We start from the raw sequence: 72,089 nt of genomic DNA, 5'->3' as shown, positions 1-72,089 counted from the left end.
ACGCGTGTGATGGAGCATTGTCCTGCATGAAAATCATGTTTTTCTTGAAGGATGCAGACTTCTTCCTGTACCACTGCTTGAAGAAGGTGTCTTCCAGAAACTGGCAGTAGGACTGGGAGTTGAGCTTGACTCCATCCTCAACCCGAAAAGGCCCCACAAGCTCATCTTTGATGATACCAGCCCAAACCAGTACTCCACCTCCACCTTGCTGACGTCTGAGTCGGACTGGAGCTCTCTGCCCTTTACCAATCCAGCCACGGGCCCATCCATCTGGCCCACCAAGACTCACTCTCATTTCATCAGTCCATAAAACCTTAGAAAAATCAGTCTTGAGATATTTCTTGGCCCAGTCTTGACGTTTCAGCTTGTGTGTCTTGTTCAGTGGTGGTCGTCTTTCAGCCTTTCTTACCTTGGCCATGTCTCTGAGTATTGCACAACTTGTGCTTTTGGGCACTCCAGTGATGTTGCAGCTCTGAAATATGGCCAAACTGGTGGCAAGTGGCATCTTGGCAGCTGCACGCTTGACTTTTCTCAGTTCATGGGCAGTTATTTTGCGCCTTGGTTTTTCCACACGCTTCTTGCGACCCTGTTGACTATTTTGAATGAAACGCTTGATTGTTCGATGATCACGCTTCAGAAGCTTTGGAATTTTAAGAGTGCTGCATCCCTCTGCAAGATATCTCACTATTTTTGACTTTTCTGAGCCTGTCAAGTCCTTCTTTTGACCCATTTTGCCAAAGGAAAGGAAGTTGCCTAATAATTATGCACACCTGATATAGGGTGTTGATGTCATTAGACCACACCCCTTCTCATTACAGAGATGCACATCACCTAATATGCTTAATTGGTAGTAGGCTTTCGAGCCTATACAGCTTGGAGTAAGACAACATGCATAAAGAGGATGATGTGGTCAAAATACTCATTTGCCTAATAATTCTGCACACAGTGTAGAATTTTTGTTGTTTAGAAAGAAAGATAATCCCTTTATTACCCATTCCCTAGTTTTGCATAACCAACACAGTTATAATAATACACGCTTTACCTCTGTAATTATCTTGTATCTAAGCTTCTGCTGACTGCCCCTTATTTTAGTTCTTTTGACAGACTTGTATTTTAGCCAATCAGTGCCCACTCCTAGGTCACTTCACGTGCATGAGCTCAATGTTATCTATATGAAACACATGAACTAATGCCCTCTAGTGGTCAAAATGCATTCAGATGGGGGGGCGTGTCTAAGCCGCAGCCAGAACTAGAAGTGTAAAATGGTTGCTCTGCTTACATTCTAAATAATCTTGGGATTATATCAACTACAATACTACATCTCAACTTTTGCTGCTAAATGTCAGCTACTGAACTGTTCTAGACCAGGATTATTTCAACTCTTTTACGTTTTTGCAACGAGGTGACCGACAATAAGCTACAACTCAGACTGCGGCCTATGATTCATTTATATCCTTCCCCCCCCCCCCCCCCGGCTTGGTAGATGGCCGGGTGAAGCGACTAGAATGTATTCAACTATATTGGAGACCTCATTTGACTGAACGGAGAGGAGGGTTTCTGTGGAAGCAACCTGGTTCCTTTACCACATAACTAAAATGGAAGCTAAAGTTATAGCCCTCCTTCAGCGGCTGACTCACAAGTTGAAGGGTCAACGCACATCCCTCACATGGCATCTGAGAGCGGTATGGAGGGACGAGCACATATCTTCTTTCCCATATCCGGAATTTACAAATCCCTGGGCTACGCTAGATGAGAGTCAAGAAGGGGATCACGTTTGCCTGGGAGAGTCTGCTGACACAATAGCGCTACCAGACATAGATGGATTGGATCCTTCAGGTATAGCTCCTACGACAACAGCCCTGTGTAAGTGCACTACCACAGGCTCTCTACTAGAAGAAAAGAGGATGGAGCGGGACTCCCTAGAGATACAGCCGGTCAAAGGGGAGTCTGGAGCAAGCCGCAAACTGAAGAGCATGAAGGGTCAGATACAGAGATCGATGTGAGTTGTCGCAGGATATGTTGAGATTCTCCAGCCCCAATAGACTGACAACACCGGACTATATTGTGGAAGCCTTGTTTAAGGCGTGCATTGCTCGGCTCACACCGGGAGTATTCATTTTAGAAGGCTCAGCGTGTCAAAGGAACATTAACTCTTCCATACCAGCAAGTGGGATTGGATAGTGATGTGAAGGGATTTTGGACTCCTGTATGGGGACAAAGGTTAATCACACCGATTAGATGACGACTGCCAGCAGTCTGAGATGAGCCTTTAAATGTATTATATAAGGTAGTGGGTTGTTACGCCCCTTGCAGTTAGAGGGGGTTAAGTTTGCATTTATTTCTCAAGACACTTGGTAACTGTTTATATGATACCTTCCTTCTCTCCCCTTTTGTCCTCTGGGCAGCCCTAGTCTTAACTTATTAGATATTTAAGTATATGTCAGTGTACAGGTGATGGCAGCAGAATACTCAGCAGTTATGTGTCTACATCACCCATCTTTTAGGTTTGCATTAGATATTCAGACATGTATTGAGAGAAGTGGCCTTAGTAAGGGCAGGGGGGAGGTGATGTAGGTGAAATTAGATCACCATATGTTCAGTATGGGTCTCAGGGCACGCATTAAAGGAATTAGCCATGTTTCACTGCCATCTCTTATAGCTGAGGCGGTCCTTTACTTATACAGATGGGGAATGTGTGTTGACTATCCTTCCTACTATAAGCATGGTATATATTACCCCAATACATAGCCCTATAAGCAGCGGCATATGATGTAAGGGTAGCTTCAGAACACTATAACTCCATTATGGATATTGTATTTTAAAACTGCGCCCTATATTTTTCAGGTATAGTCTATATATCATTTTGAGCCCATCCTCTCCAAATACTACATAGTAGCAATGACAGAGCTTGAGGTGGGGACTCCAGACTCATGGTTTATACTATTTCATTAATAATACATTTATATATTTTATTGTCATTCACCCAATCTGGTGAATTTCTCAGCGGCAGACTGTAAATATGTGTCACCTCCCATAAAAAAAGAGTATGTCCTAGCTTAAAAAGGACCATTATAAAGTATCTCTCTATTAGGCAGCAATTCACGTTTCGGAGGTACTAGTATTAAATTATCCTATAAATTAAAAAGAGGTATCACTTTACTATTTTTACATTCTAAGTTTTGCACTGTTATTTGAAGCAACGTGGTTCACTATATTTTATAAATATCTTATTTGTTGTCTCCAGTTCTGTCGAACAGGTAATTTTCATTTTTGTTTTTGGAAAAGTGTCACTTGTTTGACATGATAGTTTTGAACTTCTCTTATTAGCATTGTATAAGAACTAAAGCACAAAATGTATGTTATTCTCCGAAATGCCTCAATAAAAAACTTTGATTAAGAAAAAAAAAAAAAAAATGCATTCAGATTAGAGGCAGTCTTCAAGGTCTAAGAAATTAGCATATAAACCTCTTAGGTTTAGCTTTCAACTAAGAATACAAAGAGAACAAAGCAAAATTGGTGATAAAAATAAAGGGAAGTTGTTTAAAATTACATGCCCTATTTAAATCATGAAAGTTTTTTTTGGACTTGACTGTCCCTTTAACTAAACTAATTTGCAGAAACAAAATTATTTATTTAACTAATGAAAACTAAACTAAACTAAATTTTTAGCTTTGTACATAGCTACTTGTTTCTGGCTAGGAAGCCTGTTACCAGACATATTTATCATACAGTCTGGGAAACTTTTTTTGCACGGGGTATGATGGCAAAGGCTATCGCTTGAATTCTTTTAGAATTCCTAGAGTTCCTGAGTTCATGTAAGAGGACCTGGATAAGGATTTGTCTGCCACTTCTCTGAATGGTAAGATTAAAAATTAAACCAGTAATTCATCCAGTTTCTGGAATCTGTATCTGGTTTTGAGGGTTCTTCCGACTCCTTATTTTAAGCCAATGCATGGTTTAAACCTTCAGATTTTATCAGGGAAGGTTCTTTTTCTCCTAGAAATATGTTTGGCTAGAAGGGTTTCTGAGTTTTCGGCCTTGTCATGCAAACCTCCTTTCTGATTTTTATCAGGATAATCAGTTCTTCACACTAGCTATTCCTTTCTTTCTAAGGTCGTTTCTATATATGCAATTTATCAGGAAGTTGTGATTGTCCAGCTTTTAAGAACTCTAAGAAGCATCTCCCCCTGGTTGCATTTCTGCGCATTCTAATAGAACAGTTTGTAACTTCTTGAGTTTTCGTAATTAGGCTTCTAATGATCAGATTTGAAAGGCAACTACTTGGTCCTCTTGCACACTTTTTCCATGTCTTATCACTTTGATCTGCATGCCTCTTCTGATGTGTATGCCTCTTCTCAGTAACATACCTGCTCTCTCTGTTTATCCCCCTATTTCATAGGGATCTTGTGGATTTCACTGCTTGGGTATAGATTCCCACACGTTATGACTCGTGAACTCACAATCTGATGAAAGAAAACAAAATTTATGCTTACCTGATACAGTAATTTCTTTCATGATGGTGAGCGTCCATGAGCCCCATTCTTTCATTTTTGTTCAGGTAGCGGCAGTACTTGTTTTACACTTGTTTTGTCCTTCTTTAGCTTTCCTGCTTTTCTGTTGTCCTCATCTACTTGGCTATATTTATGACTGAGGATCATGAGAAGTGGGAGGGATTTAAAGCTCTTATGTATTGAGGTATCTTTTGCTACCTCCTAGTGGTCAGGAGGGGAATTTCCCAAATGTGATGACTCATGGACTTTCACCATCATGAAAGGAATACATTTAAGCATACATTTTGTTTTTGGAATAGTTTATTGCCTGCAATAAAGTACGTATTACCCCATTGTCTATCTCTGAGCAGAGGCATGGCTAGCACATTTTGAGAAGTGTTCTCAGAAATGTTATGGTGGGAAACCAGGCATGAACTTGTTGCTCAGATAGCCTAGAGGGACACTGACGAGGCCCACACAAGGCTAAAACGTACGTTTGGGATTGTTATTTCTCTCATTCAGAGAGAGATACCTGGTATATTTGGATACAACTGTGCTATTTAAACAGGAACAGACTGATTTACTGCAGAAAAAATCCTCTTTGTTAGAGGAACATTCTGTGCAAAAAGTTGTTGCTCCTGGTTGATTAGCTAGAGAACAATCTATTATGCTTTTGTTTGCTCCCTTGTCGAGCACTTCTCTTTATGAACATTTGTTACTTGTCTCTCTTATGTTCTTAAATAGGGAGCTTTAAATTACATCATTTAGTGCAGCCATAATGCTCAAAAATGACCTATAATACTTGCTTCAGAAAATGCATTTTTCATGCTGTGCATTCAAGCAAGATTATTTGTGCTTATTTAACATATTCTTTAATGCTATACATTATTACAACTTGTCATCACTCTCAACTTTGGAATTGTTATTTATAGCAGGCATTGTAACAAGAAATTAAGGGTGTGGATTGACATAATTTTCTTGAACTCATGAATCATAAATCTCTCAAATAGCATTTCAGAAATCATCTTTTGATTATCCAAGTTCATATTCAGCTTTTATTTATAGCCACTCTGGTTTCTGTAGAACACTCATGCTCAAAGTCTAGCTTTGATAAGCTGTAGTGATGTAAGGTCATATTTACAAAGCAATGCAGTAAATAAGGCACATTCCATGTAGCATTAAAGTCAAAGGACTCTATAACATGTCATCGCATATCTGAAGTTTTTTAAACGTTGTTCTCTAGGTATCATATGTTGAAAAGCAGGTAGGTAGGCTCAGGTGCGTGCAAGTGTCTGGAACAATATATGGCAACAGTTTTGCATAATACTTTTTACAATGTTATACATTTGCAAGAGCACTGGGTGTCAACAGTGATTGCTGCCATATATTGTTCCAAGCATGTACATGCTACTTATTTTCAACAAAGAATACCATGAAAACAAAGCAACTTTGATGATAGAAGTAAATTGGTAACTTTTTTTTTTAAATGTGTGCTCTATCTGAATCTTGAAAAAAAGTGTTGGATTTCATGTCCCTTTAAAGAGACATGTTGCTAATACATTTTCTATGATGTATATGACAGAGCAGCTGTTAAACATGTCAAAAATATTATTTGCATGACAAAATATTTGGTAAAAGCTGCTTAAATTTAAAAGGAAACTAACAACAAGTGTCTCACTGTGTTCATCTGGGCTCCAGGACTCAATAGTTTATACAGACAACTAGTTCATAAAAAAATTGGTTTATTCAGTACTGTAACATCCATTTTTTTTAAAATAAATAAATAAAGCACTGTAATAATTTTTTAAGAATTCTGTTTAAAATACTACAGAAAACAAACTATTGTTAATTTAAAGTATTGTCCTGCATGTCACTATTGCTGAATATCTAGTACAGTAGTGCCCATGTGAGATGAAGATACACTTTTTGTGAACTTGGTCAGTGTAATCTACTTATACATGTGCTAAGAATCCAACATGAAATAGTATCTGTGTTAAACTCAAAGATCAAATATTCTTGTGTGGAATCACCATTTTATTTAATTGAAACTACTGTAGTGGTGCAGAATATATTTGTAAAAAACACATTTTTACGATTTTGAGTACATACTATCACTGCTGGCTAAAAGGAACATGGGAAATAACTTAGAGATCTACCATTAGATCCTGGTCTACCTTTTTTTACATCTATTCTATTACGATTACATTAATTAATTTGTATCTAATACTTTGTCCACTAAAAGGTTTGAAAACTATGGTTGTCTTTGTTTAGTGAGCTTTACATATTTTATGAATTAAAATCGGCAAAGCAACTGAATATTTTCTAAAATTATTACTGCTTGACTCAATTTCCTCTCTAGCAGGATGGGGGAAGGGGTTCGGGAAAGAAGATTTAGTAGTCACAATGGAAAGTGTGGAGTAACAAGCTTTACAAAGATGGAAGAAGAGCTTGTAGGTTCGCCTTTCCATAAGCACTATAAGTTGCCTATATTCTGTGTATGTTTTGGTTATAAGTCTCATCTGGGAAATAATAGTTAGATGCAATATTTGTGTTTTTTTTTTTTTTTTTATTTATTTATAATCCAGATCAAGGTACAGATTAATAACATGACAGATATGGAAAAAAATACTTTGTATGAATTACCAGAAAACAGTCAAAATCACAACGTTGCAGAATAGTTTGAAAATACATATTGCTTGTCATTATAAATATAACAATAATTTTCTACCTTGAATTGGATACTTTTTAAACCAAAAACTATAAAATAACAAAAACTAGAAAGAAGAAAGAAAAAAAAGAAAGAAAGAGGAGAAAGAGAAAAAAAAAACCCCACATCAAATACAAAAGGAAGAAGCAAATATTTCAATATTAATAAAACAATAAATAAGTACCAATACATTCATGAAACTGTATAGACTCTTAAGGTCAGGGTAGATACAGAACAGAAGAAAAAAAAAGATCATAACACTGATACGTAGAAATACAGTACTAACCACAAACACAATGTTACCATACATTGCAAGATTTACAATAATACAAATTTACATTGATATTAGTCTGTCAATGGTGCATATAAATTCTATTCAGTACAGAAGATCAATAGAAAAATGTAACCTATATACAAATGATAGAGAGATTTATACAAATATATTTGTAGAGCTACATGACCTCTTGTTATCCTAATAGTTTCAACAACAAAAAATACATTATTGTAATGATAGGTACATGTTCCAAGGTTGCCCTTAGCAAAATACTGGGGTGGAATGAAAGATTTACCACACTGCTAGGGTGTTAGTTTTGCTTATAAATCTGTGCAGCATACAAAAACATCCAAATAAGAAAATGTGATTATAATTTGTATTTATAGGGATATGTCAGGTACATAAGTCTAGTAATACCCACTCTCTAGCTAAGGGTTGAGACAATGGCCCACTACAATGTACATATAATTTTTTTTTATCAGTGCATGGGAAAATAAAAAAATGTTCTAGGATTATCGAGCCTTCTTAGCCTTCCAGTTGGCTAAAATCAGGTTACGCCCTACGAGGATACCAAAATGAATACATTTAAAAGCCCTATGTCTATATGACTTGTATAGGAAGAAAATATCTTGAGGTGCCAAAGTAATTTCCTGGTCAAGTACTGTGTTTAGCCAAAAGTTAACTTTAGCCCAAAATTGTTTGACTTTAGGGCAAAACCAGAAGCAATGGACCAGATCTGCCTGGCTATTATTACATTTGTAGCAATTAATAGTGTTATTTGGGTACCAGGAGCCTATCTCTGCTGGAGTTACATATAGTCGTATGCAAAAGTTTAGGCACCCCTGACAATTTCCATGATTTTAATTTATAAATAATTGGGTGTTTGGATCAGCAATTTCATTTTGATCTATCAAATAACTAAAGGACACAGTAATTTTTCAGTAGTGAAATTAGGTTTGTTGGATTAACAGAAAATGTGCAATATGCATCAAAACAAAATTAGACAGGTGCATACATTTGGGCACCCCAACAGATATATCGCAATAATATTTAGTAGAGCCTCCTTTAGCAGAAATAACAGCCTCTAGATGCTTTCTATAGCCTGTAATGAGTGTCTGGATTCTGGATGAATGTATTTTGGACCATTTCAACAAGACAACGACCCAAAACACTGCTCAAAATCTACTCTGGCATTTATGCAGTGGAACAAGTACAATGTTCTGGAATGGCAATCCCAGACCTGAATATCATTGAAAATCTGTGTGGTGATTTGAAGCGGGCTGTCCATGCTCAGCAACCATCAAACCTAACTGAACTGGAGATGTTTTGCAAGGAGGAATGGTCCAAAATACATTCATCCAGAATCCAGACACTCATTACAGGCTATAAAAAGCATCTAGAGGCTGTTATTTCTGCTAAAGGAGGCTCTACTAAATATTATTAAGATATATCTGTTGGGGTGCCCAAATGTATGCACCTGTCTAATTTCGTTTTGATGCATATTGCACATTTTCTGTTAATCCAATAAACCTTATTTCACTACTGAAATATTACTGTGTCCTTCAGTTATTTGATAGATCAAAATGAAATTGCTGATCCAAACACCCAATTATTTATAAATGAAAATCATGGAACTTGTCAGGGGTGCCTAAACTTTTGCATACAACTGCATATCCTATTTACAATTCTACATTGAGATTCTCTCCATGCAACCATCATTGTGGCCTTTCTTACCAATCCAAAACTCTTATTGATCTCTTTGGATGAAATTAGGGGGACGTCTTTTTTCATCTCAAGAATAGCTCATTCAAATGTTTTTGACCTGCACCGAATATTATATAGAAATGAGATAGAGTATTTTCCTTGGTTATATAGGTTAACTGAGGTGTCCAAATTCCCTATTTCCCAGTTGGCATTATACTTCCTTTTTAAGTCGTCATAATACTGTCTCAGCTGCAGGTATGCAAAAAAAAATCATGTTTATGGAGTGTAAACTCGTTAGAAAGCGCCCCAAAAGATTTAATGTTTCTGAGGCCCTTTCCCTAACTTGAATTAGGTCTTTCAGGCCAAGATCAGCCCAGCGTCTAAAGACTGAGGAGGTGGTTCCTGGCAAAAATTCTGGGTTGCCTAGAATGGGCAGAAATCTAGATAACTGGTGGCTAACCTGTAATATCCTGCAATAATATTAGCACGCCAAAATAGGCTGTTTGAAGACAGAAAGCACGTCCACATGTTTAGGGATATAATTTCTGGGACAATGGATTAATGCCCTCAAGGCATAAGGTGCCACTATCGTAGATTCTAAATCTAAACTGGTTACATACTCTTTTTCTGTTATCCAATCCGCTACAAATTTTACTAGAACTGACAGGTTATAAAATCTGAGATTGGGGAATGCCAGGCCACCTGCAGAATAGTGTAAGGTTAATTTGTGAGTAGTCATGCGTATCCTTTTCTTTTGCCATAAAAATTTAGCCGATACCCGGTAAAAATACGCCAGGTCTTTAGCATGAATTATGAGGGGAAGATTCTGTAAGAGATAAAGAATTTGAGGGGGAAAATGGTTTTAATTAAAGCTATCCTAGCTGATAGTGAAATTGGAAGGGACATCCACTTCTTGATTTTATCATATTTAGAAAAAAGGGAACAATGTTTAGATCATACCATTTTGTTGGGTCTCTATTTATTAATTTAAATTCCTAAATAACTTATTGCTTCAACAGTGGTGTTTTGGGTGGGATAATCCATAGGATTTCCGATTTTATATGATTATTTTATATCCTGAGAAAGATCCAAAGAGTTCTGCCAGAGTAAGGAATTTGTTGATCGAGTCTCCTGTGTTACTTAAAAATACTAACAGATCATCCACTTGTCGATTAGCCAATTTGAAAAATGTACATTATTTCTCAAATGTCTAGGGAAAAAAATCTTGAAAACCTTGCACCAGAATAGATATCAAGAGATAGTTGCAGGGATATGACAGCATGATCAGAGATGGAGAAGCCTTTCATAGCTGTCTTTTTTTTTGTCTTAATAAAATATCTGAAACCAAGAAAAGGTCTATCCACGAGAAACTGCAGTGGGTTTTGGATTCGCAAGAGTAAACACGTTGGTCAGGGTTTTGTAGACGTTAGATGTCATGAACTTTTAAGTCTGACATAAAAATTTTAAGAATTTTAGGTGTTCTATTATCCACTCTGGAATGGGTAGGAGAGAATCTATCTAAGTGTGGCAGTGGAGTCAGGTTAAAGTCTCCTGCAATCACGAGCTTCTTGCCATTGTACCCCATTAACCTAATTTTTAATTTCTCCCAAAAGGATCTTTCAACTTTGTTGGGTCCGTATACATTACATAAAATAAACTCTGTATCTTGGATTTTAACAGATAAGATTAAAAATCTACCCAGGGGATCAGGATCTTGAGTTATAATATCATAGGAAATATTTTTGTGGAAAAAAAATCGTAACTCCCCTTTTTTGCCCACAGTATGGGGTAGATACAATGCCACCAACCCATTTAGATTTTAATTTTGCTGTTTCAACTGGATTTAAATGCGTCTCTTTTAAAAAGACTATATGTGGATGGAAGGTATTCAAGTGTTTTAAAATCATTTTCCTTTTAATAGGAGAGGTTATACCTCCAACATTCCAAGATAAAAAATTTAGCTTGCCAACATTCATTCTCTGGCAAAGTTGAGAACAAATATCTCACTATTGCTACCCCCCATAATTAGAAAATAAGAAGTGTATATCTGCAGGCACAATCTCTGGAGGAGGGGCAGATAATGGGAGAGAAAGGGGAAAAAAGAGAAGGGGATAAAAGAAGTAATCTAGAATGCCACCTAGAATCATTTATATTAGATACCTGTTTATCTAACTGCTAGATTATTTTTCAAGTTTCCGCTTTGTACAGAACTCTAGAGCCTCTTTAGGATTTTTTAAGGCACTTATCTGTCCATTCAAATCAACCAAAAGTTTGGCAGGGTATACCAGTCTAGCATAATATTTCACATTGATTAGCTTGATACAGTAGGGGGCCCTTTCTCTTCTCTTTGCAACTGTCTCAGCAGAGAAATCTTGAAATAACAAGATTTTATTTTGTTTAATTCTGCATTCTTTCAGTTTATGATAATGGTTCAGTATATTGCTTTTGTCCTGGAAGTTTAAATATCTAATTATCACTAAACACGGAAGGGGACTGCACTCTCATACCGGACCGGGTACACATCCCATGACCCTGTAACATGCTCAGCCCTGGGTGCTCACCGGCACTCACAGGAAGCTGTGCTGTCCCCAGAGTCACAGGCAGTTAACCCCAGATAGGTCTGGGTGCAAGAACCATAGGGAAAATTGCAAAACAAATTAATACAACACACAGAAAAAGTCCAGCACTCACTACAAGCTATCAGCTAAAATTTAAAAGCAAAAATGGAAAGGTTAGTTACAGCATTTGGCCAAATGGGACAAGCCCAGGTACCACGTCAAGGTCCTTTCCAATACCTGGGACCCTAAAACAGCCACACAATGCAAGCTATCAAATCCAAACAAACTGGGAACAAGGGAAGGGTGCACAGGCTTGTGTAATCACCCTAGACATATACAAAACATGAAAGGGGACTGCACTCTCATACCGGACCGGGTACACATCCCATGACCCTGTAACATGCTCAGCCCTGGGTGCTCACCGGCACTCACAGGAAGCTGTGCTGTCCCCAGAGTCACAGGCAGTTAACCCCAGATAGGTCTGGGTGCAAGAACCATAGGGAAAATTACAAAACAAATTAATACAACACACAGAGAAAGTCCAGCACTCACTTACAAGCTCTCAGCTAAGATTTAAAAGCAAAAATAGAAAGGTTAGTTACCGCATCTGGCCAAATGGGACAAGCCCAGGTACCAAGTCAAGGTCCTTTCCAATACCTGGGACCTCTGTGTGTTGTATTAATTTGTTTTGTGTGGCTGTTGTAGGGTCCCTGGTATTGGAAAGGACTTTGACGTGGTACCTGGGCTTGTCCCATTTGGCCAGATGCGGTAACTAACCTTTCTATTTTTGCTTTTAAATCTTAGCTGAGAGCTTGTAAGTGAGTGCTGGACTTTCTCTGTGTGTTGTATTAATTTGTTTTGTAATTTTCCCTATGGTTCTTGCACCCAGACCTGTCTGGGGTTAACTGCCTGTGACTCTGGGGACAGCACAGCTTGCTGTGAGTGCCGGTGAGCACCCAGGGCTGAGCATGTTACAGGGTCATGGGATGTGTACCCGGTCCGGTATGAGAGTGCAGTCCCCTTCCATGTTTTGTATATGTCTAGGGTGGTTACATAAGCCTGTGCACCCTTCCCTTGTTCCCAGTTTGTTTGGATTTGAGAGCTTGCATTGTGTGGCTGTTTTAGGGTCCCAGGTATTGGAAAGGACCTTGACGTGGTACCTGAGCTTGTCCCTTTTGGCCAGATGCGGTAACTAACCTTTCCATTTTTGCTTTTAAATCTTAGCTGAGTGCTTGTAAGTGAGTGCTAGACTTTCTCTGTGTGTTGTATTAATTTGTTTTGTAATTTTCCCTATGGTTCTTGCACCCAGACCTGTCTGGGGTTAACTGCCTGCGACTCTGGGGACAGCACAGCTTCCTGTGAGTGCCGGTGAGCACCCAGGGCTGAGCATGTTAGAGGGTCATGGGATGTGTACCCAGTCCTGTATAAGATTGCAGTCCACCTTCCATGTTTTGTATATGTCTAGGGTGATTACATAAGCCTGTGCACCCTTCCCTTGTTCCCAGTTTGTTTGGATTTGAGAGCTTGCATTGTATGGCTGTTTTAGGGTCCCAGGTATTGGAAAGGACCTTGACATGGTACCTGGGCTTGTCCCATTTGGCCAGATGCGGTAACTAACCTTTCCATTTTTGCTTTTAAATTTTAGCTGAGAGCTTGTAAGTGAGTGCTGGACTTTCTCTGTGTGTTGTATTCATTTATTTTGTAATTTTCCCTATGGTTCTTGCATCCAGACCTGTCTGGGGTTAACTGCCTGTGACTCTGCGGACAGCACAACTTCCTGTGAGTGCCGGTGAACACCCAGGGCTGAGAATGTTACAGGGTCATGGGATGTGTACCCGGTCCGGTATGAGAGTGCAGTCCCCTTCCATGTTTTGTATATGTCTAGGGTGATTACATAAGCCTGTGCACCCTTCCCTTGTTCCCAATTTGTTTGGATTTGAGAGCTTGCATTGTATGGCTGTTTTAGGGTCCCAGGTATTGGAAAGGACCTTGACATGGTACCTGGGCTTGTCCCATTTGGCCAGATGCGGTAACTAACCTTTCCATTTTTGCTTTTAAATTTTAGCTGAGAGCTTGTAAGTGAGTGCTGGACTTTCTCTGTGTGTTGTATTCATTTATTTTGTAATTTTCCCTATGGTTCTTGCATCCAGACCTGTCTGGGGTTAACTGCCTGTGACTCTGCGGACAGCACAACTTCCTGTGAGTGCCGGTGAACACCCAGGGCTGAGCATGTTACAGGGTCATGGGATGTGTACCCGGTCCGGTATGAGAGTGCAGTCCCCTTCCATGTTTTGTATATGTCTAGGGTGATTACATAAGCCTGTGCACCCTTCCCTTGTTCCCAGTTTGTTTGGATTTGAGAGCTTGCATTGTGTGGCTGTTTTGGGGTCCCAGGTATTGGAAAGGACCTTGACGTAGTACCTGGACTTGTACCATTTGGCCAGATGCCGTAACTAACCTTTCCATTTTTGCTTTTAAATCTTAGCTGAGATCTTGTAAGTGTGTGCTGGACTTTTTTGAGTGTGTTGTATCTAATTATCATTGTTCTGTTCTTATTTTTACGCTCCCGGTCCAGTCTGACTGGGCAAATTCTGTGTGCTCTTTTGACTGCCAAAGGGGGGTTGACCGGTATGCCTAGAATCTGGGGGAGCTAGACTGCAGCAAAGGACAGAAGATCCGTGAATTTTGCTGTTTCTGGTAAATCTACCACTTTTAGATTGTTACGCCTTGATCTATCTTCAAGGTCCTCTAGCCTTGTCTGCAGTGCAACTATATTGTTACCCTGTGTAATAATGGTACTATCCATGATAATTATCTGGTCTTCCAAGTTGGATATCCTGATCTCAGCTTCTGTGATTCTACTAGCATATTGACTGATCTCTACAGCAAGACCCACTATTTCAGATGTAATCCCCTCAAATTGAGGGGTAAATAGATCGTCAATTTGTTGTAGAAGCAGTTTGTTTTCTGCAAGACCACTCTGAGGGTCTTCAGAAAGAACTAAACTAGTGTCTGTGTTTTTGGGTGTAATTTTTTTTTCTTTTGATTTTGGAGGCATTGTCAGGGATTTGTGTGCAATTAATTTATCCATAAAAAAAAAACACTCACAAAGGAAAGGAGTCTATAAAACGTGATTTAAGGGTCAGTGATAGGTGATATAAGTGGAGGTGAACCATACATGGGGGGAAAAAAAAGGGAAAAACCAAGGAGTAAAAATGAACGACCCCCGAATGGGGATTACAGCAAATATTCTTTCAAGATACAATTTTTGTGTCGCAAGACAAAAAATGAAAAGAAAAAAATTACTTATAATAGTAAGTCAAGATATATTACGTCTTTTGGATGGCTCTTTTTAGATACAATAATATCCTATACTCAGTAAAGAAAAGACATGTAATACAACAGCCCCAAAATTCCTGGGAGAGCAGTTAGGGTACACAAAGGTATCCCAGACAATGAATAATAAAAATATGAAGGACTATGTATTGCAAGGTAAATAAGAGGTGATACAAGCCAGGAGACAAAGTCTGGCTACAATAACATTAAAATAAAAAGCAAAGAAAAGAAAAAAAACACTGTCTTAAAGTTTTTAAGGACTCGTGTCAAAAAGATCCTGGATCAAGGACTCTCATTGTATCTATAGCTAGTTATAAGATGTAAGCATAACCATACCCTCAGTAGAAGGTTAAAGCAAACACTCCTTCAAGAATAACTATTTTTGCATCATCTCAAATATAAACAGAAAAATGTTCTTTTATAGTATTGATATTGCGTGTGAGCTAAATCTTTGTAAAAGGGATAAAAATAGCCATCTGGGCAGCTATCTCATAGTAGTATGGTTTACATTTAACACAATACTCCTAGGTATAATAAAGGAGAATCTTTGGGTTGATTAATAATGGTAGCTGGAAGTAGCTAAAACCTAAGGATATACTGAATTTAGAAACCTGAAAGGGATGTTAAAATGGCGTAACAAATATATAAAATTATAACTTCCCTTGTGTGACTGTACTACATTTAACCAGCAAGTGCAATTAGACTTGTCACTGAAGATATGGCAGCTAATATGTATGGAGTAGTTATTAGTAATTAGTGGCTCATGCACTTGTTAGGTCTGTCTCAAGCTATTGATAACAAACTATCATCTAGATTACAAGCTTTTTCTTTTAATGCTGAAAAAATAGCTATTTCAGCGTTAAAACAGTAACGCAGCCATTACAAGTCTTGTCGGTATAGCTGTACTGCAAGCATTTTAGCCTGTAACGCAACATCAGTCCCGCACTCAAAAAAATTTAGTTTTTGTGTGGGATTTCCATAGTGCTGTCATTAAAATTTTTATGGTTAAGGCTAAAAAGCTTGCGTTACACCATATACCGACATGATCCGTTTTGCAACCTGAGAGCAGTAGTTATGAGTTTTTCGCAAAAAAACTGTTACAAAAAACTCATAACTAAAGTGTTACAAAGTACACTAACACCCATAAACTACCTATTAACCCCTAAACCGAACCCCTCAAACATCGCAAACACTAAATTAAACTTATTAACCACTAATCTGCCACTCCCGACATCGCCTCCACTAATAACATTTATTAACCCCTATTCCACCGCTCCCCGACATCAACGCCACTATAATAAAGTTATTAACCCCTATTCCCCCGCACCCCAACATCGCCCACACTATAATAAAGATATTAACCCTTATTCCGCCGCTCCCTGACATCGCCATCACTAAAAAAAGTCATTAACCCCTAAACCTCTGGCCTCCCACATCACTACCACTAAATAAACCTATTAACCCCTAAACCTCCAGCTCCCCACATTGCAAAACACAAATTAAACTATTAACCCCTAAACCTAACAACCCCCTAACTTTAAATTAAAATTACAGGATCCCTATCTTAAAAGAAATAAAAACTTACCTGTGAAATAAAAAAAAAACTAAGTTTAAACTATATATTAAACTAACATTACTATTATACTAAAATTAAACTATCAATTAAATAAATTAAATTACACATTTAAAAAAACTAACACTACTAAAGAAAATTAAATCTACAATTACAAAAAATAAAAAATTCTAAATTACAAAAAATAAAAAAATACTAAATTAACAAACAAAATTATCCAAAATAAAAACAATTAACCTAATCTAATAGCCCTATAAAAAAGTCATTCAGAACAAGGGATTTAGAAGAAATGCAGGCTGCACTTAAAGGAGTTTCCATAAAAGACAAGACATTGGCCTCTAGTTATCAACGTGTCTACCTCAAATACGCTGGAATTCCGCAGCGTATTTGAGGCAAGGCTGATTCGCCTTAGTTATCAAGCCCTATATACCGGCAAAAGTAGAATTTAGTGACGTAAGCTTCGATCCGCTGGACTCAGTCCGACACAGATCGATTCTTACGTCACTACAGATGTTCCGCACACAAGTGCGGCACAATCTGACTACTTTTGCTAGTTATCAAAAAACTAGCAGGTACGCTCGGCACTTTTCCGGCCCAGCGTACCTGGTTTTCAAACCGCCGCCCTGGAGGCGGCGGATCCCATAGAAATCAATGGGAGTCTGACCATAGCGAAAGTTGATGTTCGCTGCTGCCAGACATCCCATTGATTTCTATGGGAGCTGTCTACACCTAACACCCTAACATGTACCCCGAGTCTAAACACCCCTAATCTGTCCCCCCTACACCGCCGCAACTAAATAAATGTATTACCCCCTAAACCACCGCTCCCAGAGCCCACCGCCACTGTAATAAACTTATTAACTCCTAAACCGCCGCTCCCAGAGCCCGCCGCCACTATAATAAACTTATTAACCCCTAAACCGCCGCCCGCGGAGCCCACCGCCACCTACATTATACCTATTAACCCCTATCCTGCCCCCCCTATACCGTCGCCACCTATAATAAAGTTATTAACCCCTATCCTGCGGATCCCGAACCTCGCCGCAACTAAATAAATAGTTTAACCCCTAAACCGCCGCTCCCGGACCCCGCCTCAACCTATATTAAACTTATTAACCCATAATCTGCCCCCCCTATACCATCGCCACCTATAATAAATTTATTAACCCCTATCCTGCCCCCCCTACAGCGCCGCCACTGTAATAAAATTATTAACCTCTAAACCTAAGTCTAACACTAACCCTAACACCCCCCTAACTTAAATATTAATTAAATAAATCTAAATAATATTTCTCTTATTAACTAAATTAATGCTATTTAAAACTAAATACTTACCTTTAAAATAAACCCTAATATAGCTACAATATAAATAATAATTACATTGTAGCTATCTTAGGATTTATTTTTATTTTACAGGCAAATTTCAATTTATTTTAACTAGGTACAATAGCTATTAAATAGTTATTAACTATTTAATAGCTACCTAGCTAAAATAAAGAGAAATTTACCTGTAAAATAAAAACTAGTGTGAGATAGTGGGTGATGGTAGTGCGCTTAGTGCGGGGTATTAAACACCTTAACTGAGTAATAGTTCCTTCAAGCTATTAAGTGAAAAGTGACAAGTGTGAGAGAAAAAGTAAGGGCGCTAGAAAAGCTAAAAATACCACTAAAAGCCAAGACAAAAATGTACAATGACCAGGGAATTCCAATATATTAACAATGTATTTAATGTGCCATTGAAAACAAAATTACAAAATTAAAAGGGACGTCTCCCAAAAAATTGCATAGTAAAAAATCAATTTAAAATTGTTATAAATGAAGACTGTATACCAATTAAACGTTGGATACTATGTACATATAAAAGTTCATTCCTTAAGACCTTGCCAATTGTGAGATACAATGTCTAATACTAAAGTCAGATGTCAGATATGCAGATAATCTTGATTGTTGTTCTATGTAATATTCCCACAGTAGAGAATCTTTACTCCATTTGTATTTCGGTATGCTAAAAAGTTAAAACGTCTTAATTTTAAAAGCTTAACAGCAACTTTACCAAAGGCCGGTCTCTGTCAGGCAACCCCGTGTGTGCTCCACGAGAATCCGGCGTCTGACGTCACGGTTTCCACCTCGAGGGCTCGCCTCTGATCAGCCAATTGGGACCTCCGTGGGTCTCTATCTGTCGGTCTGTTGTTATCCGGTCCGATTCTTAGTAGTTTGCTTATTGTTAGAGGTTGCTCTTAGTGCTGTGCACGCCACCTCCTTTTCATGGGTATCCACCAGGGGATAAAATTAAAGATGCAGTACAACCCGGGTTGATAATTTTTCTGTACAAAGGTAGTGCACAGGTAGTTAGTCCTTAGACTGTGTTGTGTGGGGCTGGTTTTCTACGCGTTTCACTCCTTTCAGAGCTTTATCAAGAATGACTAGCCCACATTGTCCTCCTCCTTTTCAAGGTGTCTCTGTGTTCTGATTGGTCAAGAATTTTTTACTTGATTAAAGAGATTGAATTTTTCTGACATCTGACATTTTTGTTTCTTTCTGACATCTGACTTCTAGTTTTTTTCACATATCCTTGATGGAATATTTACTGTATTTTTTAGGTCCATTTCAAAAGGAGATTCACATTTCTTTTTATAATAACGGATCATGTTTAACAATATCATTCAATTTCTATGTAATATTTTACAGAAATGTATTTGAAAAGCTATCAGTAAAATTCTATTCTTTTAAAATATGGCTTTTTAATCCAAGGTGAAAGGGGATACATCTAATTCGGAATTTAAACCTCTAGGGTTCAAGGTATCATATTTAAAAATAAGTTCAGCCTCCTTAATTAGTAATTTTTTCTCAATGTTTCCCCCTCTCCAGTGTTTTTTTATAGTTTTAATTCCCCAGTATGTTAAATCCTTTGTTCTCCCTTTGTGAACTGTTTTGAAGTGTTTGTACAAATAGGTGTCCTCCAACCCTTTCTCTATGCTTCTTAGGTGTTCCCTAATTCTATCCCTTATTGCTCTTTTCGTTTCTCCAATATAAAATAAATCACACGTGCATTTTAAAACATAAATGGCACATGTATGTGTGCACCTAATTAGTTCTTTTATTTGAAAGATGTCCTTGGAATTATTAAACTTGATTTCTTTAATTTTTTTACTATGACCACAGGCCTTGCAAGAATAACAAGGAAAAAAGCCCACTGGTTTTGTACCAAATAGATTCTTTTGTATTGTCAGCTTTTTGTTGTTTTTTTGTATTTTCAGCTCACTTGGTGCTAATATTGATTTTAAATTTGTGGCTTTTTTAAAAATGAAGGTAGGGTTACTTGGAATCTTTTCTCCTAAGATGTTATCCTCTTTTAGGATGTGCCAATGCTTTTTGACAATTTTCTTTACCAGATTATAGTCTACACTATACTCTGTAATAAAGGGTACTTTTATCTGTCCATCATTAATATCTTTAGTTTTTTCTTTATATTCTAACAGGGTTTGCCTCTCAGTGTTCGTGGCCCTTTGTATGGCTTTTCTCGTGTGTTCTTTATCATAACCTCTAGAGTTGAATCTTTCTTCTAAAATCGCAACCTGTTGTTCAAAATCAATTAGTCTTGAACAGTTTTTCCTAATTCTTAGGCACTGTCCAACAGGTATATTCTCTTTCCAGGTGTTCAAATGGCAGCTCTCAGCATGAATATATGTATTACAGTCTACTTTTTTGAAGTGTGTTTTAGTTTCAATAATATTATTAATGGTCATTATCTCTAAATCCAAAAAAGTTATAGCGGTCTTACTATAGTTATGAGTAAAGGTTAGGCCATAGGTGTTATTGTTCATTTGTTCAAGGAGAGTTAGGAGTCCTGATTCCGACCCTTTCCATACAAGCAGAAGATCATCTATATACCTTTTGTAGAGTACAAGGTTTGCACCATAGCCACCTTCGCCAAAAAACTTGGTCTCCCAGGCTCCCATGAATAAATTAGCGTAGCTAGGTGCAAACCTTGTACCCATAGCTGTACCCTCTGCCTGTATGTAAAAAGTATCATTAAAAGAAAAATAGTTGTTTTCTAGAATAAATTTTATGATTTTCAATATAAAGTTTTTCTGTATTTCCTTCATATCACTATCCTTTTGTAAAAAGGTATCAATTGCTTTAATGCCTTTAGTATGGTCAATAACGGTGTATAAGGACATCACATCACAGGTCACAAGGAACATGTCATCTTCCCATTTTAGGGAGTTTAATATATTTAAAACTTGTGTGGAGTCCCTAAGGTAAGAGTCTAATTTTTGGACATATTTCTGAAGGTAACCATCTATATATTTGGACAAGTTTGCTGATAGGGAATCAATCCCTGATATTATGGGCCTCCCCGGTGGGTTATTTAAACATTTGTGAATTTTTGGGAGGAAATAAAAGATGGGGATTCTCGGATGTTTTGGAGTTAAAAACTGAAACTCTTTTTCTTTAAGTACCTGCAGTTTTTTGCCTTCTAATAAGATCTTATCTAGTGACTGTGTAAACCTTATTGTTGGATCATAGTCTAGTTTTCTGTAAGTTTTTTTGTCATTGAGTAATCTGTATGCTTCTTTTAAATAATTTTGTGTGTCCATGAGGACAATCCCTCCGCCCTTATCAGCTGCTTTAATGGTCAGATCAGTGTTACTTTTCAGATTGTCCAGTATAGTTTTTTCTTTTTTAGTCATATTATATTTTCTTAACTTTGGTGGATTACATTTTTTTAAATCACTTAAAACCATTTTTTCAAATGTGTCCAAATAGTTACCTTTAGAGTGTATGGGATTAAAACACGATTTTGGTTTTAGATTGGAATGTATGAATTTCTCTGTATTTGCATGTTTAGTTGTGAGCTCTTTTTCAACAGGGTTTTTTAGATAGAATCTTTTAAGGGTTAAGTTTCTTACAAATTTTTTTACATTAATATAGGTATTAAATTTGTTAAGTCTAGCTGTTGGAGCATAGGACAAACCTAGACCCAAAACTTTTTCTTCCTCTGTTGTTAGTTGAATACTACTTAAATTAAAGATACCCTGCTGACTTTTAACTATCTTAGCCTTTTTGCTTCTTTTGAGCATTCCCCTTCCTCTCTTTCCTCTAAACTTCTTTTTTTCTTCTGGTTTAGTTCTTTTTCTGTCCTTATTATTAACGCTTGGTTGCCCTCCTTTAGAGGGCTCTTCTCTAAAAAAAGGGGACTAGTGTTAGTATTAAGGTCTTCTCTGCCTTCAGTTTCTCTAAGGGCATCAAAGCGATTGTAAGTGGGGGTCCTCCACTGTTCATAATGATTATTCCTGTCCTCTCTAAAATTTTCAGCTCTACTAGACCTTCTTGGATATTGCCATTCTTTTTCCCTATTATAAGGTGTTCTTTGGTTGTAATTAGTATAGTGATTATTATATGACCTTGGTTCCCAATTTTGATAATTTCTATTTCCATATCTTGGATACCATGATCTTTCATTATAACCATTGTGACTGTAGTGGCGATTATTGCCAAATTCATTCTGTCGATTGTATCCCTGTGTTTTATTATGTGAGTGTTCATTTTTGTACTGTTGGTTATTTCTATACTCATAAATGTCAGTGTTCATATGATTAACTTTTCTGGTTCTTTTTTCATATGTATTATCATTTCTGGTATTTTTATCCGTGATCTCTATTATATCTTCATTATTTATATCTTGTTGTATGCGGTTATCTTTAGTGTCTCTTTCCATTTTACCCCATTTTGTTCTTAAGAGGTCTTTGTTTAGATTATCTAATTTACCAATTATTACTTTTTGTCTCTCTTTATATTCATTTTCATTTTTTCTATCTGTGAGTTTTTCCTTAATTTCTAAAATATTTTTCTCTATTTCTAATAGTGTCCCTTTTCGTGATCTTTTTAATATGTCTATGAGAGTGTTTGAGGCCTTTGTGAGTGTGTTTTTCCATTCTAATTGTAAATCCTCCCTTAGAGGAAAAGTGCAATTTTTCTTAATTTGTAAACCCCTTGGAATGATCCCTTTTTGTGTATATCTATTTAAAAAAACTAACTCCATTTTCTGCTTGAGTTCTTTCGTAAGTGCATATTCCAAACTTTGCATTAAATCTGAGGTTTTTTCAGGTGAAATTGTGTCAATATGTGGTATATTATCGTCTTTAAAATCCAGGTAAATCTTGTCCCTAAAGTCAAATATATCATCCATGCTTTCACTAGCTGCTACTACCAATGAAGGAATAGTGAATCGTGTGAGATAGTGGGTGATGGTAGTGCGCTTAGTGCGGGGTATTAAACACCTTAACTGAGTAATAGTTCCTTCAAGCTATTAAGTGAAAAGTGACAAGTGTGAGAGAAAAAGTAAGGGCGCTAGAAAAGCTAAAAATACCACTAAAAGCCAAGACAAAAATGTACAATGACCAGGGAATTCCAATATATTAACAATGTATTTAATGTGCCATTGAAAACAAAATTACAAAATTAAAAGGGACGTCTCCCAAAAAATTGCATAGTAAAAAATCAATTTAAAATTGTTATAAATGAAGACTGTATACCAATTAAACGTTGGATACTATGTACATATAAAAGTTCATTCCTTAAGACCTTGCCAATTGTGAGATACAATGTCTAATACTAAAGTCAGATGTCAGATATGCAGATAATCTTGATTGTTGTTCTATGTAATATTCCCACAGTAGAGAATCTTTACTCCATTTGTATTTCGGTATGCTAAAAAGTTAAAACGTCTTAATTTTAAAAGCTTAACAGCAACTTTACCAAAGGCCGGTCTCTGTCAGGCAACCCCGTGTGTGCTCCACGAGAATCCGGCGTCTGACGTCACGGTTTCCACCTCGAGGGCTCGCCTCTGATCAGCCAATTGGGACCTCCGTGGGTCTCTATCTGTCGGTCTGTTGTTATCCGGTCCGATTCTTAGTAGTTTGCTTATTGTTAGAGGTTGCTCTTAGTGCTGTGCACGCCACCTCCTTTTCATGGGTATCCACCAGGGGATAAAATTAAAGATGCAGTACAACCCGGGTTGATAATTTTTCTGTACAAAGGTAGTGCACAGGTAGTTAGTCCTTAGACTGTGTTGTGTGGGGCTGGTTTTCTACGCGTTTCACTCCTTTCAGAGCTTTATCAAGAATGACTAGCCCACATTGTCCTCCTCCTTTTCAAGGTGTCTCTGTGTTCTGATTGGTCAAGAATTTTTTACTTGATTAAAGAGATTGAATTTTTCTGACATCTGACATTTTTGTTTCTTTCTGACATCTGACTTCTAGTTTTTTTCACATATCCTTGATGGAATATTTACTGTATTTTTTAGGTCCATTTCAAAAGGAGATTCACATTTCTTTTTATAATAACGGATCATGTTTAACAATATCATTCAATTTCTATGTAATATTTTACAGAAATGTATTTGAAAAGCTATCAGTAAAATTCTATTCTTTTAAAATATGGCTTTTTAATCCAAGGTGAAAGGGGATACATCTAATTCGGAATTTAAACCTCTAGGGTTCAAGGTATCATATTTAAAAATAAGTTCAGCCTCCTTAATTAGTAATTTTTTCTCAATGTTTCCCCCTCTCCAGTGTTTTTTTATAGTTTTAATTCCCCAGTATGTTAAATCCTTTGTTCTCCCTTTGTGAACTGTTTTGAAGTGTTTGTACAAATAGGTGTCCTCCAACCCTTTCTCTATGCTTCTTAGGTGTTCCCTAATTCTATCCCTTATTGCTCTTTTCGTTTCTCCAATATAAAATAAATCACACGTGCATTTTAAAACATAAATGGCACATGTATGTGTGCACCTAATTAGTTCTTTTATTTGAAAGATGTCCTTGGAATTATTAAACTTGATTTCTTTAATTTTTTTACTATGACCACAGGCCTTGCAAGAATAACAAGGAAAAAAGCCCACTGGTTTTGTACCAAATAGATTCTTTTGTATTGTCAGCTTTTTGTTGTTTTTTTGTATTTTCAGCTCACTTGGTGCTAATATTGATTTTAAATTTGTGGCTTTTTTAAAAATGAAGGTAGGGTTACTTGGAATCTTTTCTCCTAAGATGTTATCCTCTTTTAGGATGTGCCAATGCTTTTTGACAATTTTCTTTACCAGATTATAGTCTACACTATACTCTGTAATAAAGGGTACTTTTATCTGTCCATCATTAATATCTTTAGTTTTTTCTTTATATTCTAACAGGGTTTGCCTCTCAGTGTTCGTGGCCCTTTGTATGGCTTTTCTCGTGTGTTCTTTATCATAACCTCTAGAGTTGAATCTTTCTTCTAAAATCGCAACCTGTTGTTCAAAATCAATTAGTCTTGAACAGTTTTTCCTAATTCTTAGGCACTGTCCAACAGGTATATTCTCTTTCCAGGTGTTCAAATGGCAGCTCTCAGCATGAATATATGTATTACAGTCTACTTTTTTGAAGTGTGTTTTAGTTTCAATAATATTATTAATGGTCATTATCTCTAAATCCAAAAAAGTTATAGCGGTCTTACTATAGTTATGAGTAAAGGTTAGGCCATAGGTGTTATTGTTCATTTGTTCAAGGAGAGTTAGGAGTCCTGATTCCGACCCTTTCCATACAAGCAGAAGATCATCTATATACCTTTTGTAGAGTACAAGGTTTGCACCATAGCCACCTTCGCCAAAAAACTTGGTCTCCCAGGCTCCCATGAATAAATTAGCGTAGCTAGGTGCAAACCTTGTACCCATAGCTGTACCCTCTGCCTGTATGTAAAAAGTATCATTAAAAGAAAAATAGTTGTTTTCTAGAATAAATTTTATGATTTTCAATATAAAGTTTTTCTGTATTTCCTTCATATCACTATCCTTTTGTAAAAAGGTATCAATTGCTTTAATGCCTTTAGTATGGTCAATAACGGTGTATAAGGACATCACATCACAGGTCACAAGGAACATGTCATCTTCCCATTTTAGGGAGTTTAATATATTTAAAACTTGTGTGGAGTCCCTAAGGTAAGAGTCTAATTTTTGGACATATTTCTGAAGGTAACCATCTATATATTTGGACAAGTTTGCTGATAGGGAATCAATCCCTGATATTATGGGCCTCCCCGGTGGGTTATTTAAACATTTGTGAATTTTTGGGAGGAAATAAAAGATGGGGATTCTCGGATGTTTTGGAGTTAAAAACTGAAACTCTTTTTCTTTAAGTACCTGCAGTTTTTTGCCTTCTAATAAGATCTTATCTAGTGACTGTGTAAACCTTATTGTTGGATCATAGTCTAGTTTTCTGTAAGTTTTTTTGTCATTGAGTAATCTGTATGCTTCTTTTAAATAATTTTGTGTGTCCATGAGGACAATCCCTCCGCCCTTATCAGCTGCTTTAATGGTCAGATCAGTGTTACTTTTCAGATTGTCCAGTATAGTTTTTTCTTTTTTAGTCATATTATATTTTCTTAACTTTGGTGGATTACATTTTTTTAAATCACTTAAAACCATTTTTTCAAATGTGTCCAAATAGTTACCTTTAGAGTGTATGGGATTAAAACACGATTTTGGTTTTAGATTGGAATGTATGAATTTCTCTGTATTTGCATGTTTAGTTGTGAGCTCTTTTTCAACAGGGTTTTTTAGATAGAATCTTTTAAGGGTTAAGTTTCTTACAAATTTTTTTACATTAATATAGGTATTAAATTTGTTAAGTCTAGCTGTTGGAGCATAGGACAAACCTAGACCCAAAACTTTTTCTTCCTCTGTTGTTAGTTGAATACTACTTAAATTAAAGATACCCTGCTGACTTTTAACTATCTTAGCCTTTTTGCTTCTTTTGAGCATTCCCCTTCCTCTCTTTCCTCTAAACTTCTTTTTTTCTTCTGGTTTAGTTCTTTTTCTGTCCTTATTATTAACGCTTGGTTGCCCTCCTTTAGAGGGCTCTTCTCTAAAAAAAGGGGACTAGTGTTAGTATTAAGGTCTTCTCTGCCTTCAGTTTCTCTAAGGGCATCAAAGCGATTGTAAGTGGGGGTCCTCCACTGTTCATAATGATTATTCCTGTCCTCTCTAAAATTTTCAGCTCTACTAGACCTTCTTGGATATTGCCATTCTTTTTCCCTATTATAAGGTGTTCTTTGGTTGTAATTAGTATAGTGATTATTATATGACCTTGGTTCCCAATTTTGATAATTTCTATTTCCATATCTTGGATACCATGATCTTTCATTATAACCATTGTGACTGTAGTGGCGATTATTGCCAAATTCATTCTGTCGATTGTATCCCTGTGTTTTATTATGTGAGTGTTCATTTTTGTACTGTTGGTTATTTCTATACTCATAAATGTCAGTGTTCATATGATTAACTTTTCTGGTTCTTTTTTCATATGTATTATCATTTCTGGTATTTTTATCCGTGATCTCTATTATATCTTCATTATTTATATCTTGTTGTATGCGGTTATCTTTAGTGTCTCTTTCCATTTTACCCCATTTTGTTCTTAAGAGGTCTTTGTTTAGATTATCTAATTTACCAATTATTACTTTTTGTCTCTCTTTATATTCATTTTCATTTTTTCTATCTGTGAGTTTTTCCTTAATTTCTAAAATATTTTTCTCTATTTCTAATAGTGTCCCTTTTCGTGATCTTTTTAATATGTCTATGAGAGTGTTTGAGGCCTTTGTGAGTGTGTTTTTCCATTCTAATTGTAAATCCTCCCTTAGAGGAAAAGTGCAATTTTTCTTAATTTGTAAACCCCTTGGAATGATCCCTTTTTGTGTATATCTATTTAAAAAAACTAACTCCATTTTCTGCTTGAGTTCTTTCGTAAGTGCATATTCCAAAATTTTGCATTAAATCTGAGGTTTTTTCAGGTGAAATTGTGTCAATATGTGGTATATTATCGTCTTTAAAATCCAGGTAAATCTTGTCCCTAAAGTCAAATATATCATCCATGCTTTCACTAGCTGCTACTACCAATGAAGGAATAGTGAATCGTGTGAGATAGTGGGTGATGGTAGTGCGCTTAGTGCGGGGTATTAAACACCTTAACTGAGTAATAGTTCCTTCAAGCTATTAAGTGAAAAGTGACAAGTGTGAGAGAAAAAGTAAGGGCGCTAGAAAAGCTAAAAATACCACTAAAAGCCAAGACAAAAATGTACAATGACCAGGGAATTCCAATATATTAACAATGTATTTAATGTGCCATTGAAAACAAAATTACAAAATTAAAAGGGACGTCTCCCAAAAAATTGCATAGTAAAAAATCAATTTAAAATTGTTATAAATGAAGACTGTATACCAATTAAACGTTGGATACTATGTACATATAAAAGTTCATTCCTTAAGACCTTGCCAATTGTGAGATACAATGTCTAATACTAAAGTCAGATGTCAGATATGCAGATAATCTTGATTGTTGTTGAGCCCTCGAGGTGGAAACCGTGACGTCAGACGCCGGATTCTCGTGGAGCACACACGGGGTTGCCTGACAGAGACCGGCCTTTGGTAAAGTTGCTGTTAAGCTTTTAAAATTAAGACGTTTTAACTTTTTAGCATACCGAAATACAAATGGAGTAAAGATTCTCTACTGTGGGAATATTACATAGAACAACAATCAAGATTATCTGCATATCTGACATCTGACTTTAGTATTAGACATTGTATCTCACAATTGGCAAGGTCTTAAGGAATGAACTTTTATATGTACATAGTATCCAACGTTTAATTGGTATACAGTCTTCATTTATAACAATTTTAAATTGATTTTTTACTATGCAATTTTTTGGGAGACGTCCCTTTTAATTTTGTAATTTTGTTTTCAATGGCACATTAAATACATTGTTAATATATTGGAATTCCCTGGTCATTGTACATTTTTGTCTTGGCTTTTAGTGGTATTTTTAGCTTTTCTAGCGCCCTTACTTTTTCTCTCACACTTGTCACTTTTCACTTAATAGCTTGAAGGAACTATTACTCAGTTAAGGTGTTTAATACCCCGCACTAAGCGCACTACCATCACCCACTATCTCACACGATTCACTATTCCTTCATTGGTAGTAGCAGCTAGTGAAAGCATGGATGATATATTTGACTTTAGGGACAAGATTTACCTGGATTTTAAAGACGATAATATACCACATATTGACACAATTTCACCTGAAAAAACCTCAGATTTAATGCAAAGTTTGGAATATGCACTTACGAAAGAACTCAAGCAGAAAATGGAGTTAGTTTTTTTAAATAGATATACACAAAAAGGGATCATTCCAAGGGGTTTACAAATTAAGAAAAATTGCACTTTTCCTCTAAGGGAGGATTTACAATTAGAATGGAAAAACACACTCACAAAGGCCTCAAACACTCTCATAGACATATTAAAAAGATCACGAAAAGGGACACTATTAGAAATAGAGAAAAATATTTTAGAAATTAAGGAAAAACTCACAGATAGAAAAAATGAAAATGAATATAAAGAGAGACAAAAAGTAATAATTGGTAAATTAGATAATCTAAACAAAGACCTCTTAAGAACAAAATGGGGTAAAATGGAAAGAGACACTAAAGATAACCGCATACAACAAGATATAAATAATGAAGATATAATAGAGATCACGGATAAAAATACCAGAAATGATAATACATATGAAAAAAGAACCAGAAAAGTTAATCATATGAACACTGACATTTATGAGTATAGAAATAACCAACAGTACAAAAATGAACACTCACATAATAAAACACAGGGATACAATCGACAGAATGAATTTGGCAATAATCGCCACTACAGTCACAATGGTTATAATGAAAGATCATGGTATCCAAGATATGGAAATAGAAATTATCAAAATTGGGAACCAAGGTCATATAATAATCACTATACTAATTACAACCAAAGAACACCTTATAATAGGGAAAAAGAATGGCAATATCCAAGAAGATCTAGTAGAGCTGAAAATTTTAGAGAGGACAGGAATAATCATTATGAACAGTGGAGGACCCCCACTTACAATCGCTTTGATGCCCTTAGAGAAACTGAAGGCAGAGAAGACCTTAATACTAACACTAGTCCCCTTTTTTTAGAGAAGAGCCCTCTAAAGGAGGGCAACCAAGCGTTAATAATAAGGACAGAAAAAGAACTAAACCAGAAGAAAAAAAGAAGTTTAGAGGAAAGAGAGGAAGGGGAATGCTCAAAAGAAGCAAAAAGGCTAAGATAGTTAAAAGTCAGCAGGGTATCTTTAATTTAAGTAGTATTCAACTAACAACAGAGGAAGAAAAAGTTTTGGGTCTAGGTTTGTCCTATGCTCCAACAGCTAGACTTAACAAATTTAATACCTATATTAATGTAAAAAAATTTGTAAGAAACTTAACCCTTAAAAGATTCTATCTAAAAAACCCTGTTGAAAAAGAGCTCACAACTAAACATGCAAATACAGAGAAATTCATACATTCCAATCTAAAACCAAAATCGTGTTTTAATCCCATACACTCTAAAGGTAACTATTTGGACACATTTGAAAAAATGGTTTTAAGTGATTTAAAAAAATGTAATCCACCAAAGTTAAGAAAATATAATATGACTAAAAAAGAAAAAACTATACTGGACAATCTGAAAAGTAACACTGATCTGACCATTAAAGCAGCTGATAAGGGCGGAGGGATTGTCCTCATGGACACACAAAATTATTTAAAAGAAGCATACAGATTACTCAATGACAAAAAAACTTACAGAAAACTAGACTATGATCCAACAATAAGGTTTACACAGTCACTAGATAAGATCTTATTAGAAGGCAAAAAACTGCAGGTACTTAAAGAAAAAGAGTTTCAGTTTTTAACTCCAAAACATCCGAGAATCCCCATCTTTTATTTCCTCCCAAAAATTCACAAATGTTTAAATAACCCACCGGGGAGGCCCATAATATCAGGGATTGATTCCCTATCAGCAAACTTGTCCAAATATATAGATGGTTACCTTCAGAAATATGTCCAAAAATTAGACTCTTACCTTAGGGACTCCACACAAGTTTTAAATATATTAAACTCCCTAAAATGGGAAGATGACATGTTCCTTGTGACCTGTGATGTGATGTCCTTATACACCGTTATTGACCATACTAAAGGCATTAAAGCAATTGATACCTTTTTACAAAAGGATAGTGATATGAAGGAAATACAGAAAAACTTTATATTGAAAATCATAAAATTTATTCTAGAAAACAACTATTTTTCTTTTAATGATACTTTTTACATACAGGCAGAGGGTACAGCTATGGGTACAAGGTTTGCACCTAGCTACGCTAATTTATTCATGGGAGCCTGGGAGACCAAGTTTTTTGGCGAAGGTGGCTATGGTGCAAACCTTGTACTCTACAAAAGGTATATAGATGATCTTCTGCTTGTATGGAAAGGGTCGGAATCAGGACTCCTAACTCTCCTTGAACAAATGAACAATAACACCTATGGCCTAACCTTTACTCATAACTATAGTAAGACCGCTATAACTTTTTTGGATTTAGAGATAATGACCATTAATAATATTATTGAAACTAAAACACACTTCAAAAAAGTAGACTGTAATACATATATTCATGCTGAGAGCTGCCATTTGAACACCTGGAAAGAGAATATACCTGTTGGACAGTGCCTAAGAATTAGGAAAAACTGTTCAAGACTAATTGATTTTGAACAACAGGTTGCGATTTTAGAAGAAAGATTCAACTCTAGAGGTTATGATAAAGAACACACGAGAAAAGCCATACAAAGGGCCACGAACACTGAGAGGCAAACCCTGTTAGAATATAAAGAAAAAACTAAAGATATTAATGATGGACAGATAAAAGTACCCTTTATTACAGAGTATAGTGTAGACTATAATCTGGTAAAGAAAATTGTCAAAAAGCATTGGCACATCCTAAAAGAGGATAACATCTTAGGAGAAAAGATTCCAAGTAACCCTACCTTCATTTTTAAAAAAGCCACAAATTTAAAATCAATATTAGCACCAAGTGAGCTGAAAATACAAAAAAACAACAAAAAGCTGACAATACAAAAGAATCTATTTGGTACAAAACCAGTGGGCTTTTTTCCTTGTTATTCTTGCAAGGCCTGTGGTCATAGTAAAAAAATTAAAGAAATCAAGTTTAATAATTCCAAGGACATCTTTCAAATAAAAGAACTAATTAGGTGCACACATACATGTGCCATTTATGTTTTAAAATGCACGTGTGATTTATTTTATATTGGAGAAACGAAAAGAGCAATAAGGGATAGAATTAGGGAACACCTAAGAAGCATAGAGAAAGGGTTGGAGGACACCTATTTGTACAAACACTTCAAAACAGTTCACAAAGGGAGAACAAAGGATTTAACATACTGGGGAATTAAAACTATAAAAAAACACTGGAGAGGGGGAAACATTGAGAAAAAATTACTAATTAAGGAGGCTGAACTTATTTTTAAATATGATACCTTGAACCCTAGAGGTTTAAATTCCGAATTAGATGTATCCCCTTTCACCTTGGATTAAAAAGCCATATTTTAAAAGAATAGAATTTTACTGATAGCTTTTCAAATACATTTCTGTAAAATATTACATAGAAATTGAATGATATTGTTAAACATGATCCGTTATTATAAAAAGAAATGTGAATCTCCTTTTGAAATGGACCTAAAAAATACAGTAAATATTCCATCAAGGATATGTGAAAAAAACTAGAAGTCAGATGTCAGAAAGAAACAAAAATGTCAGATGTCAGAAAAATTCAATCTCTTTAATCAAGTAAAAAATTCTTGACCAATCAGAACACAGAGACACCTTGAAAAGGAGGAGGACAATGTGGGCTAGTCATTCTTGATAAAGCTCTGAAAGGAGTGAAACGCGTAGAAAACCAGCCCCACACAACACAGTCTAAGGACTAACTACCTGTGCACTACCTTTGTACAGAAAAATTATCAACCCGGGTTGTACTGCATCTTTAATTTTATCCCCTGGTGGATACCCATGAAAAGGAGGTGGCGTGCACAGCACTAAGAGCAACCTCTAACAATAAGCAAACTACTAAGAATCGGACCGGATAACAACAGACCGACAGATAGAGACCCACGGAGGTCCCAATTGGCTGATCAGAGGCGAGCCCTCGAGGTGGAAACCGTGACGTCAGACGCCGGATTCTCGTGGAGCACACACGGGGTTGCCTGACAGAGACCGGCCTTTGGTAAAGTTGCTGTTAAGCTTTTAAAATTAAGACGTTTTAACTTTTTAGCATACCGAAATACAAATGGAGTAAAGATTCTCTACTGTGGGAATATTACATAGAACAACAATCAAGATTATCTGCATATCTGACATCTGACTTTAGTATTAGACATTGTATCTCACAATTGGCAAGGTCTTAAGGAATGAACTTTTATATGTACATAGTATCCAACGTTTAATTGGTATACAGTCTTCATTTATAACAATTTTAAATTGATTTTTTACTATGCAATTTTTTGGGAGACGTCCCTTTTAATTTTGTAATTTTGTTTTCAATGGCACATTAAATACATTGTTAATATATTGGAATTCCCTGGTCATTGTACATTTTTGTCTTGGCTTTTAGTGGTATTTTTAGCTTTTCTAGCGCCCTTACTTTTTCTCTCACACTTGTCACTTTTCACTTAATAGCTTGAAGGAACTATTACTCAGTTAAGGTGTTTAATACCCCGCACTAAGCGCACTACCATCACCCACTATCTCACACGATTCACTATTCCTTCATTGGTAGTAGCAGCTAGTGAAAGCATGGATGATATATTTGACTTTAGGGACAAGATTTACCTGGATTTTAAAGACGATAATATACCACATATTGACACAATTTCACCTGAAAAAACCTCAGATTTAATGCAAAGTTTGGAATATGCACTTACGAAAGAACTCAAGCAGAAAATGGAGTTAGTTTTTTTAAATAGATATACACAAAAAGGGATCATTCCAAGGGGTTTACAAATTAAGAAAAATTGCACTTTTCCTCTAAGGGAGGATTTACAATTAGAATGGAAAAACACACTCACAAAGGCCTCAAACACTCTCATAGACATATTAAAAAGATCACGAAAAGGGACACTATTAGAAATAGAGAAAAATATTTTAGAAATTAAGGAAAAACTCACAGATAGAAAAAATGAAAATGAATATAAAGAGAGACAAAAAGTAATAATTGGTAAATTAGATAATCTAAACAAAGACCTCTTAAGAACAAAATGGGGTAAAATGGAAAGAGACACTAAAGATAACCGCATACAACAAGATATAAATAATGAAGATATAATAGAGATCACGGATAAAAATACCAGAAATGATAATACATATGAAAAAAGAACCAGAAAAGTTAATCATATGAACACTGACATTTATGAGTATAGAAATAACCAACAGTACAAAAATGAACACTCACATAATAAAACACAGGGATACAATCGACAGAATGAATTTGGCAATAATCGCCACTACAGTCACAATGGTTATAATGAAAGATCATGGTATCCAAGATATGGAAATAGAAATTATCAAAATTGGGAACCAAGGTCATATAATAATCACTATACTAATTACAACCAAAGAACACCTTATAATAGGGAAAAAGAATGGCAATATCCAAGAAGGTCTAGTAGAGCTGAAAATTTTAGAGAGGACAGGAATAATCATTATGAACAGTGGAGGACCCCCACTTACAATCGCTTTGATGCCCTTAGAGAAACTGAAGGCAGAGAAGACCTTAATACTAACACTAGTCCCCTTTTTTTAGAGAAGAGCCCTCTAAAGGAGGGCAACCAAGCGTTAATAATAAGGACAGAAAAAGAACTAAACCAGAAGAAAAAAAGAAGTTTAGAGGAAAGAGAGGAAGGGGAATGCTCAAAAGAAGCAAAAAGGCTAAGATAGTTAAAAGTCAGCAGGGTATCTTTAATTTAAGTAGTATTCAACTAACAACAGAGGAAGAAAAAGTTTTGGGTCTAGGTTTGTCCTATGCTCCAACAGCTAGACTTAACAAATTTAATACCTATATTAATGTAAAAAAATTTGTAAGAAACTTAACCCTTAAAAGATTCTATCTAAAAAACCCTGTTGAAAAAGAGCTCACAACTAAACATGCAAATACAGAGAAATTCATACATTCCAATCTAAAACCAAAATCGTGTTTTAATCCCATACACTCTAAAGGTAACTATTTGGACACATTTGAAAAAATGGTTTTAAGTGATTTAAAAAAATGTAATCCACCAAAGTTAAGAAAATATAATATGACTAAAAAAGAAAAAACTATACTGGACAATCTGAAAAGTAACACTGATCTGACCATTAAAGCAGCTGATAAGGGCGGAGGGATTGTCCTCATGGACACACAAAATTATTTAAAAGAAGCATACAGATTACTCAATGACAAAAAAACTTACAGAAAACTAGACTATGATCCAACAATAAGGTTTACACAGTCACTAGATAAGATCTTATTAGAAGGCAAAAAACTGCAGGTACTTAAAGAAAAAGAGTTTCAGTTTTTAACTCCAAAACATCCGAGAATCCCCATCTTTTATTTCCTCCCAAAAATTCACAAATGTTTAAATAACCCACCGGGGAGGCCCATAATATCAGGGATTGATTCCCTATCAGCAAACTTGTCCAAATATATAGATGGTTACCTTCAGAAATATGTCCAAAAATTAGACTCTTACCTTAGGGACTCCACACAAGTTTTAAATATATTAAACTCCCTAAAATGGGAAGATGACATGTTCCTTGTGACCTGTGATGTGATGTCCTTATACACCGTTATTGACCATACTAAAGGCATTAAAGCAATTGATACCTTTTTACAAAAGGATAGTGATATGAAGGAAATACAGAAAAACTTTATATTGAAAATCATAAAATTTATTCTAGAAAACAACTATTTTTCTTTTAATGATACTTTTTACATACAGGCAGAGGGTACAGCTATGGGTACAAGGTTTGCACCTAGCTACGCTAATTTATTCATGGGAGCCTGGGAGACCAAGTTTTTTGGCGAAGGTGGCTATGGTGCAAACCTTGTACTCTACAAAAGGTATATAGATGATCTTCTGCTTGTATGGAAAGGGTCGGAATCAGGACTCCTAACTCTCCTTGAACAAATGAACAATAACACCTATGGCCTAACCTTTACTCATAACTATAGTAAGACCGCTATAACTTTTTTGGATTTAGAGATAATGACCATTAATAATATTATTGAAACTAAAACACACTTCAAAAAAGTAGACTGTAATACATATATTCATGCTGAGAGCTGCCATTTGAACACCTGGAAAGAGAATATACCTGTTGGACAGTGCCTAAGAATTAGGAAAAACTGTTCAAGACTAATTGATTTTGAACAACAGGTTGCGATTTTAGAAGAAAGATTCAACTCTAGAGGTTATGATAAAGAACACACGAGAAAAGCCATACAAAGGGCCACGAACACTGAGAGGCAAACCCTGTTAGAATATAAAGAAAAAACTAAAGATATTAATGATGGACAGATAAAAGTACCCTTTATTACAGAGTATAGTGTAGACTATAATCTGGTAAAGAAAATTGTCAAAAAGCATTGGCACATCCTAAAAGAGGATAACATCTTAGGAGAAAAGATTCCAAGTAACCCTACCTTCATTTTTAAAAAAGCCACAAATTTAAAATCAATATTAGCACCAAGTGAGCTGAAAATACAAAAAAACAACAAAAAGCTGACAATACAAAAGAATCTATTTGGTACAAAACCAGTGGGCTTTTTTCCTTGTTATTCTTGCAAGGCCTGTGGTCATAGTAAAAAAATTAAAGAAATCAAGTTTAATAATTCCAAGGACATCTTTCAAATAAAAGAACTAATTAGGTGCACACATACATGTGCCATTTATGTTTTAAAATGCACGTGTGATTTATTTTATATTGGAGAAACGAAAAGAGCAATAAGGGATAGAATTAGGGAACACCTAAGAAGCATAGAGAAAGGGTTGGAGGACACCTATTTGTACAAACACTTCAAAACAGTTCACAAAGGGAGAACAAAGGATTTAACATACTGGGGAATTAAAACTATAAAAAAACACTGGAGAGGGGGAAACATTGAGAAAAAATTACTAATTAAGGAGGCTGAACTTATTTTTAAATATGATACCTTGAACCCTAGAGGTTTAAATTCCGAATTAGATGTATCCCCTTTCACCTTGGATTAAAAAGCCATATTTTAAAAGAATAGAATTTTACTGATAGCTTTTCAAATACATTTCTGTAAAATATTACATAGAAATTGAATGATATTGTTAAACATGATCCGTTATTATAAAAAGAAATGTGAATCTCCTTTTGAAATGGACCTAAAAAATACAGTAAATATTCCATCAAGGATATGTGAAAAAAACTAGAAGTCAGATGTCAGAAAGAAACAAAAATGTCAGATGTCAGAAAAATTCAATCTCTTTAATCAAGTAAAAAATTCTTGACCAATCAGAACACAGAGACACCTTGAAAAGGAGGAGGACAATGTGGGCTAGTCATTCTTGATAAAGCTCTGAAAGGAGTGAAACGCGTAGAAAACCAGCCCCACACAACACAGTCTAAGGACTAACTACCTGTGCACTACCTTTGTACAGAAAAATTATCAACCCGGGTTGTACTGCATCTTTAATTTTATCCCCTGGTGGATACCCATGAAAAGGAGGTGGCGTGCACAGCACTAAGAGCAACCTCTAACAATAAGCAAACTACTAAGAATCGGACCGGATAACAACAGACCGACAGATAGAGACCCACGGAGGTCCCAATTGGCTGATCAGAGGCGAGCCCTCGAGGTGGAAACCGTGACGTCAGACGCCGGATTCTCGTGGAGCACACACGGGGTTGCCTGACAGAGACCGGCCTTTGGTAAAGTTGCTGTTAAGCTTTTAAAATTAAGACGTTTTAACTTTTTAGCATACCGAAATACAAATGGAGTAAAGATTCTCTACTGTGGGAATATTACATAGAACAACAATCAAGATTATCTGCATATCTGACATCTGACTTTAGTATTAGACATTGTATCTCACAATTGGCAAGGTCTTAAGGAATGAACTTTTATATGTACATAGTATCCAACGTTTAATTGGTATACAGTCTTCATTTATAACAATTTTAAATTGATTTTTTACTATGCAATTTTTTGGGAGACGTCCCTTTTAATTTTGTAATTTTGTTTTCAATGGCACATTAAATACATTGTTAATATATTGGAATTCCCTGGTCATTGTACATTTTTGTCTTGGCTTTTAGTGGTATTTTTAGCTTTTCTAGCGCCCTTACTTTTTCTCTCACACTTGTCACTTTTCACTTAATAGCTTGAAGGAACTATTACTCAGTTAAGGTGTTTAATACCCCGCACTAAGCGCACTACCATCACCCACTATCTCACACGATTCACTATTCCTTCATTGGTAGTAGCAGCTAGTGAAAGCATGGATGATATATTTGACTTTAGGGACAAGATTTACCTGGATTTTAAAGACGATAATATACCACATATTGACACAATTTCACCTGAAAAAACCTCAGATTTAATGCAAAGTTTGGAATATGCACTTACGAAAGAACTCAAGCAGAAAATGGAGTTAGTTTTTTTAAATAGATATACACAAAAAGGGATCATTCCAAGGGGTTTACAAATTAAGAAAAATTGCACTTTTCCTCTAAGGGAGGATTTACAATTAGAATGGAAAAACACACTCACAAAGGCCTCAAACACTCTCATAGACATATTAAAAAGATCACGAAAAGGGACACTATTAGAAATAGAGAAAAATATTTTAGAAATTAAGGAAAAACTCACAGATAGAAAAAATGAAAATGAATATAAAGAGAGACAAAAAGTAATAATTGGTAAATTAGATAATCTAAACAAAGACCTCTTAAGAACAAAATGGGGTAAAATGGAAAGAGACACTAAAGATAACCGCATACAACAAGATATAAATAATGAAGATATAATAGAGATCACGGATAAAAATACCAGAAATGATAATACATATGAAAAAAGAACCAGAAAAGTTAATCATATGAACACTGACATTTATGAGTATAGAAATAACCAACAGTACAAAAATGAACACTCACATAATAAAACACAGGGATACAATCGACAGAATGAATTTGGCAATAATCGCCACTACAGTCACAATGGTTATAATGAAAGATCATGGTATCCAAGATATGGAAATAGAAATTATCAAAATTGGGAACCAAGGTCATATAATAATCACTATACTAATTACAACCAAAGAACACCTTATAATAGGGAAAAAGAATGGCAATATCCAAGAAGGTCTAGTAGAGCTGAAAATTTTAGAGAGGACAGGAATAATCATTATGAACAGTGGAGGACCCCCACTTACAATCGCTTTGATGCCCTTAGAGAAACTGAAGGCAGAGAAGACCTTAATACTAACACTAGTCCCCTTTTTTTAGAGAAGAGCCCTCTAAAGGAGGGCAACCAAGCGTTAATAATAAGGACAGAAAAAGAACTAAACCAGAAGAAAAAAAGAAGTTTAGAGGAAAGAGAGGAAGGGGAATGCTCAAAAGAAGCAAAAAGGCTAAGATAGTTAAAAGTCAGCAGGGTATCTTTAATTTAAGTAGTATTCAACTAACAACAGAGGAAGAAAAAGTTTTGGGTCTAGGTTTGTCCTATGCTCCAACAGCTAGACTTAACAAATTTAATACCTATATTAATGTAAAAAAATTTGTAAGAAACTTAACCCTTAAAAGATTCTATCTAAAAAACCCTGTTGAAAAAGAGCTCACAACTAAACATGCAAATACAGAGAAATTCATACATTCCAATCTAAAACCAAAATCGTGTTTTAATCCCATACACTCTAAAGGTAACTATTTGGACACATTTGAAAAAATGGTTTTAAGTGATTTAAAAAAATGTAATCCACCAAAGTTAAGAAAATATAATATGACTAAAAAAGAAAAAACTATACTGGACAATCTGAAAAGTAACACTGATCTGACCATTAAAGCAGCTGATAAGGGCGGAGGGATTGTCCTCATGGACACACAAAATTATTTAAAAGAAGCATACAGATTACTCAATGACAAAAAAACTTACAGAAAACTAGACTATGATCCAACAATAAGGTTTACACAGTCACTAGATAAGATCTTATTAGAAGGCAAAAAACTGCAGGTACTTAAAGAAAAAGAGTTTCAGTTTTTAACTCCAAAACATCCGAGAATCCCCATCTTTTATTTCCTCCCAAAAATTCACAAATGTTTAAATAACCCACCGGGGAGGCCCATAATATCAGGGATTGATTCCCTATTAGCAAACTAGTCCAAATATATAGATGGTTACCTTCAGAAATATGTCCAAAAATTAGACTCTTACCTTAGGGACTCCACACAAGTTTTAAATATATTAAACTCCCTAAAATGGGAAGATGACATGTTCCTTGTGACCTGTGATGTGATGTCCTTATACACCGTTATTGACCATACTAAAGGCATTAAAGCAATTGATACCTTTTTACAAAAGGATAGTGATATGAAGGAAATACAGAAAAACTTTATATTGAAAATCATAAAATTTATTCTAGAAAACAACTATTTTTCTTTTAATGATACTTTTTACATACAGGCAGAGGGTACAGCTATGGGTACAAGGTTTGCACCTAGCTACGCTAATTTATTCATGGGAGCCTGGGAGACCAAGTTTTTTGGCGAAGGTGGCTATGGTGCAAACCTTGTACTCTACAAAAGGTATATAGATGATCTTCTGCTTGTATGGAAAGGGTCGGAATCAGGACTCCTAACTCTCCTTGAACAAATGAACAATAACACCTATGGCCTAACCTTTACTCATAACTATAGTAAGACCGCTATAACTTTTTTGGATTTAGAGATAATGACCATTAATAATATTATTGAAACTAAAACACACTTCAAAAAAGTAGACTGTAATACATATATTCATGCTGAGAGCTGCCATTTGAACACCTGGAAAGAGAATATACCTGTTGGACAGTGCCTAAGAATTAGGAAAAACTGTTCAAGACTAATTGATTTTGAACAACAGGTTGCGATTTTAGAAGAAAGATTCAACTCTAGAGGTTATGATAAAGAACACACGAGAAAAGCCATACAAAGGGCCACGAACACTGAGAGGCAAACCCTGTTAGAATATAAAGAAAAAACTAAAGATATTAATAATGGACAGATAAAAGTACCCTTTATTACAGAGTATAGTGTAGACTATAATCTGGTAAAGAAAATTGTCAAAAAGCATTGGCACATCCTAAAAGAGGATAACATCTTAGGAGAAAAGATTCCAAGTAACCCTACCTTCATTTTTAAAAAAGCCACAAATTTAAAATCAATATTAGCACCAAGTGAGCTGAAAATACAAAAAAACAACAAAAAGCTGACAATACAAAAGAATCTATTGGGTACAAAACCAGTGGGCTTTTTTCCTTGTTATTCTTGCAAGGCCTGTGGTCATAGTAAAAAAATTAAAGAAATCAAGTTTAATAATTCCAAGGACATCTTTCAAATAAAAGAACTAATTAGGTGCACACATACATGTGCCATTTATGTTTTAAAATGCACGTGTGATTTATTTTATATTGGAGAAACGAAAAGAGCAATAAGGGATAGAATTAGGGAACACCTAAGAAGCATAGAGAAAGGGTTGGAGGACACCTATTTGTACAAACACTTCAAAACAGTTCACAAAGGGAGAACAAAGGATTTAACATACTGGGGAATTAAAACTATAAAAAAACACTGGAGAGGGGGAAACATTGAGAAAAAATTACTAATTAAGGAGGCTGAACTTATTTTTAAATATGATACCTTGAACCCTAGAGGTTTAAATTCCGAATTAGATGTATCCCCTTTCACCTTGGATTAAAAAGCCATATTTTAAAAGAATAGAATTTTACTGATAGCTTTTCAAATACATTTCTGTAAAATATTACATAGAAATTGAATGATATTGTTAAACATGATCCGTTATTATAAAAAGAAATGTGAATCTCCTTTTGAAATGGACCTAAAAAATACAGTAAATATTCCATCAAGGATATGTGAAAAAAACTAGAAGTCAGATGTCAGAAAGAAACAAAAATGTCAGATGTCAGAAAAATTCAATCTCTTTAATCAAGTAAAAAATTCTTGACCAATCAGAACACAGAGACACCTTGAAAAGGAGGAGGACAATGTGGGCTAGTCATTCTTGATAAAGCTCTGAAAGGAGTGAAACGCGTAGAAAACCAGCCCCACACAACACAGTCTAAGGACTAACTACCTGTGCACTACCTTTGTACAGAAAAATTATCAACCCAGGTTGTACTGCATCTTTAATTTTATCCCCTGGTGGATACCCATGAAAAGGAGGTGGCGTGCACAGCACTAAGAGCAACCTCTAACAATAAGCAAACTACTAAGAATCGGACCGGATAACAACAGACCGACAGATAGAGACCCACGGAGGTCCCAATTGGCTGATCAGAGGCGAGCCCTCGAGGTGGAAACCGTGACGTCAGACGCCGGATTCTCGTGGAGCACACACGGGGTTGCCTGACAGAGACCGGCCTTTGGTAAAGTTGCTGTTAAGCTTTTAAAATTAAGACGTTTTAACTTTTTAGCATACCGAAATACAAATGGAGTAAAGATTCTCTACTGTGGGAATATTACATAGAACAACAATCAAGATTATCTGCATATCTGACATCTGACTTTAGTATTAGACATTGTATCTCACAATTGGCAAGGTCTTAAGGAATGAACTTTTATATGTACATAGTATCCAACGTTTAATTGGTATACAGTCTTCATTTATAACAATTTTAAATTGATTTTTTACTATGCAATTTTTTGGGAGACGTCCCTTTTAATTTTGTAATTTTGTTTTCAATGGCACATTAAATACATTGTTAATATATTGGAATTCCCTGGTCATTGTACATTTTTGTCTTGGCTTTTAGTGGTATTTTTAGCTTTTCTAGCGCCCTTACTTTTTCTCTCACACTTGTTAAAATAAAAACTAACCTAAGTTACAATTACACCTAACACTACACTATACTTTAAAAAATTATTCCTATTTAAAACTAAATACTTACCTGTAAAATAAACCCTAAGATAGCTACAATATAATTAATAATTACATTGTAGCTATTTTAGGATTTATATTTATTTTACAGGTAACTTTGTATTTATTTTAGCTAGTTAGAATAGTTATTAAATAGTTATTAACTATTTAATAACTACCTAGCTAAAAGAAATACAAAATTACCTGTAAAATAAATCCTAACCTAAGTTACAATTAAATCTAACACTACACTATAATTAAATTAATTAAATAAATTAGCTACAAATAACTACAATTAAATACAATTAAATAAACTAACTAAAGTACAAAAAATAAAAAAAGCTAAGTTACAAAAAATAAAAAAAATAAGTTATAAACATTTAAAAAATATTACAACAATTTTAAGCAACTTACACCTAATCTAAGCCCCCTAATAAAATAACAAAGCCCCCCAAAATAAAAAAATGCCCTACCCTATTCTAAATTAAAAAGTTACCAGCTCTTTTACCTTACCAGCCCTTAAAAGGGCCTTTTGCGGGGCATGCCTCAAAGAATTCTTCTCTTTTGCCTGTAAAATAAAAATACAACCCCCCCAACATTAAAGCCCACCACCCACATACCCCTAATCTAACCCAAACCCCCCTTAAATAAACCTAACACTACCCCCCTGAAGTTCATCCTACCTTGAGTCGTCTTCAGCCAGCCGACCACCGATGGAACCGAAGAGGAGATCCAGAGCAGCAGAAGTCATCATCCAAGGGGCGCTGAAGAAGTCTTCCATCCAATGAAGTCATCATCCAGGCGGCGCTGAAGAGATCTTCCAACCGGGCGATGTCATCTTCCAAGCGGCATCTTCAATCTTCTTTCTTCCGGATCCATCTTCATCCTGCCGACGCGGAACATCCTTCTTCCCCGACGGCCGACGACTGAATGAAGGAACCCTATCAGCCAATCGGAATTGAAGGGACGCCATCTTGGATGACGTCCCTTAAAGGAACCTTCATTCAGTCGTCGGCCATCGGGGAAGAAGGATGTTCCGCGTCGGCGGGATGAAGATGGATCCGGAAGAAAGAAGATTGAAGATGCCGCTTGGAAGATGACATCGCCCGGTTGGAAGATCTCTTCAGCGCCGCCTGGATGATGACTTCATCGGATGGAAGACTTCTTCAGCGCCCCTTGGATGATGACTTCTGCCGCTCCGGATCTCCTCTTCGGTTCCATCTGTGGTCGGCTGGCTGAAGACGACTCAAGGTAGGATGAACTTCAGGGGGGTAGTGTTAGGTTTATTTAAAGGGGGTTTGGGTTAGATTAGTGGTATGTGGGTGGTGGGTTTTAATGTTGGAGGGGGGTTGTATTTTTCTTTTACAGGCAAAAGAGCAGAATTCTTTGGGGCATGCCCCACAAAAGGCCCTTTTAAGGGCTGGTAAGGTAAAAGAGCTGGTAACTTTTTAATTTAGAATAGGGTAGGGCATTTTTTTATTTTGGGGGCTTTGTTATTTTATTAGGGGGCTTAGATTAGGTGTAAGTAGCTTAAAATTGTTGTAATATTTTTTAAATGTTTGTAACTTATTTTTTTTATTTTTTGTAACTTAGCTTTTTTTATTTTTTGTACTTTAGTTAGTTTATTTAATTGTATTTAATTGTAGTTATTTGTAGCTAATTTATTTAATTAATTTAATGATAGTGTAGCGTTAGGTTTAATTGTAACTTAGGTTAGGATTTATTTTACAGGTAATTTTGTATTTCTTTTAGCTAGGTAGTTATTAAATAGTTAATAACTATTTAATAACTATTCTAACTAGCTAAAATAAATACAAAGTTACCTGTAAAATAAATATAAATCCTAAAATAGCTACAATGTAATTATTAATTACATTGTAGCTATCTTAGGGTTTATTTTACAGGTAAGTATTTCGTTTTAAATAGGATTAATTTATTTAAGTATAGTGTAGTGTTAGGTGTAATTGTAACTTAGGTTAGTTTTTATTTTACAGGTTAATTTCTCTTTATTTTAACTAGGTAGCTATTAAATAGTTAATAACTATTTAATAGCTATTGTACCTAGTTAAAATAAATTGAAATTTGCCTGTAAAATAAAAATAAATCCTAAGATAGCTACAATATAATTATTATTTATATTGTAGCTATATTAGGGTTTATTTTAAAGGTAAGAATTTAGTTTTAAATAGGATTAACTTAGTTAATAAGATAAATATTATTTAGATTTATTTAATTAATATTTAAGTTAGGGGGGTGTTAGGGTTAGTGTTAGACTTAGGTTTAGGGGTTAATAATTTTATTACAGTGGCGGCGGTGTAGGGGGGGCAGGATAGGGGTTAATAAATTTATTATAGGTGGCGACAGTGTAGGGGGGGCAGATTAGGGGTTAATAAGTTTAATATAGGTTGCGGCGGGGTCCGGGAGCGGCGGTTTAGGGGTTAAACTATTTATTTAGTTGCAGCGAGGTCCGGGATCCGCAGGATAGGGGTTAATAACTTTATTATAGGTGGTGGCAGTATAGGGGGGGCAGGATAGGGGTTACTAGGTATAATGTAGGTGGCGGCGGTGTCCGGAAGCGGCGGTTTAGGGGTTAATACATTTATTATAGTTGCGGCGGGGTCTAGGAGCGGCGGTTTAGGGGTTAATAACTTTATTTAGTTGCGGGGGGCTCCGGGGGCGCCGGTATAGGGGGTAGAACAGTGTAGTTAGTGTGGGTGCTTAGTGACAGGCTAGCAATAAAGCTGTCAAAAAGCCGAAGAGCAGCGAGATCGGATGAGTGATAACTCTCACATTCCGCTGCTCATCACCCCGTACTTGGTGCGCGGCTTTTTGACAGCTTTTTTGATAACTTAGGCAAATGTATTCAGGTCCGCGGCGGCGATGTTAGGCGAGCATAGGCGGGCGTATTGGACCGGCGAAGGCAGGTAAAGTAGATGCATTGATAACTACCCCTCATTATTTCATCATTTTAAAATATTTCCAAGCACATATCATAGTAGTTACCCAAGCACACAGGGGAAAAAAGGCTGCTTTCCGACGCGTTTCCTGCTCAAACAGAGCACTTCATCACTTCATGATATGTGCTTGGAAATATTTTAAAGTGATGAAATAAAGTCTTGTCTTTTACGGAAACTCCTTTAAGTGCAGCCTGCATTTCTTCTAAATCCCTTGTTCTGAATGACTTTGTTAATTATCAGCGTATGGGAATCGCTGCTTGGAAGAATTTGCAATTAAACACTTTTTTCTGAGGGATAGCTGCTTGTGCAGCGTGCAATCAACGAGCTGAGAAGCAGGTGTGCACAGCGTTTGGAATCGGGAGACGAGAGACACAGGTCTGAACAGACATCCACCCTTCCTGCGGTGAGTAGGATCGGTTGCATGACATAGACATATGTACATGTAGCTTTACCGGTGTGGGATACCATCACTGAAAGTTATCAAGGTACAGTCCTGTGGTGTTGTAGGTGGTAGACGGATGTGAAATTTTCCTGTGACAACGAAGTAATAGCTATACCTGTGTTTTTGCATAATTGGATTTATGTGCTTGGTGCTAAAAGTTTTTCCACAGTATCGTTATAATAATTGATTACACATTCTAATTACTCATGCACCAAAGAATCATTTATGCACAGATAGCGACTCATGCACACTTGATTTGAAGCACAGAAAAACCGCAATATTCAAAACCAGTTAAGCCTATGTGGGTGCAAGATGGAGACTTGTGTATGAATGTTGGTAAATCTAAAAATAAAAAAGCCTCCCAAAAAAAAAAAAAACCTAGACTACAATAAAATACCAATAGCCCTTAAAAGGGCCTTTTGTAGGGCATTGCCCTAAAGAAATCAGCTCTTTTATCTGTAAAAAATACAAAGACCCCCCAACAGTAAAACCCACCACCCAACCAACCCCCCCAGGCAGCGAGATCTTCATCCATCCAGACGGCATCTTCTATCTTCATCCTGGCGGCGGCGCCGGGATGAAGATAGAAGTAGCCGCCGGAATGAAGATAGAAGATGCCGCCTGGATGAAGATAGAAGACGCCTCCTGGATGGATGAAAACTCGCCGCCTGGATGGATGAAGATTTACGGACTTCAGAAACTGTAAGTGGATCTTTGGGGGTTAGTGTTAGTTTTTTTAGGGTTTGGGCTTTTCTTAAAAGAGTCAAATGCAATTTTCACGGCAAGAAAAAGAGCTGAATGCCTTTTTAAGGGCAATGCCCATACAAATGCCCTTTTCAGGGCAATGGGTAGCTTAGGTTTTTATTAGTTAGGTTTTTTATTTTGGGGGGTTGGTTGGGTGGTGGGTTTTACTGTTGGGGGGTATTTGTATTTTGTTTCAGGTAAAAGAGCTGATTTCTTTAGGGCTATTGGTAGTTTATTGTATGCTAGGGTTTTTTTATTTTTGGGGAGGGGTATTTTTATAGGGCTATTAGATTAGGTGTAATTGTTTTTATTTTGGATAATTTCGTTTGTTATTTTTTGTACTTTAGTATTTTTTTATTTTTTGTAATTTAGTATTTTTTATTTTTTAGTATTAGTAGTTTTTTTTTAATGTGTAATTTAATTTATTTATTAGATAGTTATTTTAATTTTAGTATAATAGTAATGTTAGTTTAATTTATAGTTTAAACTTTGTTTTTTTTTAATTTCCCAGGTAGCTTTTTATTTATTTTAAGATAGGGATCTTGTCATTTTAATTTAAAGTTAGGGGGTTGTTAGGTTTAGGGTTTAATAGTTTAATTTAGTTTTTTGCAATGTGGGGGCTGTCGGTTTAGGGGTTAATAGGTTTATTTAGTGACAGGGATGTGGGAGGCTAGAGGTTTAGGGGTTAATAACTTTATTTAGTGGCGGCGGAATAGGGGTTAATAACTTTATTATAGTGTGGGCGATGTTGGGAGCGTCAGATTAGGGGTTAATAAATTTCTTTCGGTGGCGGCGATATCGGAAGCGGCAGATTAGGGGTTAATAACATTATGTAGGTGTCGGCGATGTTGGGGGAGGCAGATTAGGGCTGTTTAGACTTGGGGATTATGTTAGGGTGTTAGGTTTAAATTTAACTTTTTTTCCCCATAGACATCAATGGGGTTGCATTACGGAGCTTTTCATTCCACGATTGTAGGTGTTATTTTTTTTTCTAACACTCTCTCCCCATTGATCTCTATGGGGAAAGCGTCCCCAACCTTTTTAAAGCAGTGCTCGTATTTTGTGCTGTATGAAGCTTATTGCCACCATATCGTATGCACAAGGTGCCTTTTCTAAAACTTGTAATGGCAGCGCTATGGAGGGTGAAATAACGCAACTTTTTGTTGCGTTCGTTTCACACCCTCTATAGCGCAAAACTTGTAATCTAGGTGATTGTAAGTCCTACTATAATTCTTTCCCTGGCTTAATGATTTTTGTTTCTAGAGAGCATGCATTTGTGTGATTTTTTTATATTTATAAAATTGTCTCCTAGGGGATTTTTATGTTATATAGTTGTCCTCAACTTGATATGTGAATAGAGAAAATATAAATTGCTTGTTTTATGTGTAGGATACAAATGGCCATAAGAACATTGTGTAATTATGGCTTGCGCTATCTAATGCCATTGGCTTTTGTATTCCTGAAAGAAGAATCACATGTAGCATGCATAGAGATAGTTATAATAAGCATCCTTTCTTAGCTAAGTACCAACTGCCTGGCTCTTTGAAATGATCCTTCTATTACAGATCATAAACACTACCTAGAATCCCACCTCCCAATTTTTACTATGAGTTGCTTTATATAAAGGTCCACAGGTTTTACCTTGTCTACCTCTTTTCAGACACAACTTAATTATCTTTTCTGTTGTTGCATTGTAAACTATAAATCTGAGCATGAATATATATATATATATATACAGAACATAAGAAGGCACTCACTGGTCTTTTCAAAAGGTATTTAATAATAAGTGTGACGTTTCGGGGGGACACTCCCCTTCCTCAGACAGTGTGTGTCCCCGAAACGTCACGCTTATTATTAAATACCTTTTGAAAAGACAAGTGAGTTCCTTCTTATGTTCTGTGTATTTGACCCGCTGGCACCCTGGCAGTTGTGGAGGTGAGAGTGCTCTTTTCTGGACTTTATATATATATATATATATATATATATATATATATACAATAGTAAACACTGCCATATGTGTTAATCAGATTTATATTCTGCTTCTTCTGCTCAGTTGCCTTCCTTGTCACATGCTACATACATGGAAAGAATTTCAATATTTGTGATACATAAACATCTTTATATATTTAAAGTGTAAGTAAATTTTATTCAGGGTCAAGTTGAAGATTTTTTTTTGTTTTAAATAATAGGGAACCTTTAGTTTCCTGGTAGCAGGTTATTGATTATTTGATTAAAAAGCTATACTATTTAATCAATATTTGTGAACATTTCAGTAATTTATTGTAATATATATTTTAATGCTATATACAATATTACAGGGCGGCTCTCCTACATTGTGCTGATGTTTTAGCTATATCCCTGTCATGCAAAACGGGTATTAAAGTGACTGCTATTTAGGACCAGATTACGAGTGGCGCATTAGCAGTTATGCGTGAGTGAAAAGGGGTTTATCACGGGTGTTTTCACGTGTCGGGTTTATCGCCTGTATTACAAGTTGAAAGTAAATACGATCACTTGAGCGCAATCATGATTCCCGCAATAATGATTACTGTGTCCTCAGAGCTCTGGTTAAATGTTTCACGAAACAAAAAAAAAGTCACAAAACATCAAAAATACATTACAAAGTACAGTTCCACTCATAATAATACCATCTAATATAAATTAATCAAAAGATAATATTGCACAGAAAAGTTATAAGGGTTAAAATATATGAGGTCTTAGGTGTTAGAAAATAAAATGCAGGCAAAGGGCTTTGATATTGAGATACATACATATACCTGTCTAATGATGTATATGTATATATGTATTTATGTATTTATATGTGTATAAATGTATTTACAGACATATATACACATATAAACACATAAATACATATGTATACATAAATAGACATATATATATATATATATATATATATATATATATATATATATATATATATATATATATATATATATATATATATATATATATATATATTTATATATGTGCATTGGGGCCATTTGCAGTTAAGTAAATGAAAAAATGTAAAAACTTATTTATGTAATATTCATATTTAATAAAGTGTTATAGTGTGTATTTACTGTAAATATTTCACATAGGGGAGTATGTTCTAGGAACGATTAAATAGATATTCCTATATAGCTGTATATATCTATACCTATATATAATCATGAATGTATGTATGCGTGTATGAGGTAAACCATTTATACTTACCGTTGTGGATTATGCCACTAGATACCTAGAGGCATTCAAATTATCCTCCATCCAGGCAGACAAAGTAGCTGATGCCCGGCTAAGTATATTCTGCAGAGTAAGTTTTCCTAAAGAGATGCTTACAGATCAAGGTATCCAGTTTATGTCCAATTTGATGCTAAGCCTCTGTAAAAAGGTTAATGTGCAACATCTCCAGCCCCTATCACCCCCAAACCAATGGGCTGTGTGAGAGATTTAATGGTACCCTTAAGCAAATGCTTAAGGCCTTTGTAGAATCCCAGGACAGGGATTGGGAAAAGTACCTACCCTATCTACTATTTGCTTATAGAGAGGTACCGCAGGAGTCCACAGGGTTCTCGCCATTTGAATTACTGTACAGATGCAGAGTGAGGGGGCCCTTAGATTTAGTCAGGGAGGAATGGGATGGAAAACTGTGCATACCAGAGACTTCAGTTGTAGAGTGTGACTTGAAGTTCAGAGACAGAATGCAGACCCTGACTGGACTGGTGCATGATAATCTAAAGGCTGCACAAACTAAGCAGAAATACTGGTATGAGCGCAATGCCAGGGACCAGATCTACAAGGTGGGCCAGGGAGGGATGGTTCTGACCCCCACTAGGCAAAATAAATTGCAGGCTGCCTGGGAGGGTACATTCCCTATTTTACAAAGACTGGACCCTACTACCTATGTAGTGGCCCTAGACGAGACAGAGAAGCAACAGAGATGGTATCACATTAATATGTTAAAAACCTACCATGACCCAGAGACACAGGTACTGAGTGTGTATAGCTTACCAGAGGAAGGGCTTGTGAGTGACCCACTAGTAGATTTGGTTAGTGAAGCAAAGGGGCAGGGTTCTTTGCAGCCTGCAACAGTCAATCCACAGCTCTCTGCTAACCAGAGGAAACAACAAGAGCACACCTTTACTCCCTATGAACATATTTTTACAGGTAGGCCAGGGCGAACAACCTTAGCTATACACCATGTGGATACAGGGAACCAGGTCCCACTAAGACAGGTTGCATACCGGGTGTCCCCCGGGGTCAGGGCACATATTCAGATGGAGATAGAAGACATGCTAAAGCTGGGCGTGATTACTAAATCCAAGAGCCCTTGGGCTTCCCCTGTGGTGCTAGTACCCAAGAAAGGTAATTCAACCAGTTTATGTGTAGATTTTAGGAGACAAAATGCAGTAGCCACATCTGATGCCTACCCCATGCCAAGGTTAGATGAGTTGCTAGATCAGCTATCCAGTGCCCAGTACCTAACCATTATGGATTTGACCCGAGGGTATTGGCAGATCCTTATAACCCCAGAGGCCAAGGAGAGATCCGCCTTTATTACCCCATTTGGGTTATATGAGTTTTGTGTGATGCCATTTGCATGAAAAATGCCCCTGCCACTTTCCAAAGGCTAGTTAACTGTTGGAAGGCCAGGGGGAGTTTGCTGTGGCCTACTCAGATGACATTGCAGTGTTCAGCAAGACCTGGGAGGAACATTTGGTACATTTAGACCAGGTCCAGGACCACATAGCCAGAGCAGGGCTCACCATTAAACCAGAGAAATGTCAGATGGGCATGACTAAAGTGCAGTATTTGGGGCATAGGGTAGTAGGAGGAACCATATGCCCTGAGCCAGACAAGGTAGATGCTATTACTGCCTGGCTCACACATAAGGCCAAAAAGCAAGTTATGTAATTTTTGGGGACTGCAGGGTACTACCGTAAATTTGTACCAGAGTATAGTAAAACTGCCATTCCCCTCACAGATTTAACCAAGAAAAAGCTTCCCAAACACATAGACTAGTTAACCAAACTGAAGGCAGCCTTAGCCAATTCTCCTGTGCTTCAAGCCCCTGATTTCAGTAGGAGGTTTGTAGTACAAACTGATGCTTCCAGCTATGGGTTGGGGGCTTTGCCCAGCCAGGTTAATGCCAAAGGGGAAGAACAGAAGGCTGTTACCCAGACAAGCTGCACATGCAGTGGTAGAAAAGAAATACTTAGCCATGGTATTGGCCTTGCAAAAATTACAGCCGTATTTTACTGTTATAACAGATCATAACCCTCTGCATTGGCTAGATAGGGATGCCGGAAACAACAGCAAGCAGCTCAGATGGAGTTTAATATTGCAACAGTATAATTTCACTGTAACAAATAGCAAAGGGATTTATACCAGTGAGCGCAGGGTGATATCACCAAACTCCTGAGAGTACCTATGAGTTATACACAGAATACACAGAAAAAAGTATGTCAGGAGCGCTACAGCTAAAGGTGATAATACATAGGGTAAATAGGAAGACAAATTACGAGTAAACTAAATCGGAATATAAAATAAGCAATAAAAACAAATGCTATTGAGTATCTAAAACTATGCACAAATTTATTTCACAATGGATTATATTACTAAAAAACGGACGTGTCCGTAATTAAAAGATTAGGTTGCCACCATATAAAATAACATAGCTTTACTTTCAGAAAAGAGTCCGTGGTGTCAGTACAAAACAGTCCAATATGACACTTGGATAATCCAAACAGATGTTGGTTTGCTAGCAAACAAGGGCTTACCCCGAACTTTGTCCACTCGGTATCCTCCGTGAATGAATTACGGCCGTTTACGTGATGATGTCACTTGTATGGGCGCTGTCCCAAGCGAGCCTTCTGATTGGTTCAAATTAGGGATCAGCTAATAGCTGTAATGGTTGAATCTATCAGCTATAATATAGCAATCATCCAGCGAGTAGTACCTGCTCTTAGTGCCAAACAGCACGCAGGATACAAGGATTAAAACTGTAGGTGAACTTGATATCCGGTATTCTCCAATAGAAAGTTTAAAGATTTAGGCCTAGATTTAGAGTTTGGCGGTAGCCGTGAAAACCAGCGTTAGAGGCTCCTAACGCTGGTTTTAGGCTACCTCCGGTATTTGGAGTCACTCAAAAAAGGGTCTAACGCTCACTTTTCAGCCGCGATTTTTCCATACCGCAGATCCCCTTACGTAAATTCTATCTTTTCAATGGGATTTTTCTAACTCCGGTATTTAGAGTCGTGTTTGAAGTGAGCGTTAGAAATCTAAAGACAAAACTCCAGCCGCAGAAAAAAGTCAGTAGTTAAGAGCTTTCTGGACTAACGCCGGTTCATAAAGCTCTTAACTACTGTACTCTAAAGTACACTAACACCCATAAACTACCTATGTACCCCTAAACCGAGGTCCCCCCACATCGCCGCAACTCGATTAAATATTTTTAACCCCTAATCTGCCGACCGCCACCTACGTTATCCTTATGTACCCCTAATCTGCTGCCCCTAACACCGCCGACCCCTATATTATATTTATTAACCCCTAATCTGCCCCCCACAACGTCGCCGCCAGCTACCTACACTTATTAACCCCTAATCTGCCGTCCACACGCCGCCGCCAGCTACATTATCCCTATGTACCCCTAATCTGCTGCCCTAACATCGCTGACCCCTATATTATATTTATTAACCCCTAACCTGCCCCCCACAACGTCGCCGCCACCTACCTACAATAATTAACCCCTAATCTGCCGACCGCAAAGAGCCGCCAGCTACATTATAGCTATGTACCCCTAATCTGCTGCCCCTAACACCGCCGACCCCTATATTATATTTATTAACCCCTAACCTGCCCTCCCTAACATCGCTGACACCTAACTTAAATTATTAACCCCTAATCTGCCAACCGAATCTGGCCGCTATTCTAATAAATGTATTAACCCCTAAAGCTAAGTCTAACCCTAACACTAACACCCCCCTAAATTAAATATAATTTTAATCTAACGAAATTAATTCACTCTTATTAAATAAATTATTCCTATTTAAAGCTAAATACTTACCTGTAAAATAAATCCTAATATAGCTACAACATAAATTATAATTATATTATAGCTATTTTAGGATTAATATTTATTTTACAGGTAACTTTGTATTTATTTTAAACAGGTACAATAGCTATTAAATAGTTAATAACTATTTAATTGCTAAAATAGTTAAAATAATTACAAATTTACCTGTAAAATAAATCCTAACCTAAGTTACAATTAAACCTAACACTACACTATCAATAAATTAATTAAATAAAATATCTACAATTACCTACAATTAAACCTAACACTACACTATCAATAAATAAATTAAATACAATACCTACAAATAACTACAATGAAATAAACTAACTAAAGTACAAAAAATAAAAAAGAACTAAGTTACAAAAAATAAAAAAATATTTACAAACATAAGAAAAATATTACAACAATTTTAAACTAATTACACCTACTCTAAGCCCCCTAATAAAATAACAAAGCCCCCCAAAATAAAAAAATGCCCTACCCTATTCTAAATTACTAAAGTTCAAAGCTCTTTTACCTTACCAGCCCTGAACAGGGCCCTTTGCGGGGCATGCCCCAAGAAGTTCAGCTCTTTTGCCTGTAAAAAAAAAACATACAATAACCCCCCCCCCAACATTACAACCCACCACCCACATACCCCTAATCTAACCCAAACCCCCCTTAAATAAACCTAACACTAAGCCCCTGAAGATCATCCTACCTTGTCTTCACCATACCAGGTTCACCGATCCGTCCTGGCTCCAAAATCTTCATCCAACCCAAGCGGGGGCTGGCGATCCATCTTCTAGCGGCTGAAGAGGTCCAGAAGAGGCTCCAAAGTCTTCATCCTATCCAGGAAGAAGAGTAGATCCGGACCGGCAACCATCATCTTCCAAGCAGCATCTTCTATCTTCATCCGATGAGGACCGGCTCCATCCTGAAGACCTCCACCGCGGACCCATCAGAATCAAGATCAATCTGATTGGCTGATCCAATGAGCCAATCAGATTGAGCTTGCATTCTATTGGCTGATCGGAACAGCCAATAGAATGCGAGCTCAATCTGATTGGCTGATTGGATCAGCCAATCGGATTGAACTTGATTCTGATTGGCTGATTCCATCAACCAATCAGAATATTCCTACCTTAATTCCGATTGGCTGATAGAATCCTATCAGCCAATCGGAATTCGAGGGACGCCATCTTGGATGACGTCCCTTAAAGGAACCGTCATTCTTCAGTTGGACGTCGCCGGATGAAGATGGGTCCGCGGTGGAGGTCTTCAGGATGGAGCGGATCCTCATCGGATGAAGATAAAAGATGCCGCTTGGAAGATGATGGTTGCCGGTCCGGATCTACTCTTCTTCCCGGATAGGATGAAGACTTTGGAGCCTCTTCTGGACCTCTTCAGCCGCCGGAAGATGGATCGCCAGCCCCCGCTTGGGTTGGATGAAGATTTTGGAGCCAGGAAGGATCGGTGAACCTGGTATGGTGAAGACAAGGTAGGATGATCTTCAGGGGCTTAGTGTTAGGTTTATTTAAGGGGGGTTTGGGTTAGATTAGGGATATGTGGGTGGTGGGTTGTAATGTTGGGGGGGGTATTGTATGTTTTTTTTTACAGGCAAAAGAGCTGAACTTCTTGGGGCATGCCCCGCAAAGGGCCCTGTTCAGGGCTGGTAAGGTAAAAGAGCTTTGAACTTTAGTAATTTAGAATAGGGTAGGGCATTTTTTATTTTGGGGGGCTTTGTTATTTTATTAGGGGGCTTAGAGTAGGTGTAATTAGTTTAAAATTGTTGTAAGATTTTCCTTATGTTTGTAAATATTTTTTTATTTTTTGTAACTTAGTTCTTTTTTATTTTTTGTACTTTAGTTAGTTTATTTCATTGTAGTTATTTGTAGATATTGTATTTAATTAATGTATTGATAGTGTAGTATTAGGTTTAATTGTAGGTAATTGTAGATATTTTATTTAATTAATTTAATGATAGTGTAGTGTTAGGTTTAATTGTAACTTAGGTTAGGATTTATTTTATAGGTAATTTTGTTATTATTTTAACTAGGTAACTATTAAATAGTTATTAACTATTTAATAGCTATTGTACCTGGTTAAAATAATTACAAAGTTACCTGTAAAATAAATATTAATCCTAAAATAGCTATAATATAATTATAATTTATAGTGTAGCTATATTAGGATTTATTTTACAGGTAAGTATTTAGCTTTAAATAGGAATAATTTATTTAATAAGAGATAATTAATTTCGTTAGATGTAAATTATATTTAACTTAGGGGGGTGTTAGTGTTAGGGTTAGACTTATCTTTAGGGGTTAATACATTTATTAGAATAGCGGTGAGCTCCAGTCGGCAGATTAGGGGTTAATAATTGAAGTTAGGTGTTGGCGATGTTAGGGAGGGCAGATTAGGGGTTAATACTATTTATTATAGGGTTAGTGAGGCGGATTAGGGGTTAATAACTTTATTATAGTATCGCTCAGGTCCGGTCGGCAGATTAGGGGTTAATAAGTGTAGGCAGGTGGAGGCGATGTTGTGGGGGGCAGATTAGGGGTTAATAAATATAATATAGGGGTCGGCGGTGTTAGGGGCAGCAGATTAGGGGTACATAAGGATAATGTAAGTAGCGGCGGTTTACGGAGCGGCAGATTAGGGGTTAATAAGTGTAAGGCTAGGGGTGTTTAGACTCGGGGTACATGTTAGAGTGTTAGGTGCAGACGTAGGAAGTGTTTCCGCATAGCAAACAATGGGGCTGCGTTAGGAGCTGAACGCGGCTTTTTTGCAGGTGTTAGGTTTTTTTTCAGCTCAAACAGCCCCATTGTTTCCTATGGGGGAATCGTGCACGAGCACATTTTTGAGGCTGGCCGCGTCCGTAAGCAACTCTGGTATCGAGAGTTGAAGCTGCGTTAAATATGCTCTATGCTCCTTTTTTGGAGCCTAACGCAGCCTTTATGTGGACTCTCAATACCAGAGTTATTTTTATGGTGCGGCCAGAAAAAAGCCGGCGTTAGCTACGCGGGACCTTACCGACAAAACTCTAAATCTAGACGATAGTTTGCAAGGTGTTTATAGTGGCTAACTAGCGGCTAGTTTAGAGTTTTGTTGGTAAGGACCCGCGTAGCTAACGCCGGCTTTTTTCTGGCCGCACCATAAAAATAACTCTGATATTGAGAGTCCACATAAAGGCTGCGTTAGGCTCCAAAAAAGGAGCGTAGAGCATTTTTAACGCAGCTTCAACTCTCAATACCAGAGTTGCTTACGGACACGGCCAGCCTCAAAAACGTGCTCGTGCACGATTCCCCCATAGGAAACAATGGGGCTGTTTGAGCTGAAAAAAAAACTAACACCTGCAAAAAAGCCGCGTTCAGCTCCTAACGCAGCCCCATTGTTTGCTATGGGGAAACACTCCCTACGTCTGCACCTAACACCCTAACATGTACCCCGAGGCTAAACACCCCTAGCCTTACACTTATTAACCCCTAATCTGCCGCCCCCGCTATCGCTGACCCCTGCATATTATTTTTAACCCCTAATCTGCTGCTCCGTAAACCGCCGCTACTTACATTATCCTTATGTACCCCTAATCTGCTGCCCCTAACACCGCCGACCCCTATATTATATTTATTAACCCCTAATCTGCCCCCCACAACGTCGCCTCCACCTGCCTACACTTATTAACCCCTAATCTGCCGACCGGACCGCACCGCTATCATAATAAAGTTATTAACCCCTAATCCCTAACCCTATAATAAATAGTATTGACCCCTAATCTGCCCTCCCTAACATCGCCGACACCTAACTTCAATTATTAACCCCTAATCTGCCGACTGGAGCTCACCGCTATTCTAATAAATGTATTAACCCCTAAAGCTAAGTCTAACCCTAACACTAACACCCCCCTAAATTAAATATAATTTTAATCTAACAAAATTAATTAACTCTTATTAAATAAATTATTCCTATTTAAAGATAAATACTTACCTGTAAAATAAATCCTAATATAGCTACAATATAAATTATAATTATATTATAGCTATTTTAGGATTAATATTTATTTTACAGGTAACTTTGTATTTATTTTAACCAGGTACAATAGCTATTAAATAGTTAAGAACTATTTAATAGCTAAAATAGTTAAAATAATTACAAAATTACCTGTAAAATAAATCCTAACCTAAGTTACAATTAAACCTAACACTACACTATCAATAAATTAATTAAATAAAATACCTATAATTATCTACAATTAAACCTAACACTACACTATCAATAAATAAATGAAATACAATACCTACAAATAACTACAATGAAATAAACTATCTAAAGTACAAAAAATAAAAAAGAACTAAGTTACAAAAAATAAAAAAATATTTACAAACATAAGAAAAATATTACAACAATTTTAAACTAATTACACCTACTCTAAGCCCCCTAATAAAATAACAAAGCCCCCCAAAATAAAAAAAATGCCCTACCCTATTCTAAATTACTAAAGTTCAAAGCTCTTTTACCTTACCAGCCCTGAACAGGGCCCTTTGCGGGGCATGCCCCAAGAAGTTCAGCTCTTTTGCCTGTAAAAATAAACATACAATACCCCCCCCCAACATTACAACCCACCACCCACATACCCCTAATCTAACCCAAACCCCCCTTAAATAAACCTAACACTAAGCCCCTTAAGATCTTCCTACCTTATCTTCACCATACCAGGTTCACCGATCGATCCAGAAGAGCTCCTCCGATGTCCTGATCCAAGCCCAAGCGGGGGGCTGAAGAGGTCCATGATCCGGCTGAAGTCATCATCCAAGCGGGAGCTGAAGAGGTCCATGATCCGGCTGAAGTCTTCATCCAAGCGGGAGCTGAAGAGGTCCATGATCCGGATGAAGTCTTCTATCAACGGCATCTTCAATCTTCTTTCTTCGGGAGCCATCATCTTCCATCCGACGCGGAACATCCTCTTCTCCTGACGCCTACTAGCCGAATGACGGTTCCTTTAAATGACGTCATCCAAGATGGCGTCCCTCGAATTCCGATTGGCTGATAGGATTCTATCAGCCAATCGGAATTAAGGTAGGAATATTCTGATTGGCTGATGGAATCAGCCAATCAGAATCAAGTTCATTCCGATTGGCTGATCCAATCAGCCAATCGGATTGAACTTGATTCTGATTCGCTGATTCCATCAGCCAATCAGAATATTCCTACCTTAATTCCGATTGGCTGATAGAATCCTATCAGCCAATCGGAATTCGAGGGACGCCATCTTGGATGACGTCATTTAAAGGAACCGTCATTCGTCATTCAGTCGTCGGCCAGGATGGATGTTCCGCGTCGGAGGTCTTCAGGATCCTGCCGCTCCGCTCCGGATGGATGACGATAGAAGATCCCGCTTGGATGAAGACTTCAATCGGATGGAAGACCTCTTCTGCCCCGCTTGGATGAAGACTTCTACTGGATGGAGGACCTCTTCTTGCTCCGCTTGGATGAAGAATTTGTCTCGGCTGGGTGAAGACAACTCAAGGTAGGGAGATCTTCAGGGGCTTAGTGTTAGGTTTATTTAAGGGGGCTTTGGGTTAGATTAGGGGTATGTGGGTGGTGGGTTGTAATGTTGGGGGGGGGTTATTGTATGTTTTTTTTTACAGGCAAAAGAGCTGAACTTCTTGGGGCATGCCCCGCAAAGGGCCCTGTTCAGGGCTGGTAAGGTAAAAGAGCTTTGAACTTTAGTAATCTAGAATAGGGTAGGGCATTTTTTTATTTTAGGGGGCTTTGTTATTTTATTAGGGGGCTTAGAGTAGGTGTAATTAGTTTAAAATTGTTGTAATATTTTTCTTATGTTTGTAAATATTTTTTTATTTTTTGTAACTTAGTTCTTTTTTATTTTTTGTACTTTAGTTAGTTTATTTCATTGTAGTTATTTGAAGGTTTTGTATTTAATTAATTTATTGATAGTGTAGTGTTAGGTTTAATTGTAGGTATTTTATTTAATTAATTTATTGATAGTGTAGAGTTAGGTTTAATTGTAACTTAGGTTAGGATTTATTTTACAGGTAAATTTGTAATTATTTTAACTATTTTAGCTATTAAATAGTTCTTAACTATTTAATAGCTATTGTACCTGGTTAAAATAAATACAAAGTTACCTGTAAAATAAATATTAATCCTAAAATAGCTATAATATAATTATAATTTATATTGTAGCTATATTAGGATTTATTTTACAGGTAAGTATTTAGCTTTAAATAGGAATAATTTATTTAATAAGAGTTAATTAATTTCGTTAGATTAAAATTATATTTAACTTAGGGGGTGTTAGTGTTAGGGTTAGACTTAGCTTTAGGGGTTAATACATTTATTAGAATAGCGGTGAGCTCCAGTCGGCAGATTAGGGGTTAATGTTTGAAATTAGGTGTCGGCGATGTTAGGGAGGGCAGATTAGGGGTTAATACTATTTATTATAGGGTTAGTGAGGCGGATTAGGGGTTAATAACTTTATAATAATAGAGGTGCAGTCCGCTCGGCAGATTAGGGGTTAATAAGTGTAGGCAGGTGGAGGCGACGTTGAGGGGGGCAGATTAGGGGTTAATAAATATAATATATGGGTCGGCGGTGTTAGGGGCAGCAGATTAGGGGTACATAAGTATAACGTAGGTGGCGGCGCTTTGCGGTCAGCAGATTAGGGGTTAATTATTGTAGGTAGCTGGCTGTGACGTTGTGGGGGGGCAGGTTAGGGGTTAATAAATATAATATAGGGGTCGGCGGTGTTAGGGGCAGCAGATTAGGGGTACATAAGTATAACGTAGGTGGCGGCGCTTTGCGGTCGGCAGATTAGGGGTTAATTATTGTAGGTAGCTGGCTGCGACGTTGTGGGGGGCAGGTTAGGGGTTAATAAATATAATATAGGGGTCGGCGGCAGATTAGGGGCAGCAGATTAGGGGTGCATAAGTATAACGTAGGTGGTGGTCGGCAGATTAGGGGTTAAAAAAAATTAAGCGAGTGGCGGCGATGTGGGGGGACCTCGGTTTAGGGGTACATAGGTAGTTTATGGGTGTTAGTGTACTTTAGAGTACAGTAGTTAAGAGCTTCATGAACCGGCGTTAGCCCAGAAAGCTCTTAACTACTGACTTTTTTCTGCGGCTGGAGTTTTGTCGTTAGAATTCTAACGCTCACTTCAGACACGACTCTAAATACCGGAGTTAGAAAAATCCCATTGAAAAGATAGGATACGCAATTTACGTAAGGGGATCTGCGGTATGGAAAAGTCGCGGCTGAAAAGTGAGAGTTAGACCCTTTTTTTAATGACTCCAAATACCGGAGGTAGCCTAAAACCAGCGTTAGGAGCCTCTAACGCTGGTTTTCACGGCTACCGCCCAACTCTAAATCTAGGCCTATGTTAGCAATTTGCACACTCCTCAATGAACTATGTAGTAGCTCCAGCTACATACAAATACTTTTCAATAACAGTTGTGCTGCAATGAGCTGATGTCCAGATAGTATAAAGAAAAATATAAAAAAATATATATATACACAAATTTAAAAGTACAAAAATAAAAATACAATATGATTTTATTAATTGAAAAAATAAAGGGTAATTGAAGCAAAAAATAAAAGAGTAGTTTAATTAAATTAAATTACAGATATAGATCTGGCAGCCTTTCTTTGAAGAATAGAACATAAATAAAAAGGAATCATGATTAATTCAGATGCCTATTTTTAGAATATTCCTCTCACCATATATTCGTTTACTTACGCATATATATATGTGGAGATATATATATATATACCCTTAAAATCATAACACACACTATTGCTCCGGTTATCTTTTATTAATAATAAGTGCTAACTATTTTTTTATCTACATAAGTCATTTTATATTTATTTTATTCACATAAGTTACTTTTTATTCATTAGACATATACTGTTGCCAACATTATGTCCTATTCTTAAGGTTCACTCGTTTGATATAATAGTAAAAATGAGTAAAAATTACTAAAATTACATACAAAAAATCTTACACTTTATTGTAGTATGCTCGCTTCCACCTCAGGCAGTTAATGAGAGACAGGAACAGTTTAAAATATTTTAAACCTTTTAGACACTTCTATTACAATCTCCTTTTTTTTCTCCCCCCTTAATAATTGTTATCGCAATACATATCACAATAGATCAAATCACCCCTTTTTTAAATATTTCCCTGGAAACATTATACAACACATGCTTCGCTGAGTTTTTCACATACATCTATTTTTTGGAAGCAATATACGCCTAGTTAATTAGACTATATTGCGTTCTAATCATCCCTTGATTGAATAGCTAAACGCTATTTAAGGGCCAGCAGGATGTTAACAGATCCATAGCCTCTGATGAAGTGAGCTGATACGCTCACGAAACGCGTAAGGCACGTGACGCATGTTCGTGACGTCACATCCGGATATCCAACCTCTACAACCAGGTGTGATCGCCAGCTGCTCCGTGCAGCATACATCACACCAACATACATTTTTTTCAGCTGCCTTTCCCGGATCACAGTAAACAGTAAGTTTAATACCACCGCACATGTAACAGTTTTGGTGCCGTGTCAACTTAACGTTTTTTGTGCCGTGTCTATTTTATCACTACTAGCCGCTATAGGCGGCTCTCACTCCCTTTTATATATATATTTTTTCCCTCTCCCCAGCATATTATCATTGTACTTTTCACTTGTATCACGCTCCTTGCTAGCCACTTGGACGCATATACTTATATTTTTAAAATATCCCCTTTACACCCCAGATTGACAATATATTATACCGGTCTTTTTTAAATTTCTGGCTTTTTATATTTTTTCCCCACACATACATATATTTTTAATTTAATTTAATTAAACTACTCTTTTATTTTTTGCTTCAATTACCCTTTGTTTTTTCAATTAATAAAATCATATTGTATTTTTATTTTTGTACTTTTAAATTTGTGTATAATATATATTTTTTATATTTTTCTTTATACTATCTGGACATCAGCTCATATTAAATGGATATTCCTTAACTCCTACTCTCTGTCCAAATATACAGAGTGGTAAGAATAGGAGAATCCTATATATTCCAGTTGTTGGTCTCCCGGTCCTGATTTTGCATTGGATGTATACGCATTTTCACTTTGTATATATATATTTTTATTCAATTAATTTTTCATTTTTATACGGTGCATCTTCTTTGTGTATATAAACACTATTCGATGTTGATTGCCGGACCCTGTGATCCTACAGGTGAGCATTTATCAGCATTGAGTTGGTCTAACAGATTTATTACTCATTTGGATATTTCTTCTTGTATCCTCCCCACCAGCACTGTTAGAACAAACCTTGTCCACCATTTTTCTACCTTTGTCTCACCAAGGAGGATTGAGACACCACTAATAGCAGCACACAGTAGACTTTCTCATAAAACATCCAAACTGCAACTCAACTATTACTCCGTTTTTGGCGCAACTACCTACTCCCCAATTCTCATAGATTATGTATGTATAGATTTATGCACATGAAGTTTGCTAACCACTAGAGGGGGCTACTACACTATCTAATGATACAATGTTTTAGAGGTTTTTTTAATGTTGAATATAATTATACACTGAGATAACCACTAGGTGGAGATGTATATGTGCTAATTACATTTTTTTGGCGCAAAAATAGCTATTTAAACACCATTCAGTTCACACACCATTCAGTTCACATTATGTTAAGCTTGAAAAAAGATTGTTAGCCTGAAACGTTGCTATTTCTCTATGGACCCTGTGTGATCAATAAAGTTCTTTTATATATCACAGCTGGAGAGATTCCTTCTTTTATGGACATATTGACAGGCATGGTAAGCCTTCTCTGTGTTTCTGTGATTTGTGAGTGCTGTGTCCTATTCTTCTACCCAAGTATACTCTTTACCTAAAGGAATACTTGCACCACTATGGCCTCAGAAATATCCAATACACAGAAAGATCCTAATATCTTTGGTTACTCAGAAGAGGATGCACAAGCTATTTTTTCCTCTGTAATAAGCTCTAGAGACTTTCTAAATGTTGCTCCTAAAGAAAGAACAAGCAAATGTTTGGAAAAAGACAGTGTTAAACAAATGGTTTTAAAGCTGCATGCAGTAACCCTTTCTGAATACTTTAAAATTCAGCGGATACCCCGAGGTTTGCAGATGTCCACACGCCCCACTTATTTGCTGACCTACCTGAATATTGTGAAAGATTTGAGAACATCTTGAACAAGTATTCTTTTGTTATTATTACCTGGACTGCCGAGTTTGCACAGAAAGACATCTAAAAATGTAAAGTGGAGGTTGAGAATGCCAAGTTGGAATTGCAACAAAGTATGCCGCTTGATGAATACAAAGCTCTGGTTGAAAAAGTAACTAAGTCTTTTAATGACTATAAAAAAACCCTAGAAGAAAGAAAACATACTAAATTCATACATGATGAACAAGATTATATTCTTGGCAACATTTACTGGTGGACACAGATGGTCGATATGGGCGACCCCTCCAAACCACGATTCCAACGTCAGTGACATGACAAGCGTCGAAATCCCAGTGACACACTGAGTGAGTCAGAATCGTCAGTGTGTTTTTTGATTGAGAGATCTCAGATATTGAAGCCGAAGGGGTGGCAGGAAACACTGCAGGTGCACAACTGCCTCCTCTTGGAGCCAAGAAAGCCAGGCAAATGCGGTGGAACAATCTAAACAAAGCCCGGTAGATCACATCAGCCCAACAGAGAACCCGATGAGTAATATACCTCACTCACAAGGAGAGCGGGTTGTTGGCGGTATGTTTTCTACTATTCAAGAGAGGGAATTTGTCACAGGGGTGGATTGTAATGGAGATGTGGCTGTGGTATATAATTTCTGTACCAAATCAGAGATGGACATTATTGGTTCAACTAAATCTGTACATAAGGAGATGGGACATCAATATGAACTTGGTAATCATTCTATGAGTTGTGCCACTAAATATGTAAATGATGTAAACATTGTGCACAATATCTCTGGGGTAAATTTAACTGATGCCGAACTACAACTGCTCAACAAAGGGTTATCCTATTGCCCAGTAAATAAAGGGAATCTATTTCAAATAAAGCAAGAGTTACTTTGATTTTTTATACTATTAAATTGAAATAGTTTTTTGGCAAAAATGAAAACCCTAAATATGTTAATGACACCTTGGCAAAAGGTAATATGCTTACATGTAATACAGTGGGTTTAAGAAATTGTAGTACATTTAACCCTAATATTGCTGACAATAGTGCTAAAACATTATTTGATTTAGTGATCAAAGATGTTGAAAAAATGTTCCAAAAAACAGATTTTGTGTTTCAAAAGAAACTATTGGGATATAAAAATGATACAACATCTTTGGCTTCACTTAAATTGAGGAAAGAGTTAACCCTTAAAGGGGCAGACAAAGGTGGTGCCCTTGTTGTGATGGATCAGAAAGATTATATTGTTGAGATTGAACATGAATTGTGGGATAAAGAAGTATATGAAGCAATTACTTATGATCCTACATATAAGATACAGAAGGAAATCTCATATGTTTTGACACAAGCAGTGAAAGATAAATTAATTTCTAGTGATTTAAGAGAATTCCCGAGTATAAAACATCCTATAAGACCAGTGATATATTGTCTGCCCAAAATTCATAAAAATGAGTCAAAGCCACCGGGGAGACCCATAGTGGCTGGAAGACATGTGCGTCACTAAAAAATTTGTTTAGTTTCGTTTTCATTAGTTAAATAAATAATTTCGTTTTGGCAAATTAAATTAATTTAGTTAAGTTTTAAAAAAAAAAAATTGTTTCAGCAAATTAGTTGTTAATCGTTTTTTCAGATCCGTTCGTTTTTTCGGATCCATTCTTTCTTCATATGCATTATTCTATTCTGAAGTTTAGAATACAATAATGCGTATGAATAAAGAATGGATCCGAAAAAACGAAAGGATCCGAAAAAACAATTTAATTTAACATAACTAATTTGCCGGCGATTGCTGAAACAAAATTATCTAAAACTGCCGCCGCCACCCACATCGCGGACACTAAATAAAGCACCTATAAACCACACCCCCCCACATCATCAACACTACCTAAACATATTAACCCCTAAACTGCACCCCCACCACATCGCTGACACTAACTAAATCAGTAAGAAAGCTATTAACCCCTAAACTACCGTTCCCCGACATCACCAACACTAACTAAACCTATTAACCCCTTAATCGCACCCCCCCACATTGCCAACACTACCTAAACCTATTAACCCCTAAACCGCACCCCCCACACATCACCAACACTAACTATACCTAACCAACCCTATTAACCCCTAAACCGCAGTTCCCTGACATTGCCGAAACCAAATAAACCTAATAACCCCTAAACAGCCGTTCCCAAACACCCCCAACACTAACTTAACCTATTAACCCCTAAACCGCAGTTCCCCGACATCGCCGACACTAACTAAACCTATTAACCCCTAAACCGCCAGCTCCCACATCGCAACAACCTAAATTAAACTATATTAACCCCTAAACCTAACACCCCCTAACTTTAACATAATTAAAATAGACCTAAATAAAGTTACAATTATTAACTAACTACCTATTTAAAAATAAATACAAACTTACCTGTGAAATAAAGATAAAACCTAAGCTTACTAAAAATAAAAAACTAACATTACTAAAAACAAAAAAAACTAACGGCTAGATTACGAGTTTTGCGTTATGAGTGAAAAAGCAGTGTTATGGCTCTTTTTCACTACCGCTGGTATTACAAGTTTTGCAGGTATATCTGTACCGCACACTTTTTTGGCCGTAACGCAACGTGACTACTGCAGCTTTCAAAAAGCTTTCAAAAAGTCCTTTTTCTATGGGACTTCCATAGCGCCGGTATTATGAGTTTGCCTGTCCGGCCAAAAAGTGAGCGGTATAGCCAATACCGTCAAATCCATACCGTAAACTGAAAGTCAGTAGTAATGGGTTTTACGCTACAAAGCTGTAACATAAAACACATAACTAAAGGGCTAAAAAGTACACTAACACCCATAAACTACCTATTAACCCCTAAACAGAGGCCCTCCCGCATCGCAAACAATAAAATAAAATTATCAACCCCTAATCTGCCGCTCCGGACATCGCCGCCACTATAATAAACATATCAACCCCTAAACCGCCGTACTCCCGGATCACAAACACTAGTTAAATATTATTAACCCCTAATCTGCTGTCCCTAACACTGCCGCAACCTACATTACTGTTATTAACCCCTAATCTGCTGCCCCCAAAATCGCCGCCACTATACTAAAGTTATAAACCCCTAAACCTAAGTCTAACCCTAACACCCACTAACTTTAACATAATTAACATAAATCTAAACAAAAATTACAATTAATACCTAAATAATTCCTATTTAAAACTAAATACTTACCTATAAAATAAACCCTAAGCTAGCTACAATATAACTAATAGTTAAATTGTATCTAGCTTACGTTTTATTTTTATTTCACAGGTAAGTTTGTATTTATTTTAACTAGGGAGACTAGTTAGTAAATAGTTATTAACTATTTACTAGCTACCTAGTTAAAATAAATACAAATTTACCTGTAAAATAAAACCTAACCTGAGTTACACTAACACCTAACATTGCACTACAATTAAATAAATTACATTAATTAAATACAATTAACTAAAATACAACCCCCCCCCCCCACTAAAAAATAAATTATCAAATATTTAAACTAATTACACCTAATCTAATAGCCCTATCAAAATAAAAAAGCCCCCCAAAATAAAAAAAACTCCTAGCCTAAACTAAACTACCAATAGCCCTTAAAAGGGCCTTTTGCGGGGCATTGCACCAAAGAAATCAGCTCTTTTACCTGTAAAAAAATACAAACAACCCCCCCAACAGTACAACCCACCACCCACACAACCAAGCTCCCCATTGCCCTGAAAAGGGCATTTGGATGGGCATTGCCCTTAAAAGGCATTTAGCTCTTTTTCAGCCCAAACCCTAAGCTAAAAATAAAACCCACCCAATAAACCCTTAAAAAAAACCTAACACTAACCCCCGAAGATCCACTTACAGTTTTTGAAGACCAGACATCCATCCTCAACGAAGCCGGCAGAAGTCTTCATCCAAGCGGGCCGAAGTCTTCATCCAAGCTGGCAGAAGTCTTTATCCAGACCGTCCAGACGGCATCTTCTATCTTCATCCATCCGGCGCGGAGCTGCTCCATCTTCAAGACATCCGGCACAGAGCATCCTCTTCTGACGACAGCTAATGAAGAATAAAGGTTCCTTTAAGGGACGTCATCCAAGATGGCGTCCCTTGAATTCCTATTGGCTGATAGAATTCTATCAGCTAATCGGAATTAAAGGTGAAAAAATCCTATTGGCTGATGCAATCAGCCAATAGGATTGAGCTTCAATCCTATTGGCTGATCCAATCAGCCAATAGGATTGAGCTTGCATTCTATTGGCTGTTCCAATCAGCCAAGAGAATGCAAGCTCAATCCTATTGGCTGATTGGATCAGCCAAAAGGATTGAAGCTCAATTCTATTGGCTGATTGCATCAGCCAATAGGATTTTTTCACCTTTAATTCCGATTGGCTGATAGAATTCTATCAGCCAATCGGAATTCAAGGGACGCCATCTTGGATGACGTCCCTTAAAGGAACCTTCATTCTTCAAGAGCCGTCTACAGAAGAGGATGCTCCGCGCCGGATGTCTTGAAGATGGAGCTGCTCCACGTCGGAAGAATGAAGATAGAAGATGCCGTCTGGATAAAGACTTCTGCCCATCTGGAGGACCACTTCTTGCCGCTTGGAAGAAGACTTCTCCCGGCTTCGTTGAGGATGGATGTCTGGTCTTCGAAAACTGTAAGTGGATCTTCGGGGATTAGTGTTAGGTTTTTTTAAGGGTTTATTGGGTAGGTTTTATTTTTAGCTTAGGGTTTGGGCTGAAAAAGAGCTAAATTTCCTTTTAAGGGCAATGCCCATCCAAATGCCCTTTTCAGGGAAATGGGGAGCTTAGTTTTTTTTTAGATAGGATTTTGTTTGGGGGGTTTGGTTGTGTGGGTGGTGTGTTTTACTGTTGGGTGGTTGTTTGTATTTTTTTTTACAGGTAAAAGAGCTGATTTCTTTGGGGCAATGCCCCGCAAAAGGCCCTTTTAAGGGCTATTGGTAGTTTAGTTTAGGCTAGGAGTTTTTTTTATTTTGGGGGGCTTTTTTTATTTTGATAGGGCTATTAGATTAGGTGTAATTAGTTTAAATATTTGATAATTTCTTTTTTATTTTGTGTAATTTAGTGTTTGTTTTTTGTAATTTAGTTAATTGTATATAATTAATGTAATTTATTTAATTTTAGTGTAAGGTTAGGTGTTAGTGTAACTCAGGTTAGGTTTTATTTTACAGGTAACGTTGTATTTATTTTAACTAGGTAGCTAGTAAATAGTTAATAACTATTTACTAACTAGTCTTCCTAGTTAAAATAAATACAAAGTTACCTGTAAAATAAAAATAAAACCTAAGATAGATACAATGTAACTATTAGTTATATTGTAGCTATCGTAGGGTTTATTTTACAGGTAAGTATTTAGTCTTAAATAGGAATTATTTAGTTATAAATTTTAATTTTTATTTAGATTTATTTAATTATGTTCAAGTTAGTGGGTGTTAGGGTTAGACTTAGGGTTAGGTTTAGGGGTTAATAACTTTAGTATAGTGGCGGCGGCATTGGGTGCGGCAGATTAGGGGTTAATACATTTAGGTAGGCAGCAGCAATGTTAGGGACGGCAGATTAGGGGTTAATAAGTGTAGGTAGGTAGCGACGACATTGAGGCAGCAGCTTAGGGGTTAATAAGTGTAGGTAGGTGGCGGCAACATTGGGGGCGGCAGATTAGGGGTTAATAAGTGTAGGTAGGTAAAGAGAACGGATGTAAATCCTGCGCAGAAGACAGATGGGGGGAGGGGATTGGGAATACCTCTAGCTCTCCTCAACGGGTACCCTAGTGTACCCGATGTAAACAGAAAACGATAGGGGGTGGAGGTGAGCGCCAAAGTAGGCTGAGGAAGGGGAGAGGGGGATAACTGTTGCCCACAATGTGGGTCCTCCTACTAGTAGTTGTGGAGTGAATGTACAAAATATATATAATGCTAAAATGGGTATATAGGTTAAAAATATATATCAATATTTATTCCACACAATCGGTTAAAAATGTTGGTGATCTTCTAAAACATACAGTCAAAAAATAATACACATTCATAAACAATCATGGATCCATGTTACAATAACGAAATATAGAAAATGACATAAAATCAGAAAAAATAATAAAAATAAAAAAGTAAAAATGACCTGGTGCCCCTAAAAACGTTTGACAATGAATGACCTGATAGGCCAAGTATCTTAGTATGGGTGGTACTCTATGGTACAGTCCGGATATTGATGAGTGTTCTTATGATTGTATTTATCCAAACAGATAATAGTGTGACAAAAAGAAAAGTGTCTATATTTTATATCCAATTCTGAAAAATTCCAAAATAGTGTGTATCCTGTGATTAAAAAAATACAAACATAAAAGTGTGAAAACAATGTGATCACTGGATGTCAAAAAAGTGGAAAAGTTAGAAAAAATGTGAAGAAAATATAAGTAACTTCGCAAGAAATGTGGAAATCCTCAAATAGGTGAAGCAAAAAATTAGTCTTTCAAAGGTTAATCAATAAGTGTCCAAAATGATATAGTGGATTCTGTGCAGTGAGGTTGTCGCCCAGTTGGATGCAATAAAACAAAATAAAACTGTGCAAAAACCTGCAAAGAAAACAAACAATACTATAATATATACAAACTGTTCAGTGGATGTATCAGTATTATGCTTACTCAAATCAGTCGACGCGTTTCGGCCATGTACTCCTGGCCTTTATCAAGACTTCTTGATAAAGGCCAGGAGTACATGGCCGAAACGCGTCGACTGATTTGAGTAAGCATAATACTGATACATCCACTGAACAGTTTGTATATATTATAGTATTGTTTGTTTTCTTTGCAGGTTTTTGCACAGTTTTATTTTGTTTTATTGCATCCAACTGGGCGACAACCTCACTGCACAGAATCCACTATATCATTTTGGACACTTATTGATTAACCTTTGAAAGACTAATTTTTTGCTTCACCTATTTGAGGATTTCCACATTTCTTGCGAAGTTACTTATATTTTCTTCACATTTTTTCTAACTTTTTCCACTTTTTTGACATCCAGTGATCACATTGTTTTCACACTTTTATGTTTGTATTTTTTTAATCACAGGATACACACTATTTTGGAATTTTTCAGAATTGGATATAAAATATAGACACTTTTTGTCACACTATTATCTGTTTGGATAAATACAATCATAAGAACACTCATCAATATCCGGACTGTACCATAGAGTACCACCCATACTAAGATACTTGGCCTATCAGGTCATTCATTGTCAAACGTTTTTAGGTGCACCAGGTCATTTTTACTTTTTTATTTTTATTATTTTTTCTGATTTTATGTCATTTTCTATATTTCGTTATTGTAACATGGATCCATGATTGTTTATGAATGTGTATTATTTTTTGACTGTATGTTTTAGAAGATCACCGACATTTTTAACCGATTGTGTGGAATAAATATTGATATATATTTTTAACCTATATACCCATTTTAGCATTATATATATTTTGTACATTCACTCCACAACTACTAGTAGGAGGACCCACATTGTGGGCAACAGTTATCCCCCTCTCCCCTTCCTCAGCCTACTTTGGCGCTCACCTCCACCCCCTATCGTTAAGTGTAGGTAGGTGGCTGCAATGTTGGGGGCGGCAGATTAGGGGTTAATAAGTGTAGGTAGGTGGCGGCAACATTGGGGGCGGCAGATTAGGGGTTAATAAGTGTAGGTAGGTGGCTGCAATGTTGGGGGCGGCAGATTAGGGGTTAATAAGTGTAATATAGGTGTCGGCGATGTTGGGGGCGAGGTTTTTAGACTCTGGGTTTATGTTAGGGTGTTAGGTGTAAACATAAATTTTGTTTCCCCATAGGAATCAATGGGGCTGTGTTACAGAGCTTTACGCTCCTTTATTGCAGGTGTTAGGCTTTTTTTTCAGCCGGCT

This window comes from Bombina bombina, chromosome 2 (assembly GCF_027579735.1).
Source record: "Bombina bombina isolate aBomBom1 chromosome 2, aBomBom1.pri, whole genome shotgun sequence".
In the NCBI taxonomy this organism is placed as follows: domain Eukaryota; kingdom Metazoa; phylum Chordata; class Amphibia; order Anura; family Bombinatoridae; genus Bombina; species Bombina bombina.
This window is presented reverse-complemented; position numbering follows the sequence as displayed.